This window comes from Rutilus rutilus, assembly GCF_951802725.1.
Source record: "Rutilus rutilus genome assembly, chromosome: 23".
Classification (NCBI taxonomy): domain Eukaryota; kingdom Metazoa; phylum Chordata; class Actinopteri; order Cypriniformes; family Leuciscidae; genus Rutilus; species Rutilus rutilus.
The window spans coordinates 21,613,940-21,686,028 of NC_140233.1; the positions used below are offsets into that span (position 1 = coordinate 21,613,940).

General features: G+C 38.0%; 3 protein-coding genes across 5 annotated transcripts in view; 2 read left to right on the forward strand and 1 right to left on the reverse strand.

The window, feature by feature from the left end:
• Positions 1 to 592: 592 nt before the first annotated feature.
• On the reverse strand, positions 593 to 11,851 carry spty2d1 (SPT2 chromatin protein domain containing 1). 2 transcript variants are annotated; one of them, XM_084396515.1, is made up of 6 exons: positions 11,346 to 11,851; positions 10,030 to 10,144; positions 4,096 to 5,511; positions 1,648 to 1,804; positions 1,424 to 1,501; positions 593 to 1,080 (listed from the first exon to the last, which is right to left on the reverse strand). In XM_084396515.1, exons 1-6 carry the CDS (start codon positions 11,403 to 11,405, stop codon positions 981 to 983), a joined length of 1,926 nt encoding a protein of 641 aa, XP_084252641.1. In that variant the 5' UTR covers positions 11,406 to 11,851; the 3' UTR covers positions 593 to 980. The 2 variants fall into 2 exon arrangements, with proteins under 2 accessions (XP_084252641.1, XP_084252642.1); XM_084396516.1 differs by having other exon boundaries at positions 593 to 1,271.
• An 862-nt stretch (positions 11,852 to 12,713) lies between these two features.
• On the forward strand, positions 12,714 to 22,722 carry tmem86a (transmembrane protein 86A). Its single transcript, XM_084396523.1, has 3 exons — positions 12,714 to 12,884; positions 17,186 to 17,450; positions 18,507 to 22,722. Exons 1-3 carry the CDS (start codon positions 12,864 to 12,866, stop codon positions 18,932 to 18,934), a joined length of 714 nt encoding a protein of 237 aa, XP_084252649.1. The 5' UTR covers positions 12,714 to 12,863; the 3' UTR covers positions 18,935 to 22,722.
• Positions 22,723 to 53,041: 30,319 nt separating this feature from the next.
• The window catches only part of b4galnt4a (beta-1,4-N-acetyl-galactosaminyl transferase 4a), a 194,759-nt gene continuing 175,711 nt past the window's right edge, over positions 53,042 to 72,089 (forward strand). For both annotated transcript variants that reach the window (XM_084396505.1, XM_084396506.1), the window contains exon 1: positions 53,042 to 55,085. In XM_084396505.1, coding sequence (XP_084252631.1) covers positions 54,944 to 55,085 — 142 coding nt within the window. In that variant the 5' untranslated portion in view covers positions 53,042 to 54,943. The remainder of the gene's footprint in view (positions 55,086 to 72,089) is intronic.

Below are 72,089 nucleotides of genomic sequence, written 5' to 3' on the forward strand. Positions count from 1 at the left end.
TGGAAAGTTTTAAACCATGCGTCTTACAACTAGCCCCGCCTTAGGTTGTGATGCAAGCAGATAATGACGACACATGATGGTGATACTTGAGCGGGATTTCACTCTAGTCTGGTCAGTGACAAAATTAGAGCGAGCAATTAGTAAAGGTAGGCAAATGTTAGCATACCTTATCCATAGCTATAGCGAGTCATGCACTCTCTTGGTCAAAACCACTTTAGCACTTTATTTGAGCACAGTGCTTAATCTCTACAACGGTCGTCTGGATCAATAACCCTTAAAAAGTACTGTGGTTGTAATAATATATTTAATTCGCATTTGTAACCCACAGTCTCAAATGGTGCTTAAAGGTTCTTCACAGAGGATACCATGGCATTGCAACTAATATGTAACAAATTAGTTGTCTAGACAAAGCAAGACATGTTGAAATTTGACTGATGTAATTCGCATTACAAGACCATGTGCAAAGTGACAAAGTTAATATGTGAGTTCCATACCAACCAACTCATTTTTTCTTTCAGATTTCTGTAACCAGATCCACAATTAAAGCAAAAAAAGAAAAATATATTGAATTAACAAATGACAGGACAAAAGCATCTGTCAAATAATTTTAACAAAAAAATACATTGGAAAAATGGCAGGCTTCTGTCTTTTCTCATCAATTAAATAGTACTATAAGTAATAAAATAACTCTCCCGAAATCAGGACCAATTTTGAAGAAGTTGGTGCTTGAGGTGTAAGGCATCCACATCAATATACTTACATGGTTTCTACAGATACAAAAATTGCCATTGTGATTCTCAGATATTCATTTCATACATAATTTTCTCCGAAGCTCAGCTACGTCAGATGGTCTGATGATAGTGCAAACCTGCTCCCCACGGTTTGGCCGTTCAAATAAATAGTGTAACAATGTCCGTGGCACATTTCCACTCCGCTCGGTTCCAACCAGATAAGACTAGATCAAAGTCATGTCAAGTAAACTAAATCTTTTTGCGGTTTGCTTTCATTGCTAGTTTTCTTTTCATCTCCTCCTCCTCCATTCGCATTTCTTCTTCATCCTCCTTGATACCCAGGCGTAAACTGAAGCAGAAAAAAAACAGATGTCATTATGGAACTGACTTTCTTCGGGTCTTCTGCGTTAAAGGGAGAGAAGCATTTTATTTCAGTCTATCGGAAAACACAATCATTTTCTCTTCTTGGCATTCTTCCGATTCATCTCCTCAAGTTCTCGTCTTTCCTCTTCCTGGTCCTCAAGCACTGCCATTCGCAGGCTAATCAGACAATCGGGGCAAGACGTAGCACAAGAAACACACAGAAAGAAGGCAATAGTGTGATGATTTGGTGAGAATGATGAAGTACCACATCAGTTACTCAAAGCTACTCTTTATCCACTCACAGTTTGCAGCTGAATTTGTTGGCTTACCTCCTCGCTTCCTCTTTCTGCTGATCTTTCCAGCTGCTCTCCATAAACTTCAGTGCATAGTCGCTTTCATCTTTATATCTATTTGAAACGAAGGACACGTTACCACGATATATGCAAAAACACTTGTATTTTAAGGCTCTATGCAAACATTTGTCCACCTTTATCAAGACCAAATATTTGTATAGAGGATATTTTATGTAACCTTAAAATGGACAAGAACTCACTTGTTCCTGTCGTAGCCAAAGATTTCCCTGATATGTTTTGAAACTTCATCTTGGTCTTCTCCTTCATCGTCGATGAAGTCATCCATCTCCGAGTCGTACTCTTCCTCTTCTTCATACTTCCGTTTATAAGCGGATGTTATGGGGGGCAACGACGGTCCTTCAAAAATAGCAGGGGATACAACTTCAAAAACATGCAAGAACACACACAAGGCACTGATGTTGCTACTGACTACAAGTTAAAGACAACCTGCCTCACTCATGAAAACAAGAATGAAGGTGTGTGTAAATAATTCATAAACCCATGCAAATTCAATGCAGCAATTCAGAGACACAATTAACGAAAGAATTGATTCACCAATTAAAGGATTATTCCGGTATTGACATTTTCACACCAGTTAGCACTATGCTAAGCTAGTAAGCTTAGATGTTAACTTGTTAACCGATGGGAAAAGTTATGGCATTTTTAAGTAATTTAAAGCATATTTTCATTCTGTAATACTAAATATACAGTAAAGCAAAATTATCTTAATTTCTAATCGGACACCAATTACAGTATCAGAAAAAGCCAATGGAATGGCTCTGGAATCTGAGGGATATCGGGTCTCTGCGACGGGATGGGATTTCTCACGACACAGGGATTAATCTTTGTTGAGCTGTCAATTACCACCAATAATCATTTCCACTTGCCCCCTCAGTTTGTAAACCAAACAAGTACTATATGAATGTCAAGAGATTACAATCATCTTTTGAGCTTCCTGGACTGATTAGATCTTTGCTGTTTGCTAATTTCATTGATATCATGCCCACACGCTGGAGCACGTCATCAGAGAAGAGATGTGGTTGCGAGGGGAAGGGAAAGTTATTGTTTTGATTAAAGATTACGAGGGTGCATTCATAAAAATAAAAATGTAAACAAATAAATCATTTATAACAAACACTGACATATTCCAGTCACAAAAATAAGGCTTGAAATTTGGTTTCATGGTGCCTTCAAAAGGGTTGTCACATCTCTTTCTGGTCTCCTTGCATATAAAGACGTACTTAACTATTCATGACATGAGATCAATAAAAGCTTTGCACAGTCCAGGGGTCTCATTTATAAAACTGTGCGTAGGATCCTTACTAAAAGTGTACGTGCGCCCGAAAGCCAAAAATGGCGTACGCAAAAAAATATTCAGACTTATAAAACCGTTCGTAAGCCAGAACCTGCGCAGAATTCACTTAATAAATCCCAGTCAGCGGAAGATTGTGCGCACATGCGTCTCCACCCCGAAATAACCATATATGGAGCTTACAACGCCTAGTTTTACTATGCAGATCCTCATCTGCATATCATTTGCATATGATTATTCATCCACGTGATAACGTTTAACGGTACAAGACACATTACATTAATAAAAATCAAGTAGTTGCCTATCCTTGCCTTGTTTTTGAATACATAAATCAAATAGTGTCAAATACATTTTAGAAAATGTTTTTCTCAAAAAAAAAATTATTTTTAATTGATTTATATTTTTAATGGGAACAGATAGGCCTTGGGCATTATTTGCACGAAACTGTTTTCTCAGCCAATCTGGTATTATCATGATAAGCAATTATCTCTGTGGTTAAAACATTAAAACAGCACGCCACAGGAAAAGTGTTCAAAAACATCGCATCCACAACAAATATTTCTATTGATTGAATATAAAAAAAATGTTGTAACTTCTCAGTAATGATTTCATGTTTAAGTGTTAAACTCCATTAATAATTTGAATGCCATATTTAATCTAAATGTTTATATCAGAAGTAAAACATAGTTTAAATCATTATTTTATTTATTTAAACTGTTATTTGTGTCAGTTTCACTAAACGGCCCAGTGCGCTCGCTGGCGTGGACATTTAAGAAGGGATGGATATTATAAGTGACAGGCTTGGTGAGTGAAATTATATTTGTATCATCTTTCTGTATATGTTTAATTTTCTTTAGATTTTCTGTCTAAAAGTGACCAAAAAGACATTTAACTCCAGCTCACCATCGGTGTCGCCAAACTGCTCCATCTCCAAAACGTTCGTACGCATGGGTCAGAGTTTGCGTGCAGGTGCGCATATTTTCCCGTCAAGTTTGTTTTTATAAATCACAACTTGTGCGTCAGAAGTGGCGTACGCCTCTTTCAGGGCCTGTTTTGTGCGTACGCAATGGTTATAAATGAGGCCCCAGGTCAGTAAGTGACTAACACTTTATATTCTGTTAAGGGTTGACCTGACACATTTTTGAAATGCGTATAACGTTTAATCCTGTAATGCCTACTACTGTTGTAAGTTTATTATATTAATGGATCTTCTGTTTCTTCCAAGGGACAAATAGGAATTATTTTGTGGTATCTTGAGATTGTGATCTACAGAAACAGTAATAATCTTCACATTATTAACATTTAGAATGAATGAAACGCTTCTCTTATCGCTTACCAGGAGGTTTAACCAAGACTCTGTGGCCTGAGGGGGCAATCACTGTCTTGAGGCCTTGTGGCCCCGGAGGCCTCGAAACCATCCCAGGTCTCAATGCAAAGTTCTTTGATGAAATAGTCTCCGAAACAACAGTGCACTGGGGTCTACCAGGGCCAGATCCCATGCCATTTACCGGTCTCCCAGAAACACTACCTCCCATCCTATTTGGTCCAGTTATAAAGGCCCTGGAGCTTCCAGGAACTTGCTGACCTTGAAAACTACCACCTGGTCTTGGTTGCTTTGAGGGCTCACCAGAAGAGGGTCGTACAAGTCCGTTGCTACCAGGCCGAGGTGGAGCAACGCTCCCAGGTCGTGATAAATGTACTGGTTTTGCTGGTTTCTGAGGTTGCCCACCCCTATCGGAGTTACTAGGTCTCCCCTGCCCAGAGTGTTTGTGTGGTCCTTGCCCTGATCTAGCTGCACCAGGAGCAGCTACAGTGCGACTTCCCGAAATACTTGATTTACCTTGAGATACTGAGGTATTCCCCTTCCTTGGGGTAAGGTCACTTGAGGTTGTGGGCCTTTGGCCTTGCGATGGTCTAGGTGGTGCTTGTTTCGCGTTAAACTGAGCACCATATTTCATGGCAGATTTACCATTTAAGGCACCGGATGAGCCTGAGTTGTTTCTGTCTCCGTGTAGTTTGGCAGAACCTGGAGTTCGTTCACTGGATGCTTGAAGCTTTGGCTTTTTGCTGGCACTACTTGACTGGTGCTTTTCTACTGGTGGCTTGGGCAATTTCCCATTTTTGCCATCTCGGTCTACATTCTTCTTCTGAGAATTTGAGCTGGATTGAGATCTGCTGTCTTTCTGTCCTGAATTCTTGTCTGGTTTTGCGTCCTTCCCTTTATTCTGTGTCTTAACCCTGCGCTCCAATTCGAGTTCTCGAATCTCCTCTGCTGTTCTGAGCCTCTCTTCAGTCTTCTTCACTACTTTTATTTCAACAGGTTCATACTGCTTCTTTTGCGCAAGTTTCAAGAGTTCTGCAAAGTTCATTGAAGGCGGGGCGGACCTAGCTGGAGCACTCGCTTTTTTCGGTTTGCTGTCAGCTTTGTTGGAGAACTCAGCCCGAGACTGAGGCGGAGGCGGAGGCGGAGGCTTAACAGGCCTGCTTTGTTCATGTTCATCAGATTCAGAATCTGTACCCTCATAGTCGTAATTATCAACATCATCATCATCATCATATGTGTTTGACCTGTCCTGATCTTCTGATCTGTCTCCCTTCGACTGCCTCTTTTTGGGCTGGTCTACGATAGGGACGCCGTTGTATCCTTTGAAATTGTCCTTGGTTCGTGAAGCCATTGCTCGTGCCTTCCTGTCTGATTTCAGCTCCACTCTTTTGGCTAACAGTTCTTCTTTTGCCTTCTTATTCTGGATTTCTAAAAAGGAGAAGCAAAATGACATCAAAATATGCATCATGTGAGTGCCATTTCAGGGCTCCAGACTAACATGTGAGAGCAATAAGTTCTACAGATGGTGTCACCAACAACTGATTTGGTGGCGCTGGGGTGGATCATTGAGGTAATTTAATTTAATTATATTACATTAGCTTTGCATTAATGAGTGAAGTTAGTTACTAATAATATTACATGTTTATTTATTAGAAATGTAACAGCTTGAATTGAGATGCAGATAAAACTAACTTTTATTAATGACAGTAACTTGCAATATCCTACTCTTATTAAATGTACCATTGTGGGACTATAATTTCACACTGAACTGACCAACAGCATCAGGGATTATAAAAAGAGTGCTCTTTAGTTGCTTTCTGTGTGATTCAGTCACAATTTGAAGAAAAGTTTTTGTTTTTCATGAGACTCTGACTTTTCCAAATATTATGGAGGGGAAATGGCTAACAGGTCAATAAGTACTCCTCTGCCGCCATCTACTGGTTATAATGGTAATTTCATGTCTTTTTTTAATAAAAGTGTTTGCTTGCCACAAATTGTTATTTTCCTTCATCTATCATCTATAAACTTTTAGTTTTACAAATCATCACATAAAAAAAACAACATTAATTTATTATTATTTAGAGCTTGAAGGTTGTACGAAGCCTGAGATAAATAACGTGAAAACAATCAACTATTTCTACCACAATACCATGGTTACAGTTAGCAATACTACATTAAATCCATGTTGAATGTTGTGGATTGAAAAGCCTTCTATAACTTGCTCGTTCATGGCACAATGTTTCTCTGTTTCCACGTCAGCGCTGTTTGATCTGATATCTGTGAGAATTCTTCGGCTGATTTGATTGTTTCTCATTATATCTTGCAGCAATGTTATTAATATGCCAATTCAAACGCATTCTCATCGGATCTCCCAGCGCTGTGTAGTAAAGGTGTCGTGTGATCGGCACGCGAGAGTTCTGACTGAGCTCACGCTGCGGTCTAATATTGGTCCGAGCTGATAAACGGTCTGCGCTGCGCAGCTCAAATGAGAAGTGCAGTTTCGTTCTGCTTTCGTTTCGCTTGCCGTTTGAGGTTTCTGATATGCAAAAGAAATGGCAGCTCTTATCAGTTGGTCAACGTGCTGGTGGCACCAGTGCGACCTCTAACAAAATTTAGTCGCACCAGCAGGAAAAAAAGGTTGCAAAATGCAACCATTTGGTAGCCCTGAATTTTCTGTCATTTTCTCACCCTCAAGTCTTTCCAAATCCCTATGACGGGGTGTCCTATTCTGCTCCTGGATGGCCACTATCCTGCAGAGTTACTTCAAATCATAATTAAATATGCCTGAACCACCAAACAAAGGTCTTGCCTCTTTAGGAATACTAGAAACTTCCTGGCAAGTGTGTAGGTGCATGTTGAAGCTGCACTCTGCAGAACGTTAGCAGGATTGGACACATGCCCAATTACATATTCTGTGTACCACAGAATGTAAACTTTTATAATTAACACAAATATGGATGTATACTGACATTTAAACGAAAAAAGGATTAAAAAAGTGCCAAATATAGTGTCAATGTATATCTATAGTATATATCATGTATTCTTTATTGTCTGTATTAAATATCTGAGGTGTGACTGAGGGTCTGGCCCATGCCAGGAATGCAGTAACTAATTCAGTAAGAATTTCAGGCATGAAATAAGGTCTTCAACATGATGCTTCAAATCTGTTCTTCTAGCTCACCATGACAGCTATCGGTCACAAGGGTCATTGGAACCAATAGTTTCAGTGACTGTTTCTTATTTAAAGCATTTACTTTACTGTTCTATATTACAGTGTCCTCTCACTGAGAGAAATAACATGTTATCTGGATGTTTTGGGAAGTGTCTCCTGTTTATAGTTAGAGCCTGACCAAAGAAGCTGTGTGTGTGTGTGTGTGTGTGTGTGTGTGTGTGTGTGTGTGTGTGTGTGTGTGTGTGTGTGTGTGTGTGTGTGTGTGTGTGTGTGTGTGTGTTAGTATTCTTGGTTACAGGTTAAGGAACAAGTGGCATTATTGGAGACTGACTGACTCGTTTTCTTCAACATGCTGGAGCCTAGACACACAGTCTCGTGACCTCTGAGGGCCACTCGCACCCAACTCAGGGTCCTTGTGGCAGCCGTACAGACTACGGAGATGTGCTACTGCCTATCAGTCCATGTGTGGAGCATTGCCAACCTGAAGCAATGACGTAGCTTAGACCTTGGTGAAGGGTATAATTGCTGTGATCTTTGTAACTGTAACGGTGCGGCCTACGAACTTGAAGCTGACTTCTGCCTGATGAAAATGCAAACTATCTTCAGTAAAATTTTGCTTCAATTTATTAGAATTCTGACTCTTGTCTTAAAATGACTGCACTTCTAACTCCTGGTCTTAATCATATCTGGTCATTGGGTCTTTCACTGTAGGTATCCCCTAAAGGTAATATAATTTGTAGTAGTATTATTATCTTATCAGTATTATTGTTAGTTTCTTTTTTTTTTTTTTACAGAAACACTGAATGACCATCAATATCTTAGCACCACCACCAGTCCTAAGTTCAGTTAAAATGACAAATATGTATTCATACGTTTTCCTTCATACATGGTTGCCAAGTTTTAGTTCTAATTACTTAAGTTCTATAATTAAATAATGCTTGATTATTTGCACTCTCTTGTGATGTTGTAACCTATCAGAAGACATGGCAGGGATTGTTACTTTTGCTGTTTGCACTATTTATTGCAACTGTTTGCACCATAAGAGTATAAATAAATACAGATTATGTGTTTACATTTCAAACTTGTAATTGATTTGAATTATTATTGTGTGTAATTATTATTGTGTGATGTTATTCAGTACAGTTGCACTATTTAAACATTATCTGCACTTTTACAGAAGAAACGTATATCTGCAACTTTTTTTTTTTTTACTGTTTTTTTACTGTTTCTTTTATGTAATTGTTATATTATAGGAGCCTATTTGATAAAGGGTATGTTTTACTTTAGATCAATGTTTGTTTGAGGCTCTCAAGAATGCATCCAGCTATCACTTGTAGCCAAAAACAGTGGTGACTGGTACTATATATCTCTTGTTATTGCAATAAATACATTAAGACATTACGCTGCATTAAGCCGTGAATGTGATCCTGTTCCCCATCCTGCTTTCTGTGCACGGATCACGGAGAAGCAAAGTAAACTTTGAGCTTTGGTTTCGTGCCTAAACTGATACATACAGAAATGTGTCAAAATGCCCAGCTAGGAGAGCATTGACAAAACACCATCGGTTATGTCTTAAGTAAACAAACCGTCGGGTTAAGAGAGATGTGTAAGAGTATATTGGATCTGTGCATTCTGTCTTAAAGTGACAGAAGCCTAATAATCCTGCTGAAGTCTGTCATTAATGATAATCAAACAACAAAAGATAAAGAGAAAAATTACTCATTGCTCTTTAGAAGGATTAATCTATATTTAATTTATACAGTGAATACTACGTAGTGTTTTACACTTAATTACTCAGCTGATAAAGACTGCTGTTGTTGTTTCACAGGAATCAATGCTATATTTGTTAAGCTCTAAGCTGTTCCTGATCACCTCTTATAGAGGGAATGAAATATGTTGCTTGCCAATAAATAAAGAGTTGGCCATTCATGATACTTTTAATTTCTTATTTTATTATACTTAAAAAAAAAAACATTAAGAATAGTTGGCCTATTATTTATTTCGGTGATCAGTATCGGCCAATACTGCTTCCAGTGATCAATAATTGGTGATTGGCCCCAAAAATCCACTTTACAGGTCTTAAACAGGCATTTCTATGGAGAAAAATGTATTTGAAAGATGATTAAATAATTGCATGCCCTAGCCTAAATAGTCCAAAGCATGGGAGGACTTTATAATAAGCCCTTCAAAGAAGTTTACAACCATTTAGTTTCGTGTGGGCTACCTTTTCAGGTGTGAAGTTTAATGTGCCGAGAAGTGTTTTATGTTTTGCAGTTACATTTTATCTGCAAATGTTAGAAGAGTGCGCGTCCACCAGACAGAAAGGCAGCGGAATTATTTGGGCTAAAATATTTAATTTGACATGATAATACATAAAAAATATTTGATTTATATACGCAATCACTTTTTTTGTGAGAAAACAACTGTAAAGGTATTATAAATCCTTTTGGTTTTGGTTTTCTTTATTATAATTAAAAACAAATCTGTTTTTTAACGGTCTACAAGCAGTTGGTTGTTTTACAATGAAATCAGTGACATTTATGTTGCTGAGACCAACCTTGCCATGATGTCTACATACAAGTATAACTTTTATAGCGATTTCAGGTCGTTTTTATCATCTTGACAGCATGCGTCCCCATTCATTTTAATCATATGGAAAAGAGAAATCTTTTGTGGTCCACAGGGTTTGCAGAGACACGAGGACATAAACACTGACTTGGCTGGCAGGCTTTAAGAAGAAATGTTATATATAGCTAAACAAAGAAAAAAAGTACCTTTTTTCCTCTGGTCCATGGCCTGTTTTTTCAAGAAGGCTTGCACCGCAGCCGAATTAACACCTTTGACTCTGTCTTCTTTCTTGGGTGGTCCAGTTTTTAAGCTATACCGCTTCTACAAAAGACAGAAATCAGTAAAAGCTTTTAGTGTCAAATTCCATGTCAAATCAACCAAATTTCAGAAACTTCCCCGGCTCAAGTTTCTGATCCTGTTAAAAACATTTCTGAAGAAAGACAAACATAAATAGTGATGAAAGCCAAAATTAAATGTAATGGATGGATGTATAGTTACTGAGTAATCCACTATTTTGTAGAGGGGGGGTCAAAATAAAAAGTTTCACTTTTGAGATTTGGAGTTTTTAGAGGGTAAAAATGCCTTTAGAAAGATGGCAGTATTATTTTAACTTTATACTGAGATTGGAAGGCCTATTAGATAAATGTGTTGACTCTAGCCATCTTTGTTTCATTGTATGCCAACAGTGACAGTCCAGAAATGGGGAAAAGCACTTATTGTGTTTTTTGCCCCAAGTTTGCATGCCTGTAACTCAAGAAGTATTAAAGATATCTTAATATCCTTTCAGATTCTGGTTTTTAACACACATTTATTTTTGCATCATTATTTTAAAGGCCCTATATGGTCCAATCCCAGAGATATGGAGATCTTAATGCGGCTTTTCAACATTTTCAGTGGTCGAAAACCAAATGTGGGTCACTGTGCATACAGCTGTTACTCTTTTCTTTTAAAGAGGAATAACTAGGCTAAATGATGCTGAAACTAGAAATGTATCTCTTTTTTTTTCTTCTATCAACACAACTGCATCGAATACACCTGTCTGAGTGCCATGAATATGCTTTTTCCAAAGTTTTTGTATCTCAAAAAATATATTAAAGATATCTTAATATGATTTTTGTGTAGTTAAATCACATTGATATGGGGATCTTCTACATTTATGTCATCCTTTCACTAGGGAAAAAAACATAAAATCTATATATATAATTAGCCGGAGACCTCAGGTTGAGTTGACACCATGGCAGTGTGTATATGAACATGTGTGTGTATATGAGCATGTGTATAAATTACATAAGCCACAAGGTTCCACGTGACTTAGACTTTTATGTCAATGTATTGGCACATTTGATTAATATTACCCTAAAACATGCTAGTTTGACACGTCAGAGCAGTAAAACGTTTGAATTAATCAAACAACTACATAAAGTTGGACCTACCAAAGGCCTTGCTTGCACATATTTGAATCTACTTCACAGACTAAATGATGTTATATTATTTTTGCACGCATATCTCTCCTCATACATACCGGTACGCCGCCGAGCCCTCGGTTCTGGGTGGCGATGGAAAGCACATTGTCGAAATCCATGGTCACTTCTTTAGCTAATAGCAATAGCTACCACTCGCCAGTCGACAAACACTCACCTCAGCCAGCCTTTATACCCGCAAACACGATCTAAGAGTCAACTGATATCTCCCCTGGTGTTAAAATCAGACGAGTTTAGAGGGAGCAGAAACTAACTAAAGAAGAAAACCATCGATTAACGCCTTCAGCTTCTGGCCGTCATATCTGATCAGCTGCTGGACATTTAAACCGTTAAACAACGGAGAGCTTCAACGATTAATAATAAAGTTCCGTTCTGTTTTTGCTCAGTGATACCGTATCACTTTCCCTAAATTGTCATTAAACGACATTAAAGAGAAAAGCTGTAAATCAACGAGAATATGGGAATCCTCTTGTGAGATTTGCGTTCTCTAGAAACGACAACCAAGCCCACGTCATCCGGTTCACATTATCACGTCACTTCCGGTTGTATAAGACACGCGTTTCCTTCTTCCTTTTTCAATTTTGTACTTTATCGTCTCTATCACAACTTTTTATATATATATAAAGTTTTGATTAGTCATAATTAACATAGACCAGAAATAGTAGACCACAAACAACAAAACAAAATAAGCCTTTATGTTAATTATATATATATATTGGTGGGTACTAAAGAAAAGATAAGTCCATACACATTTTACCACGTGCTTTTTCTTGTGTTTCCTTGTTTTTGTTTGTTTGACAGCCAATGAGATTTTAAATGCAACCAAATTACTAGGAAAATAACACGTAATAGATAGATAAACAGATCAAAACAGTCAATAAAAAAAATATAAACAAAAGAAACTTAAACCATACTTTTAATAATAGACAAATTCCATAAATGACCATATACAAGAACGATATTACTCTTTGGCTATAGCACGTGTTTTCTTTTGCATGCTAAATATTTATTATATAGCCGACTTGCGATACCGACACATCATTTTGCAATTTAAGATTGTCTTGACTTCAGGCCACATAAACATTGAAAAGTGACGCAATATTGTCGACCACAAGGTGTCGATATCGATCCACGAAACAGTTCAGCGGTCTGTTTACGCAACTAGACCTCGTTTTATTAACATCCTGAATTTTTATAGAACTCACATTATATATATCAGAAATAATCGTTGACAAACAAACACATTAAAGACACGATACAAGGAAGAAAGGTTACAGTTCAAACACTTGTGATGCAGGTAAACCCCGCCCACACGCCCACATTCGCTGAGGCTCGGAGTGTAAACACTTTCACGCGTTCTGATTGGACGCGGGTTGTTTTCACCCGCAGGCCCCGCCCACAGTACAGCTGATTTCTCTCCTCCCACTGATGATGGCCTGTCCCAAACACAAGAGACAAAAACAAATCGCGCATACAAAGGGACGTAAATACTAGCGGGTGCTCTGTTAGCCACGACCGATCTGTTCATCTTTCCACTGGCAATTCAACCTCAGATAAAGATGGTTTCTCCGGTCACTGTGGTAAGTATGTTACCTCATTTCTCTATTAAAGATTCTCATTAAAACACACGTTTAATCGACATGATCACTTCATAAAGACATGATATCAGTTAAACCGAGATTGGCATTGCATATGCATTCATAAGTGTTTGAAGTGATCATTTTAATTTCGAATTCATGTATTGCTTACCTCTGCAAAACACGTATTCTTCATATAAATATATATATAAAAAAAGAATGCTTATGTGACTTGTTTTTGCTGTTAAGGAGAACAATACACATACGCTGACATCACTGTTTGTTTTATATAGCCTATGTGTCCATGCATCCTTGAGTCTGTTATCTTGGGAATAACAATGAGCACGTGATTATGGTCAGCATGCTCATGTTTACTTTACCTCCACAAACCATGTGCTATATGATCACGAAATGCTCTGGTTTATTTATGCAAAGATTCCATTGATCTATAATTAAATTACCACTGTGCAGTTCGCTCTGCAGGGTTTGCATTCTCAGTATTTCTCCATTTTCTTTGCTTTCATCTGCTTTCAAAGGGCTTTATTCAGTAGAAACACTCGTGACAATCCTTTATTCCTCTTTCATACAGACGCTTGCATTCTGACTGGAAGAGCGCCAGTTCTTGCAGTTTCTGAAGTGATCTAGTTGCACTGTTTCAGCAAAACCTTTTGTTTCAAATGTCCTCTGGTTTCAGCATCTCTTTTCACTAATGATTTCTTTATTATTATTTGAATTATATGGTGTATGACCAACTAAATATGTTCTCAGGTTATTTTTCATAAATGTGAAATTGGGGCGAGTTGTCACGTGTTTTAATTGCCAAACAGCAGTTGGATATTTTATAGGCCTAGGTGACTTTTTACATACATTTCATAAATTGGTTTGAGCTTCATAGATGTTTTACGGTTTAATTATTTTTCCTGAAAAACATGTAATAGGCTGTTGAACAGCAGGTTCTCATTGTGACAACTTATCCCGTGTAGGCTTGGTTTCACAGACAGGGTTTAGATTAAGCCAGGGTTAGGCCATTTAAGTAGATTTTATAAAAAAGCATTACTGGTGTGCATCTTGAGACAAAACAATGTCACTGACATATTTTAAGATATGCCAGAGCAAGTTGCTTCCAATTAAAACAGCTCAAACATGCTGGGACTAGTCTTAAGCCTTGTCTGTGAAACCGGTGGGTAGTGTGACAACATGCCCCACTGCTCTGCCTAATAATGAACTTAATAACCAAGTTATTTTAAATTAGTCTATTAAATGTTGTGCTTGGATTACATGATTTGGACTCAATTTTTAGTAAACATTCATTTAGGGGACGCATTTCATACATTTATTACTAGGATAGTCCCACCAGCACGGTGGTTATAGTGAATGGATCATTCCTTGTGAGGTTCACACGTACAAACTTTCATTTACCAGCCTAGATTTAAAACCACAAAGTTTTAACACATCCATTTGAAAGAACTGCATTATAAAGAGCTCCTGCTGTGTGCACCATCTCTTCCCATCAACTGGCTTGAAATTAAAAGTCTCTGTATTTCAGCGTGACCTTTCTCAGACTGCGGGGTACACCAGAATCTGATTAAAATGTACGCTGTCTAACAATAGCGTTTTTCCACTTCCCCCACGGGCTGAGGCTCAAACCACAGATTCCAAGACTAAGCCAAGACCAACTGTCATGGACTAAGAAGAGGATTAGGACAAGAACATTTTCCCCCCCTTCAGTTAATATAGGTCATTGAAGCAGTTGTGTTAAGTGTAACACATGCTGTTATTATAGTTCATAGTTACTGTTATGGGGTTGTTCTTGTGATTATTACTTTTCTAAAGAACATGAACTACAATTTGCGCAAATTTTCTGCAAATGTTCAAAATATCCAATAGACTTCTAGTATCCATCTGGAAACCACCAACAACCTTAGCAACCACTTAGCAACACCCTTAGCAACACCCTTGTAACTAACATAGAAACCATCTAGCAAAATCCCAAAACATCATAGTAAAACAAAACCCTATTTTCTTGAGACATTGAAAATGAAAACATTGCATTAAAAAAAATCACATGAAAAGTTAGTAATAAAATGAAAACCAAAGAAACAAATTACAGGTAACAGAACAAGTGGAAGGTCTATTGCACTTTCAGACTCAATGCAGAATGCACGTATCTATTTTGACATCAGATTTCTTTTTTACTCTCGTCCGTTGTCAAACATTGCGGTTTCAGACTTAATGCCTTCATTTTAATACGGTCGTCACACCTGCACCTTTGCAGTCACAGTGTGTACTTTGCAACATGAACAATAAAACTTTATTCAAATTATGAATGGGTTATTTACACAGAAAGCGAGCAAAGAGTGCTGCTTTTATAATCAATGGAGCAGTCACACTTCAGTCACGGCACAAGTTCACTGTGTGAAAACTCCTGTTATAATCAAAAATCTGTCTATACTGCACAATAAATCTCTTATTTATATCATCTTTATCATGCTGGTTGTAACAAAATCTAATCCTGAACAAACTCTGGTGTTTTAAGCGGATTCTGACTAACTTAAAGGGATAGTTCACTTTGAAATAAATTTTTGATATGTTTTAGCTTACCTCAAGGGCATCCAAGATGTAGGTGTCTTTGTTTCTGCAGTAGTTTCAATTTTGATATTTTTAGGTCAAACCGTTCTTGTCTGTCAGTCATATAATGCAGGTCGATGGTCACTGTCTCAAAACACAAGCACAGAGTCCAAATTAAAACAATTCCCCACGTCCAAATGAAACAATTCCCCATCATAAGTACACATTGATGGCCTAAGACACGAAACGAGCGGTTTGTGTGAGAAAACGAACAGTATTTATATCGTTGTTATCTCTTGAACACAGCACACGTCCAAATGATCTGACGGCGCGGGCGGGTATAGATATATACATAGATGTCGCCTTGGCTACGGTTTCGTTCCAATGAACTGCAGTAACGAAGGCGACATCTAGTGTATACATCTATACCCGCCCACGGGTGGGTATAGATATATACACTAGATGTCGCTTGGCTACGGTTTCGTTCCAATGAACTGCAGTAGCCAAGGCGACATCTATGTATATATCTATACCCGCCCGCGCCGTCAGATCATTTGGACGTGTGCTGTTTTCAAGAGATAACAACGATATAAATACTGTTCGTTTTCTCACACAAACCGCTCGTTTCGTGTCTTAGGCCATCAATGTGTACTTATGATGGGGAATTGTTTCATTTGGACGATGGGGAATTGTTTTAATTTGGACTCTGTGCTTGTGTTTTGAGACAGTGACCATTGACCTGCATTATATGACTGACAGACAAGAACGGTTTGACCTAAAAATATCAAAATTGAAACTACTGCGGAAACAAAGACACCTACATCTTGGATGCCCTTGAGGTAAGCTAAAACATATCAAAAATTAATTTCAAAGTGAACTATCGCTTTAAACGCCTCTGATTGGCTATTGCTCTCACACGATCAACAAACATGTCTGCGATTGACTGCAATGCTGCAAAAAACACGTGGTAAATAGAAAGCTTCACAGAGCGCTCACACCATTTGAAAGCAGCACCAATCAGCCGGTACCAAATTGACCGGGTACTGCAGAAAGACTGGTACGTTACGTTTCTAAAACTTAGTACCAAAGTACCAGTACTTTTGACAACCCTACTTGAGAATATGATAAAAAATCCAGTTCTACATTTCTGTACGAAATATAATTTTAAGTTTAAACATGTGGTAAATTGTATTTGTGACAGCTACTGCTCAATGTGGTGTGAAGTCCAGAATCACCCAGTTTTGTAATGGGGAGGTTGTGTAATCAGACTCATTTGACCCTATGGGTCACAAAACAAGCTACATGTTCTTAAATAGTTTGGGGTGTAAGTCAATACCTCATCCTTATTATTGTTGTTTGTTTTATGACCCTTTATGTACAGCACTTTGGTAAACTACTGTTGTTTTTAAATGTGCTCTAGAAATTAATTAAACTTGAAACTTGTAGGGTCGAAAGATGCCAAGTTCTTCCTGCCTTGTTTACAGCAAAACTATGACATTCTTCTCTTGGGTTTGGTATCCTTATGAGATTGAACCATTCTCATAGTTTTTATTCATTACATCTCACATTTCCAAGAAAACACATGGATCACATTTCACTGAAGTGCTTATTGTTGAATCTTTTTATCACCATTAATTGTTAAATGCAAAAGGAGCACTGTGTCCGTCTTTCTGACTCACGTGATAGTGTGTTTCACTTCCCATGAATACAACTTCAATCTCTCTTTTGTCCTACAGGTCAAGAGCGAGGGTCCAAAGCTTGTTCCGTTCTTCAAAGCCACTTGCGTCTACTTTGTTCTGTGGTTGCCAACCTCGAGTCCCTCCTGGTACAGTGCCCTCATCAAATGCCTGCCCATCTTCTGTCTTTGGGTTTTTCTGCTCGCTCATGGCATCAGCTTTTTAGGTGCCCACTCCAGTGCCAGGAAAATCCTGGCAGGACTTATTTTTTCAGCTTTGGGTGACGCATTTCTCATCTGGCAAGAACAAGGCTACTTTAGTCACGGTGAGTTAATTCATTTGTTTTGCTCTGATTTGATTAGAAAAGGATTAAGAGTTATTTGCCATGTGTGTTGATGAGAAGGACAAGATGTATAATTCTGTTTATCAAAAGCTCTGTATCAATATAACATTGTATTTCAATTTTTTGCACTTTCAAATGCTAGTTAAATTAGTTCATGCTAATTATTTGAAAGCAGACTGTGGTTTTATGCAAGTCTCCTCTCTCAAGCAAGAAGTTTTATGCTCCAACCCTGAACTATCATGCCTGATTCAGCAGCTCTTGCACTGAGAAAGTAGTGTAGAGGTTGAATGATGTTTTTTTAGGTCAAGGTTGAGGGTTGGGACAAACCCAAATGATACCCTTGGGAACCACAGAGTTACTCAAGTTTTCCTTTGGAATAAACAACAGGGTCATGGTACCAAGACTAACACGTTTCTTGATATGTCCTGTACAGTTATGTTAAATTCTTTCATTCAGGGGTGTCCAATCCTGCTCCTGGAGGCCTTCCTGCAGAGTTTATCTTTAACCCTGAGAAATCACATCTGAACCAGCTATTCAGGGTTTTCAGGATTGCTTGAAAGTTATTGTGTGTTGTTGCTCAACTCTGCAGGAAGGTTGCCCTCCAGGAGCAGGTTTGGAATAGGGATGCACCAATATGAAAAGTTTGTCCGATACGATAATTCTTTATATATTTGAAACCCGATAACCAATACACTGGCCGATAAATCTATATCCGAATTTTTATATAATTTTTGAGAGCCTGGTTACAAAAACTAAAGTTTCACCATTAAAATCCATGTCCCAAGGACACAATTATAATGATGTTCTGCACTGACTTGCACTGCACATGTTGTATGTGGCTGCATTTTCCTTTTTTGAAGTGATTCCAATCATATTTCAAGCACATGAACAGTGTCTCAGCTGAAGGAAATAATCCATTATTTATGGGCCGATACCGATAGGGTGGCCGATATACCGTGCATCCCTAGTTTGGACACCCCCTGCTTTCATTATAATGCTTTCGTTGAATACTCAATTCATTTGAATTTGCCTTGACAGGACTGCTAATGTTCGCCATCACCCACATTCTCTACTCTTCGGCCTTTGGGATGAAGCCCATCAACTCGAGAGCAGGTCTGGTCATCGGTGTCATCTCAGGCCTCAGCTACACCCTTCTTTACCCCTACCTCTCCGGTCCCTTTACCTACCTGGTGGCCGTTTACATCGCTCTCATCGGCTTCATGGGCTGGAGGGCCATTGCTGGAGTCCAGCTCGCCAATGACCTGTGGACCTGGACGAAGCTGTCGGCCTGCCTCGGAGCCGTCCTCTTCATGGTATCTGACCTCACCATTGCCGTCAACAAGTTCTGCTTCCCCGTGCCCCACTCTCGAGCCATCATCATGGCGACCTACTATGCCGCACAGATGTTGATCGCACTGTCGGCAGTGGAATGTCAAGATGCCGATGCATCTTGGAAAAGAGCCTGAGGGACCGTACATTAACCAACCTTCCCCTAATGACTCAACATCGGTAGCAGCTGCACAGGTTCAAGTTCCACTTCCTGAAACCTCCGGTCCTCCCACAGTTCCCCTGTCTGAGCATGACTGGGGTATATTGGTTATAGCTGAGGAATCGCCAGTTTAAATCCATGTAAGACCAGACCAATTCTTGCTGGATTCATGTACAAGGTTTGATAGTCTTGGTCTTTAGCCTATTGACTTAGTCAAGTCTCTCACCATAGTTCCTCAGTCTTACAATACTGCATTTGTCTCCTACATTCCTCTAGTAGTACCACTATTTTAGTGTCAGGAAAGGACAGACAGTTTTGGAGTTCTGGTTACTAGATCCTCAAAATACCCTACTTCCTTACCTTAGCATGTTCTCCATTTCAACCACAGTGTCTTCTCAGTGTCTCTGATATGTTGTCCTCTTCAGATAGTCCTTGATGGCTTGTACTGTGAACAAAGCGAGAGTCTTGAGTGACTAGTCTTCATCCGGAACCTACTTTCAGTCCTGCAGAATGGACTAGCAAACAATACAAAGTGGTTCTGGTTTTTCTTAGGGGCTGGTTTCCCCGTCTTACCATAGATTTCCCAAACGTAATCAGAGAGTAGCATGAAAATCATTTCATATTAAAGCAGATCTGTTAGCGTAGTGCTGCTGTATTGAAAATCAATGCACAATCTTTGCTGTAGTATTGTGAGGTATACCTTAATGTTTATCCTGTGTCACTGACACATTTTAAAGTGTTGATTTCAGTAGTACACAAACCTCCATGTCTAAGTACACATGTGCTGGAGTAGTCGTCTTGGCTCAAATAGGCCATCAAGCCCAAATTACTGCAACCAGTGCTAGCATTGTCTCTGGATGAGGCTATCCTTCACTAAGATTTGGGATGTATATGAAAATACAGATCGAAACTCTCATAAAAAGGGAAGGGTGACACGTGTCTGTTATCTTTTTCTTAGGTTTCTGCCAAGTCAGCAGCATTGCTCAATACCTCTACCACAAGGAAACAGCAAATAAGTACAAGTTGTACTGTTAATTCTGTCTGTATAGTATCAGATAATATTTGTAAAGAGGGAGTGATGTCAGATGATACGCATGTATCGAGCTTCCAACCACTTTCATTTGTCTATTGCCAGTAGGAAGCATCTTACTCAAGGGAAAGTCGTGTTCTTCAAATGAGGTATTTTATCTGTAAGCCAGTACTTTTTTCACTTCTTCTTTTTCTCGTTTGGGGCTGTGCTGTATTAGCTGAATCGCATACTAGGGTGTAGTCATATTTCACTACAAATTTAAAAGGCATATATTTTGCATAAAGAAAATGTCTATTTTAGCATCACGAAGGTGTTTTTGCGTTATTTTCATGACATTCTCATGACCGTAATGTTAAAAAGAAAATGGCTGCCATTCCTGTAATGCAAATCTAATGATTCTCATTAGATTTTCAGTAATGTAATGAGAATTATTCATTGTTTGTTTTTATGGGACAACAAATACTAAAATCATGCAAGTTTTTCAAATCACGTTAATGGTAATTAATTCATATAATCAATATGAGCCTTAACTGAGATAATAAATATCTATATCAATTAATGAAAACTGGTACTAAACTAAGGCTTCATTTTATTTATGCAAAATATTCAAATATAAATATTATTTTTTGATGGGGGTGAAATATGACCTGGACATTTTTCTGACAAGCTTTGTGAGATTTGGCCATTTAATCAAATAGCACATGTTAGTACTGTACTAATCATCAGTTGATTCAAACTGATCATTGTTTTATTCATAAATCTCAAAAAGGATCATCAGCTTGATCCTTCACTGATGTTAAATGAGGGAACCGTCAGCCATGATGGGAAATGCTGCTTGGTCTGATATGTGCTCAGCTGTTATACCCTCAGGTGTGAGTGGAAATGCGCTTTGAATGCAAACACAGCGGATCACTCAACAGTGGTCCATTTTAAAGTCATATGGCATCCTCAACCTGGTCGTGTTGCACAGGACGGCAACATCCAGCGTTTTCAGCAAACAAAACATTGAACATTTCCAGTGGACAAAAAAAAAAAACATACATTCTTTGTATGTTAAATTATTCTAAATTAAATTTTAATTCAATGAATAATATTTTGCTTCTCAAGTAAAACAAGCCAAAAAAAAAGACTTTCACATCACATTAAATATGGCGTCTACACCTCTATATAGCAGTAAGCATACTGAGACACACATAAACGCAACTGTCGCTCAACCGCTGAGCCCTCGAGAATCAGCTTGGCTATTTTTGTACATTTGCTTAATGCCAAGTTTCATAGGTTCCCTATGCAGGGGGTCACACTGTCAGCAAACCGTTTCAGCTTAGCCGGGGGAAAAAACGTACATGATATGCAAGGTCATGAAAACAGAATGTCATTTCAGAGCCATTGTGTCCCACACTACGAATCAGTAATGTGTTGTGAAGGTCTGCGGCAGAACGACAATTTGTCGTAAGTTATAATTGTTCGTAGGATGGGTTTCAGGACAATAAGAGTTGAAAAGACCCCATGAGGTGTTCCCTTAATCACGTTTTAGAGGCGAACACAGACTGCTCGAGTTAATTCTCATAGTAAATGTCATGTGACCATTTTTTGATGGCAGTTTAGAAAGTCAGTATTCCTCTTCTATACTTAGCATTTCTTTTGTTCTTTGTTTGCAACCTGCTGCCGCCTCCCAGATGGCTAGAGTTCGACCTCGCCTGGTCGTTTCCTTCTCTATTGTGTGAATGCGAACTCCGTAGAGGAGAACAGGTGCCTTCTGTTTCACTCACTGAAATGCTGTCCTTTGAGAAGTGTGGAGACAGTCACTGGCACGGGGAAGATTTCCTTTCCATCTGGCTTTGCTTTAGCTTGCGACCTTATTCAAATGGCAGTGAGCGCGATCGTTTTACCCCCTCTGTCAGCACTCGGGTGTTTGATGCTTTTGTGACGGGTCGAGGGGGATGAAACAGAACGCTGGGCGTTCATTGGGTTCAGTATTGATGACTGTGTTTAGGTATAGCAGTCCTGTTGTTAAAGATAATGAGGAATAATCCACTTGGTTCAAAGCACACCATTGAGGGATGTACTGTAAATCTTTGCACTTTTCCATTTTATCTTTGTATAACTTTCCTGATATTATCTTAGGCCTGAAACTTACTCTACGCAAATGATGGATGCAATTACTAGTCCTTACTATTAAAGTCCGATTTTGTGCATAACTGCATTCTCAGCGTCACCACAAGGGGTGCTATAAACTGCGTTTCTCTACGGTCAGTTTTTTTGAAGAGCATCCTATGGAAGTTTGTATAAAAAATAAAAAAGGTTATTGCAAATTTAATTAAATTTTTTCCTCACAATTCTGACTTTTTTTAATCGCAATTGCAAGATTATATCTGGCAATTCTGACTTTATTTCTCATAATTGCGAGTTAAATCTGGCAATTCTGACTTTATTTCTCGCAATTGCGAGTTTATATCTGGCAATTCTGACTTTATTTCTCGCAATTGCGAGTTTATATCTGGCAATTCTGACTTTATTTCTCACAATTGCGAGTTTATATCTGGCAATTCTGACTTTATATCTTGCAATTGTGAGGAAAAAAGTCTGAATTGTCAGATAAGAAGTCGCAATTATCGTTTAAATAGTTTTATTCCGTGGTGAAAACAAGCTTCCGTAGCATCTTACTGACCAATTTAGTTAAAATTAGTTAAATAAATAGCATGTTTATAGCTAGCTACTTGAATAAACAAAACTATCCCTCATAGAATGATGATTAAAACGTTATAGTATTCGTCCATTAGCTGAAAAAACTCATTCTGAAAGTAATTCCAACGATAATGTTCCTCTGTGTCGTCATCGTTGTGCTGTGGACTTTGCTATCCCTCATAGAATGATGATTAAAACGTTATAGTATTCGTCCATGGTGTGAGTGGGCCTTAATAACACATCTGTAGCCTGTTGCGTACAGTATATTTCTGGCCTTACAGTGGTATTCGGTACAGTGTCATACCTTGTGGATGAAGTTCTCAATGATTCAGAATTTTCAATCTTTAATTCAAACTCTGTCCTTTTGCATCATAGTATACGGCACCTTTTAAATGCACTTTTAAAATACGTCCTTTCATTTATTATTGTTGCCGTCTTTTTCACTAATATAAAAGCTTTGTTCCTTAACCTAGTGAGCTACCATGTTGTCTGCTGTCTCCGTTAGACTGAACACCTGTGACTGACAGGAGTCTCGCATTAGCATGTTGCTAAGCTAACGCAATAGCACGTCAGTATGCTCACAATACACCTTTTATTATTTAACTAGTGTTTGTCAAGGTGTTTTTCAGTATTGAGTGAAATTTAAGTATTTATAATTAACATTTCTTTCGACTCGTCCTCCATCTTGGATTGATTTTTCACACAGTTTGTTCTGGGATTGCATTCTCTCTGTAAAAGATACTTGCGTTGCGTTAGCTAATCTTAGAATGTACACTTCATGATGGAAGCATCTATGATGCCTTGAAATGCTGTCTAGGTAGGTAGCTCACTAAGTTTGAGTATTCAGACGTTAGATATTGAGGGGGGAAAAACATTTGATTTCTTATTTATTCTGTTTGTTGTTGTTTTTGCTTTAACACACTTTTTTTTCTAACATCTGCCACGAACATTGTGTACAATCACAACTTTACCAAATTTGCTTTATATTATTCTGTATCACCTCTGCCTGTAAGAGTAAATCCAAGCGTAGATGCTATAGTATAATCCTGGTTGATTCCAGCTTATGAGAAAGTCTTATAAGATACCAGTGTAATAACATTATTATATCCCATAGCTGATGATAACCACTGTCCAGTGCTAAAAGCACACACTGCGAGTGTATTCATATGTTGGATTTCACATTTACAGTTACAGAAAAGTACAAAGCATCTAAGGTGGACCAATATTGTATAGTTTTTGGAACTGAATATATGTAAAAAAAATATTTTATGACTATGCTGTATGTAAGGCAGTGACAATACTTTGAATCAGTGAAAGCTGTGCAGTTGTAATTACAATCTTTAAAAATCGAAAAATAACTCCGTGAGGGGGTTTTATGGTCTGTCTGTGAACAATATTACTAAATAAGGGAAACGCATATTTATTGGAGTACCTCTCTCTTGCTATACATCTATATATTTTTTACATTTGACCCTTAACATTGTGAAGTTACCATTATGTTGTGAACGAATGCTGTTATTTTTTTTTTTTCTGAGTAGATGTGAGGTCAATATTTTGCCTTATTGTTACTATCCAGTAGTTTACTTCCTTTCGTTATTGTGTTAAAGGACTGTAGAGCTCCTTTACTATAGTGATACTGCTATGAATGTGATTTCAGTCCAAGTAAGAAATAAATGCAACTGCAATGCAACTGAAAACATGTTACAAGTGTGTTTGTCTCATTATTGTCAATTGCAGAAGATGATGAACCCTTAAAGGGGCAGTCAGTGTTGGGGGTAACGCATTACAAGTAATGCAAGTTATTGAATTTTACTTTGAATTAAACTTTTAAATTCACAACAAAATTTCTGGATCACTTTTTCAACTGAGTAACGCCAGTTATTGACTGACACCTCTCCTGTCCCCATGTTGAGAGAAATCGTGAGTACATGCAGAGGCGTTGTGTGTGCTGTGTAAACATGATTCTTATTGTAGATCTAATCTAGACTTGAGAACATGCATTTACTCACCTCACTTGCAAAAAACAGATTCAGTTTTCCTCAAAATGAATAAAAACAGTGAAATGCAAAATCAAATATTATATATCTCACCTCATTAACCAATGTCTTTGCTGCTGATCTTTAATGATCCAATAAATAAACATTACATTTGTTTTTTTTATTTAATAAAAAGTTTTGAACTTTCTTCTCCTGCGTCTTATTCTTCTGCGATCCAGAATGGCGGCACATTTGAGCTTCGCATTTCCTTCAGCCTGAGGCTTATTCGTTTCACTTTTGGGCCCTGTTTACACCCGGTATCAAGATGCGTTTTGGTCGATCTGATCACAAGTAGACGAGGGAGACACAATCCCGTTTACACCTGGTGTTTTAATCCGTCTCTTTTGTCCACTTTCAACCACTTCTGTCCTGATTTCTTCGAGGGGAGGGTCTATGTAGTGTAAATGTATGGGTTTTTCAGATCTTTCGATCTAATGGACAAAACAAGCTCAAGCTATTTACACATGAACACACCTGGTGATACTATAGGACTACAAGACTTTGCCTCCGTATGATGGAAAAACATACGGAGATCATCAGCTTTCATTTCTGCTCTGTTCAGCCACAAGACCAGCCGAACGCTGTGAGTGTGTGTTAGAAATCAGGAATAGAGAGAGAACATTGTGCTTGGTACATTTTTCGTCTTCAAACCAAACTTGGGCCTCCAGCCGACAAAGTTTAAATCCCGTCTGGCTAGTGCGCTTCCCATAATGTTACGCATTAGGTCAGTAGGCGAAGAGAAGACGGTCTTTTGTGGCTGTTCGAACACATTCGACCACATGAGCGTTTACTCTACAAAAGCAATCCAGTCAAATGCGTATTCGACTACCTCTGGAAGTGGTCGAAAGTGGACAAGCTTAAAACGTTTTAGACCCCGTTTACACCTGTACTGTATTTAGCGTCGTCAACTTGTAATCCAATCCAATGTGTAAACAGGGACATTTGCAAATACATTTGCAAAAAACAGAACTTTTTAAATTTTTATTAAAAACAAACAAGCAGGTGAGAATGCAAAAAGAACGTAACTTTCTAGAAAAAAAGTAACTATGTAATGCGATTTAGTTACTTTTTAGGGAGCAACGCAATACTGTAACGCATTTCTGTAATTGTAACACTGGGGGCAGCATTTTGGTCTCCAGTGTTACAATTACAGAAATGCGTTACAGTATTGCGATTATTGATAGACGATATTCAAACAGCCAGTCTTCTCTCCGTCTACTGACCTAATGTGTAACCATTATGGGAAGCGCTAACCAGACGGGATTTAATCTTTGTCGACTGAAGACCCAAGTTTGGTTTGGATCAGGACCGATTTTTTTTTTTTTTTGGTACTATTTAAATCTTGACCATTCCAGTCCCCATCCACTTCCATTTGATGGAAAAGAGCAGCTTGAACATGCTGCTAAACATCTCTTTTTGTGTTCCACAGATGAAAGAAAATCCGATGAGTTTGGTAACCTCATCAGGTTGAATAAAATGAAGACTTTTTGCTAACCATTGTCCTTTTAACTATTGTGTAGATAAGTGACTAGAGGAGGATAGATCGCTTTTCAACTAACATTCACAGATGGGACAGTGCGATGACCAGACAAAGCAGTCAACCGGATATCATAGCGCTCGTATTGAATTACATACACTTTGACTGTTGTGAAACCCAAACTAAGGACTTGGTTATACCTAGATAAATATATGTTTAACAACATTTAAACAGTATCTTTATAATGTGGACCTTACATTAGTTTGAGTCTGTTTTACATTTCAAACGATTTGACAGGAAAAGGCATTGATAGACATTCAAATTAAGACAGGACAGCCTGTCTTCTCCATTATAAAGTCCGACTGGTGTGTCCAGCATGAGATTTGGATTTCCTGTGTGGAAACACTGGTCTAAAGACAAGCATTCGGGAAGGCTTGCCCAGGTCAGATGCAAGTGAGCTGAATTCTGATGATAAGATCCTGTTCTACGGCCGACGGTTGTGGAATATGAATTTCATGAAGAGCACTGGTGACCAAAAGTTAAGACACCTAGTGGTCATAAAGGGCAGTGCAGCTTACTATTTGACATAACACTTGTGTATTGTTACCTTGTGTAATCATTAAAGTCTTGTTTTCACTTTGTTCTGTTAATTCTTAAACACCTCTATTGCTAAAACCCAGTAACGTTGTTGATGTATTACAAAATTGCTTTGTAAATGCATTTCAGAACATCTTGGCAACATTTACCTCAGTGCCTCAGGGTCCTTCTTCATCCAACAAATCATACAAACTGTATTGGCTGCAATTATGGAAAGTATAAGGTGGTGGTTTTCTTGTGGCAATAATAATCATTAAATCATGTGAACAAAACCTTTATTGACAATTAATGATCTATGAGGCTGTTTAACCTTTCTTAAAAATCCCCTGAAGCAAGGAAAATAAATGTCATGTGGTAAAAAGCACATTTTCTGGCGTGACTAAGAGTTCATAAATGTAACCTTGAAGTAGCCTTTAGTTCTCAATGGCAGCTTTAAACTCAATCATTAATAAAATATCACTCTTGTCTCAGTCATTCTTTCTCAGGGTGTCATTGTCACTCCTTATATACTGAGCGTTTCTTTCCCAGAATTCTTTAAAAAGAGACTCCCGAAGACATTGGTCATCTTTATCTTTAGCCAAATAAACAACCAATATGGACTCTTTTTTTTCACAGACTGTGATGAAGCGTTTCCACAATTATCAACACTGCAAATCTAGTAAAGTTTTTCATAGTACTTTTTTTTTTTTTTTTGTAATACAACACTATATTTTGTGTTATTACCTTGGCAGTCAGTGACAAAAAACGAATAAGCGTTGCTGTGTGAGTTTTTCTAACACAACAGCCGAGGGTCAGATCTTTCTCTCATTGGTCTCTCTTCTGACCAACGTAATCAATCTCTCATTATTTCTTTCCTTTTTTGGAAAGTCGTGAAAACGCTATCATGTGTTTTATTTTACTTTGGTATTGGAGCAAATGTGAATACAAAGATTATATTTGCTGCTATCTTCTGACATTCAGAAATAGCGTTTTCATAACTTAATAGTAATGTTATCAAAACAGTTATATATTATATAGTGTATACATGTATGATTACTAATGTAGGGGAGACCGGATATGGTTGTATAAGTACCCACATTTAATTACAACAAACGCCACCAATTCAAACTTCTGTAAGAATATCTCACCCCTTATAAGTTGGGGTGTGCCTTTGTTACAATCGACCACTACCGGGGGAAGAAAACAGGGCAGAAAACACGGGCAAACAGGGAAATCCAGGAAAACAGGACAGAAAGTCAGAACCATTACACTGGAAACCAGCGAGAGCACTCAGAAATGTAGTGTGACACATACAAGACTTTGCAATGAATGAGTGAATATACAGGGCTTATATAGGAAGGGTTAACAAGGATAATGACACACAGCTGAATCTAATCACACATAATGAGACTGGGCAATGGGAAATGAGGTTTGTGATGAGACAGTCCAGGATTCGAGAGGAGGGTCCTCTGGTGGAGATAAAGGGAACTCCAGCTGGTGGATGTATCAGTCGTCTTCGCCATTGATCTGACTGACCTGCCCTTCTTTAAAGGGGTGGTATAATGCCCTTTTCACAAGATGTGAAATAAATCTCTGGTGTCCCAAGAGTGTGTATGTGAAGTTTTAGCTCAAAATACCCCACAGATATTTTATATAGCATGTTAAAATTGTCACTTTTTGAGGGTGAGCAAAAACGCAACGTTTTTGTGCCTGTCCCTTTAAATGCAAATGAGCTGCTGCTCCCGGCACAGAGGGCGGAGCTTCAAGAGCTTGTGTCCTTTTACCTCACACACACATGCACTGAACATTTCAAAAACTTTTGAAATCAGTCAGATGGAGAGACTCAAGAAGAAGTGACAACATGTAGACGACATTTCTGAATGGTTAGTTGACGAATTTTTGTAGCTTATTATCTTCTAGTCATTGATTAGCATATTCTGTCATGATAATCTATAAATCGTGTTCCCGGGGGCGGGGTTTAAGTAAATTTTAGGGTTAGTGATGTCACTATCCTGGGAGGAATGTTGTGTAGTCCCAACGCTATCTCACGACCAATTCGTACGAATTCGTACGAATGATAAAAAGTTGGCTAATTCGTACTAATTCGTACGACCTCACTCGTACGAATTTGTACGATTTGTCTAAACCCACGTGATGGGTAGGTTTAGGGGCGGGGTCAGGGGTAGGTCATTCGTATGAATTCATACGAATTGGCCAATTCGTAAAATATGTACGATTTTGCAAAAATCGAGTCAGGTCGTATGAATTCGTACGAATAAGCCACCTCGTAGAATTTGTACGTTTTCCCGTGAGATCGGGCTCGTAGTCCCTACCAGCCGTTTGTTGTAGTCCTTAAAAAGCAATTTCTTTAAAAGCAAATATCTCCCTCTGCTTTGAACTTTGAGCGTCGTAACTTTGCAGATGTTGTTTAGGCTCAAACAGCAACATTACACACTAACTAAAGTTAGAAAAGTGAAATCATAATCAACCACCCCTTTAAAATCTCATCAGTTCCTTTAAAAGAAAAAAACAAGCTGTGTTAGCATAATGGTTTGAAATCAGTAGGTAAAAACTGCAACACATTTTTGCCTGAGAAACTACAATTTGATCTAATGTACGTTAAATGCATCAAATTGATCTAATAAGTTACATTTTATCAGCAAAAAAGTGCTAAACAAAATATAGTTTGGTGAAAAAAAATTACATTCTAACCACAAAATATATATTTTTTTTATAAAATCTGCATGTGCCTATTGACAACCATTCAATTAGGATCTGGAAGGAAGTGGGTAAACAATGATGATAGGAAACGATCATTGGTGGACTTGGTGGTGTTACAACTCTCCCCATGCTACAACAATATCAGCTACGATAATATTCTATTATAATTATTATAACATGAGCATGTTGAATTCTAGCAGTCAGAACAATGAGAACATTATCAGTGTAAAGGTGTAGAGCACAATCATTTTTTAACACATTTATATTTCTGTTGAGACTTGTCGTGTATAACATTTGATGTGTTTACTTTTCTTTTGTATCATATGTAACCTGTGGTGTGGGTTGAATGTATCACATCACAAGAACAGCAATAAAGTCCTGTTACGTCTGTCAGAAAGGATTTAGAATCCAAAATGTCTCACTGCAACCTGCCATAGTGATATGTAGTCACTGATATTAACTGTGATCGGTCAGGCGTCTCTCAATGAAGTTGCCCACCATCATCACGCCTCCATTGTCTGTGGTGCTTTCCCTGCCACGGCGATGCATTTCCCAGCATCCTCAAGGAGCTCGACTTTACCCTGAGGTGGTTTGTGACGATCTGAGCAAACATAAAGTGTTCAGTGACCCAAAAGTCTGTGGTTATGATAAAACCACTGTAGAAATCAAGCCTTAGCGATCACATCCAGACACAGATTCGCAGTAACCGAACCAAAGTCCTTCTTAATCTGCTCACAGATGTTTAGCACCAGTGTAAATATATATATATATATATATATATGCTCTTCTTGCTTGTCAGTCACACTTGTCAGGAAAGTGAGTGAGAACACACACAAACACACAATTTTGTTGAATCATTCTTTACAATAGCGCCAATTGGCGGAAATCACTTCCACCAATCGAACCCGGGTACAGAGAGTATGAAAGCTCAAGATGACACCGCTTTCAACTAAAAACTTTTTATGCGTTTTGGCCGTTCATTTACAAGACAACTGCGTTCTGAGGGCATGAAAACACAAACTTTTGAAAATGGGTTTCAAAGTGCAAGTTTCAAAACGGTAGGCCTGCCGTTATCGTCTTAGTGTAAACTACAAAAGCGCAAACTTGTGAAAACAGTGACGTCATGCGCATGCGTATTGTATGTTCAGTCTACAGGCACCTAGTGTTTCTTTTACAAAGTGACATTGCCGACTACTGGCCTGGCATGAATAATACAGCGTTTTCACGGATTCTTGTGAACGGGATCATTTTGACAACGGTACGCGTGAAAAACTCAAAGGAAAAACTTTTCCGGTTTTAGTACTTCATTTTCGTGTAAACGTTAGAATTTGAATTGTTCTGTCTCATCTCATAACTTATCAACTATTACCACTTCAGGTCTTCTGGACTTTTGAAAACTGAACTCTTTTAAAACACACTCTTCACATTCTCTATTTAAAGCGGGGCTCAGTAGTTTCGGGATTTCTTCGCTGTATTCTCGCTTTTTGCTCGCAGGTTTCTCTCTAGAGCTCCCCCCACAGCTTCGGAATAGATATTTGACAACACTGTTGTAAAAACTCGTTGGCTATTCTCAGACACCAGAGGCTAGTAGATCAACGACATCAAAGCAGATGGGACATTCTTTAAAACGTCTTCTTCATTCGGGTTCGAACAGCGTGAGGGAGCGCAATAATGACAGCATTTTAGCAGATTTCTTTTGGCCGTAAAGCAATTGTTTACATCGCGAGACCTGATATCACGCGATACTTCCTGACGCGGCGGCCCGCCGGCTCAAAGTTGCAAGTGCGTATTTTCCGCTCATGGGCACCAGGGGGGTGCGAAACGACCACCATTCAACCCGAAATAAGTAATATAACCATTCCAATGACTCCGAAGCTGTTCAGTTAAGGTAAAAAAGTTACTTAGTTCACCTTTAAATTGTGGATATACAGTGGATATACATGCATTACTGCGAGAGAGATCTGACACTTTTGTAATTTTTATGCATCCTAAATATTTTCAAATTTGATAGTACTTCATTTTGTGCTTGTCTAATTTCTTATGACTTTATTTCTTTGCTTTTTTAATTAGTTGTGTTTTTCACTTATTACACATTGTTTTTAAAGGGTGCTATATCAATAGATTATTTTTCGATTATTATTATTACTAAGCAATACATAAAATACAATGTGTGGAGAAGAAAGAATTGTGGCACGTTTGGATCTTTCAAAGCTGCATTAACACAGATGACCAGCAGGAGTCAGCGGTGTTTAGAGTAAAGACATCTCTGAACAGCTGAACTGGTGAGTGGAGGTGCATTTCAGCGTCTACATTATTCATCATTTAATAGCAGTCTGTTACAAATGCATCAATAGTTAAATATTGTTCCAAAGTCTGGAGTCGGAAGACTCTTAGAAGAAAAGGTTCAGTCAAGAGTTTCATTTATTGAATTTTTAAGGGGTTCCCATCATTGGATCATTTTATGGATTTATTTTAAATCAGTTTTAATTTAAATTTTTTATTTTAACGATGAATTAAAGAGCTCGCAAATATACTTTATCACTAGAAACATTTAAATAGCCTGTCAATAATGATAGTATTTAACATTTATTAAGTATTAATATAGTATAAATCATTAAACAATTCTCCTATAGAACCTTTTTGACATAAAGGGGTTCTTTAAAATTGAGTCAAGAATGCTAGTATTCTATAGAACCCCACTGAATTTTTTTTTAAGAGTGTAAGATTGTTCATATATATTTAAAAGTATCTTGCTTATAAACTGCATTTATCTGAAAATACAATAAAACAGTAATATTATGAAATATTATTACAACATACAGTAACTGTTCTCTCTATTAAAAAAAATAATAATTAAAAAAAGGTCAAATAATCTTTAGATCAAATTGAGAATTTTTTATTGTGAAATTTTGGGGGGGGGGGGAATTGACATCTGTAGTTTTATGTTTCTCTTCAGGTCTATACAACAGTACTCTAAAGACAGTCTTAATAAAAAGTAAATATTTTCCAGATAATATTATATATTAATATAATATCCAGATAATATTTATATTATTTTTATTTCACTGTATAAAAAGATTTATCCAGTCAACAGATGTGTAGGAAAATACACATATGTTTTATTAAGAGGATGGTTTGAAAACCAAGCATTTCTAAATAAATGGCATTTATTTACTCATCACCATAAAAACACTTATAGTAAATTACACTTAAATAAATGCTATTTAGAATTAATAAATGCTTTATCTCTGTTTTGTGCTTTTGATGAAGTTGTGTTGTTAATATTTGTGTTTTGTGTGCAGTAGCAATAGATTATTTAGATTGTTTTTAACTCTGTGAATGCATTCCCACAAACATCGATTTTGTGTTGTGTAGTAAAAAAAACTTTTTACAGCCAATACATCTTAAAAACTATAATAATTTACTATAGCAACTACTAATTAGTATGTTTTATTATTATTTTCAGCATTGCATTCAGCTGTACATTTAATTTGTTTATCATTTTTCTGTAAAATCCATCATTTCAGTCAGTGTCAGAGCATCTGCCGTGTCTGATCATGCATGTGAAAACCAGCTGAGCAACATTATTAATGGGAAAAGCTGATGGAATATTACATGAGCAGAATATCGAAGAGGCCATATTTCAGAGCTGATATGATAGCAGTGTTAAATATAGTGCTATTCACACTATTTTGTTTGATTTAAGGCATGTAAAAGGGTTTTTAATTAAGCATTATCCAGTCTCCAGTGAGGAAATGTTTAGCACAATGTCCAAGCAGCTTTTTGTGAATTGGTTTTATTTTATTGTTTGTTTGTTTTTTAACGATGAAAGTTGATGGGAACAACATGCAGCTGTCGCCAGCTTCTACCCGACGTACCTTTACTTTGTGGGTGTAACTAATGTAATTTTATAGAATAAACCACAAAGTGAAGGTAGGTCGGGTAGAAATAGCTGGTGACAGCTGCATGTTGTTCCCAGCCTTCAATCAATTAAAAGCTTTCAAATTCAAAATCAATTTTAAATTCAAAACCAGTAATGAATTTAAAATTATTTTGAGATATAACATTTTATGTAATCTTGTTGTTGTAATGTTGTAAGAAGTTGCATTGTATAGTATGTTATTTATTTTGCCATATTTTATAGCTATAACATTTTACATGAATAGGCTTTGATGCTGATTTGGCATTAAATGGCAGATCACGCTTTTCTCAAAATCACTTTTTTTTTTTTTTTTTTTTTTTACACAGAAGACGATTTCAAAAAAACTTGCACTTTGTAACCCGTTTTTAAAAGTTCGTGTTTTCAGGCAGCCATTCGCTGTTGTTATGTAAATGAATGGCCAAAACGCATAAAAAGTACGGAGCCCCCCTAGTCCCACTTTGTCAAAAAAAAAAAAAAAAACCTCAAGATAGTACCTTGAGGCCACGAGTTACTATCTTGAGGCCACGAGATAGTATCTTGAGGCCACGAGTTACTATCTTGTGGCCACGAGTTACTATCTTGAGGCCACGAGATAGTATCTTGAGGCCACGAGTTACTATCTTGAGGCCACGAGATACTATCTTGAGGCCACGAGATACTATCTTGAGGCCACGAGATACTATCTTAAGGCCACGAGTTACTATCTTGAGGCCACGAGTTACTATCTTGAGGCCACGAGATACTATCTTGAGGCCACGAGTTACTATCTTGAGGCCACGAGTTACTATCTTGTGGTGACAAGTTACTATCTTGAGGCCACGAGTTACTATCTTGAGGCCACGAGATAGTATCTTGAGGCCACGAGTTACTATCTTGTGGCCACGAGTTACTATCTTGAGGCCACGAGATAGTATCTTGAGGCCACGAGTTACTATCTTGAGGCCACGAGATACTATCTTGAGGCCACGAGATACTATCTTAAGGCCACGAGTTACTATCTTGAGGCCACGAGTTACTATCTTGAGGCCACGAGATACTATCTTGAGGCCACGAGTTACTATCTTGAGGCCACGAGTTACTATCTTGTGGTGACAAGTTACTATCTTGAGGCCACGAGTTACTATCTTGAGGCCACGAGATAGTATCTTGAGGCCACGAGTTACTATCTTGTGGCCACGAGTTACTATCTTGAGGCCACGAGATAGTATCTTGAGGCCACGAGTTACTATCTTGAGGCCACGAGATACTATCTTGAGGCCACGAGATACTATCTTAAGGCCACGAGTTACTATCTTGAGGCCACGAGTTACTATCTTGAGGCCACGAGATACTATCTTGAGGCCACGAGTTACTATCTTGAGGCCACGAGTTACTATCTTGTGGTGACAAGTTACTATCTTGAGGCCACGAGTTACTATCTTGAGGCCACGAGTTACTATCTTGAGGCCACGAGATACTATCTTGAGGCCACGAGTTACTATCTTGAGGCCACGAGATACTATCTTGAGGCCACGAGATACTATCTTGAGGCCACGAGTTACTATCTTGTGGTGACAAGTTACTATCTTGAGGCCACGAGTTACTATCTTGAGGCCACAAGATAGTTATAATTTTTTTTGGGACAAAGTGGGACTAGGGGGGCTCCGTAAAAAAGATTTTCTGTTTTCAGTTGAAAATGATGTTGTGTAATATGGAGCCACTAAAGGGTCATTTGCAAAAAAAAAATATATATATATACAGACTTTCGCATGCGCGCAAGAAACTTTTGCATAATCTTTTTTTCCGTGCGGTAGCGGTTGGAGCAATCAGACACAAAATTATTCATTATATTTAATGAATAATCCAACAGACGCCTCAAGACCATAACAAGCAACGGTCCAAGAAGGCCCTGCTTGGGATCGAGATGTTTGCTCTTCCACGGATCATTTTCAGTTTTTATTCCCCCAGGTGACACTAGCCCATCAACTAGTGGACCTCAGAGACATTCCAGCTGGGGGAAGATGGCCACATGCAACACCATAGGAAAGACACATAAAGCCAATAAAAAATGACTTCATTCCATGATTTGATAGGCAAACCTTATATAAATGTGCATGCTTATCTCCAGGACATTGTGTCACTCTCAGAAAATAAAGTACATAACTGTACCTTTAGGGGTACAATGGCTTGTCACTGGGGCTGTACCCTCAAGGGTACAATATTGTACCTTAACCTTACATATATACATATATGTACCTTTTAATGCTTTTTGACCCTCAAAAAGGTACATATATGTACCTTGAGGTCCAATAATAAGCCCTATGGGGTACGTTAGTGTAGATTGTACCTTGGGGGACAGAAATGGACTCCTACTGTACCCCTATTTCTGACAGTGTATGATTATTACTTTATGTATAGTGTTTTTTTGTATTGTATACTGTTTTATGCATGCTTTATGATAGAACCACTAGTTAATGTAACCTCATCTATACCATGCTTCCTATCAAAATAAAGACCCTACACATTGGTGTACATCATTACCTTAATAGCATGCATTGTATTCTCATGCTGTCTTAGTGACCTCCTCTCCTCTTCGGGCCTCTTCTCTTCCTTCTTCTTCTGGTTGCTGTTCATGTGAAAAGACTGGAAAAAGACAAAAGTTCATCATCATTTCTTCGTTCAACGTGGAAGAAATTGATTGCGGTTTCAACACCATCAACTTACTGAACCATCTAGACTTTCTCCTAGACTGCATCTGGACGCTCGATCAACAGCTAAGGCATTATATTTATAAGTATTGTATATTTAACCAACTAAACAGAGGTTTAGTATAAGCTGGAGACCTCTTGTTAACAAGGTGCTTTGAAATAAGAAACTGATGGTTCTGTTCATATGGTTAAATGACTTTCCCATAGCTTCATTCCCCTGTTTCTTTAATTCAGTCACTTTCACTTTCCATTTTCCCGTGTATGTGTATGTGTTTGTTTAGATTAGTTAGCTATGTGCTTGTGATTTAGTTAGATAAAATGTTTGTGCGTAGTATTTGAGTATCTTCATCGTTGTGCGCTTTCATTACAGCCACCCACCATCAGCAGTTGTTTTTAAAGGAAATTATTTAAGAATTATAAGGTATTTAAGTGAATAAATAAAAGTAAAAACTGTCAAATAAGCTCTAGGTCTAACTGCAGTTGTGAAGTAATCAATTTAAACTACTTGCAGATAATATTTTGTTTTAAAATATGCACATTCACTCTTACTGGTATGTCTGATATATCAAAAACATTATGGATGACATGAATTACATGTAAATTATAGCATATTTTATATTCAAAACGCTGAAATTTCTTAAAAAGTCGAGTAGCCTAGCTCGCATCCCTGGATATTACTATCGGTCGTTCAATATTCCTCTCGTAAAACAGTTATATTAAATGTATACAAATATTAAATGTTTAGCTGCTACTTTCCACACACTCTTTTTAGTGGTAAAACTAAAGTGTTGCACTGAAATTCACTCTCTTTTGTGAACAAGGACCAGCCTTTGATTTGATTGGCCATCTCACTCATTTTGACATTGACGAGCACTGCTAGACTATTGAGACAGAGCAACCTACAAGTGAAGGAGGAGTTTCCTGCAAATGCTTTTTTACTAAAGTATATGCAGCGAAGATTGTTGGTTTGCAGCCTTGCCTGATTCAGCTCCTGTCAGGGATGTTTGGGAAGACACATCACAGACTAATTCTCCACCTTGCATTCCAGTGGTAGTTGATTATACGTCAATGTTGAGGACAGCACGGAAGAAACCATCTCAGAAGCATCAATTTAATGCTGGCTGTAGACGCGTTGGCTTTTTCAAGGGTCCAAATTACTATTGTCAAGGACCCAGTATATTGGAGCCTGTATTGAGGGAAGAGGTTAAGAGTCTTTTACAAAAAAGGAGCAATCTCAAAGGTGTCCGTCAACGCACAACAAACTGGGTTTTATTCAACCTATTTCATAGTTCCCAAAAAAAAATAAAAAAAGGTGATCATAGCCCTGTCCTCGACCTCAACCACTACGTAAAAATTCTTCCATTCAAAATAACTCATACAAACATGGTAATGCAGTCCATAAGTGCAGGAGAAGGGTTCACATCCCTGGATTCAATAGATGCCTATTTTCACATTCCAGTTTGTCCAGAGCACAGGCCATTCCTCCCGTTTGCGAAGGCGAAGCCTTCACTTCCGGGTTATACCATTCGGCCTGTCATTGGCACCGAGAGTCTTTACTCAGGTGGACTCAGCTGCCCTTTACTTGCTCCCTTAATCTTGCCATAACTGGACGATTGGCTAATTAATGCTCCTTCTGGCTGGGGAGCCATTTGGGAGGGAAGGTCATGTAGCTACTTCATGGCCTGCACTATAAGGAGTTCATGTGGGGGACATTTGTGCAGCAGCATGTCTACATCATGAACGTTTGCAAAAGATTTTACAGTGCAACTCCTGTCAGCACTGCCTATTTGACATCTGGTGCTCAGCAAGTTTTGAACAGTGCGGATTCTGTCGTTTCTCGTGACTCGAGTCGTGCTACTTAGACCATACTGATGGTCAGAGTGAGGTCAAAACAGATTGTGGGTTTCGGATGTAACTGCGGGTCTGTGGGACCGAAGGAAAACGAATCCTTGTTGCTCGGAACACTTCAAGGTAAGACTATGAGTCGGAAGTTAAACCCACTTTTATAAGTGTGGGAAGTTACGCTTCTGGGGTCTTGGGCATTAGAGATATACTGCCCCAACAAAAGCCTAATCTGAGCATTTAGATCTTTATTAATTCATGCACATCCATAGTCTCACTTTTGGAAGTGATGCACAAAGGAAATAGGCTAAAAAAAAATACCTGTGGCTGTGCGCACATGATATTATAAATTTGAATGCTTTACTTGACTGCATCTTTGAATAAGTTTATGTACTCTGTACTCCAATACATTTGTGATGAGTAATGCAGTTACTAGTTACATTTTACAAGATACCTACATTTTGCTACAAAATAAGTGATATCGCCATCTACAGGGCATTGAAGGTATTATATCTTATAACTATATCTTGTGCTTTTTGCCCTTACTCATCCAAACTTGTCAACTAGGCTACTTTACGCAAAAGCGAGTGCATTAGCAGGTAGTTGTGAATCGCAGGTGTTTCATACATGAGATGAGGCCAAATGACTGCAGCCGGTGATGAGGCCAAAACCAGCACGTCCAGCGCAAGTAGGCTTTGACTATTACATTTTACTTAACATTATTTTATTTATCCGTTATACTGAAGAGTCCTTAGAAGGTCATTAGAACACATAAATATGCAGAGGCGGACAGAGTACACAGCTTCATTACTTGAGTAAAAGTACAGATACCCCTTGCTAAATTTTACTCAAGTACAAGTAAAAGTACTACAGTCAGATGTCTACTTAAGTAAAAGTACTGAAGTACTTGTTTTTAAAAGTACTTGAGTATCATGAGTACAAGAGTACATTTTCTAAATATTGCATTACTACTGCCACAGTGCTTACATTGGTAAACACAGCAAACACTTGAAGCGAAAACTATCATTAACTTGTTCAGAAAATTGAAATAGTCTGGCGAGGTGGGGCCACGGGTTGGCACATTCCCGGGATGGACCTGCTGCGTCTTCATCCATTGTTTCGTCCATGGTTTCGTCTCTTATCTAAATCTGACCATGGAGTTGACTTTGGCGGAAAGCTGAAGGTGATTGCTGATAGGCTATCCCAATCAGTGGCGCCTGCACAATCCAATCACGTTTGAGAGGTAAAACACAAATTGAGGGTTTCCGAGATTTTTCTTTTTTTAGAAGAAGTAACGGGTACTCACGGTTATGGATAGAAATGTAGCGGAGTAAAGAGTACAATATTTGCCTCTCAAATGTACTTGAGTAAAGTCATGAGTACTCCCCAAAAATGATACTCGAGTAAAGTACAGATCCCTCAAAATTGTACTTAAGTACTGTACTCAAGTAAATGTACTCCGTTACTGTCCGGCTCTGTAAATATGCTCGAGCTTATGCCTGGCTCACACTACAGGAGTTTTAAAATCCTATCTGATTGTAAAATCTGGTTGCAGCACACACTTAAGGAGAATCTTTGCAGATTTTCTTCCCTCAAATCATAAACATGCTCACTCTACAAGATTTGAAAATCGCGGCACATCGCACACTACAAAATGTTATTAAGATTATCGTGCCAGAGGAAGCGCCTCACGTGATCTCACGCAGCAGATCTGAAGCGGAAAAGCACGTAAACACAATATCTGTCCTTCATATCAAGTCATATTTGTGAAAAGGTAGCCGTGACCAAGGAAAGCGAAATCTTTCAAAAATCATCCTTTTAAGGATATGTCTAATGAATGGCGTCAGCGCTGGTCAATACAATGAATCAATGCCATTGATCATGAAAGTGACGGATCAGCTTCAGCATTGCCTGTGCGCCGCATTGCTGCTCAGCTGAGCCTTGTAAAGTGGAGCTCAAAGTTTAAATTAAATATTAAAATATTTAATATTTAATATTTAGTTTTGGACACTCCATCAAGAAGGCAGCTTGTGCCATCTACTTGTGCTAATTACTCCATAAAGTGGATACATTTTTTTCAGAATTGTGTTTAGGCACAAATATTGATCCAATAACCTGCTTGGTGCCACTTGTCCTTTGTCTTTGTCCTTCCTACACAGTATCAACTGGATCAGGGCAAAGCAGCCAGTACAATCACGGTTTATGCCTCATCTTTTTCAGAATTTCATGGGGGAGTCGATGGGCAGCCAATAGGCCAACATCCCTTGGTATGTCAGTGTCTGAGGGGAGATTGTCGCTTGAGTCCAAATTGAACTCAAATTGGGTATCAAATTGGGACGTACCAGACTCTCTCACTAAGCCCCCACATGAGCCTATGGCTGATGCAGCTCAAGACAGCTCTTCTGTTTCTCTGCTCTGCTGAAAGGGTTGGAGAACTGTGTGCTCTAACCATTAGTGATGATTGTTTATGTTGGAGGCCAGATGGCACAGGGGTGTCTCTCTGGCCTAGCCCTGCCTTTTTGCCAAAAATTCTTAATCCTCAGTTCAGTTCTGGAGGTGGTTCAATTTCAACCCTCTTTTTTTCTTCACAGGCAGAACAGGAGGGTCTGCTAACTCTATGTCCAGTAAGGGCATTGCACACATATGTAAATTTTACTCAGCCTTTGAGGAAGTCTCATTCTCAGCTTTTTGTTTGCTAAGGCCAGACTAAGGTTGCCACTTTCTAAGCAACATTTGTCACGTTGGTCGGTTGATGTTATCTCCCATGCCTATACAGAAAGAGGGTTACCAGTTCCTTTGGGAATACAGGCACACTGAACCAGAAGTGTAGCTACTTCATGGCCTGCACTATAAGGAGTTCATGTGGGGGACATTTGTGCAGCAGCATCATGGTCTACATCATGAATGTTTGCAAAAGATTTTACAGAAACTCCTGTCAGCACTGCCTATTTGACATCTGGTGCTCAGCAAGTTTTGAACAGTGCGGATTCTGTCGTTTCTCGTGACACGAGTCGTGCTACTTAGACCACACTGATGGTCAGAGTGAGGTCAAAACAGATTGTGGGTTTCGGATGTAACTGCGGATCTGTGGGACCGAAGGATAACGAATCCTTGTTGCTCGGAACACTTCAAGGTGAGACTATGAGTCGGAAGTTAAACCCACTTTTATAAGTGTGGGAAGTTACGCTTCTGGGGTCTTGGGCATTAGAGATATACTGCCCCAACAAAAGCCTAATTTGAGCATATAGATCTTTATTAATTCATGCACATCCATAGTCTCACTTTTGGAAGTGATGCACAAAGGAAATAGGTTAAAATAAAATACCTTTGCGCACATGATATTATAAATTTGTATGCTTTACTTGACTACATCTTTGAATAAGTTTATGTACTCTGTACTCCAATGCATTTGTGATGAGTAATGCGGTTACTAGTTACATTTTACAAGATACCTAAATTTTGCTACAAAATAAGTGATATCGCCATCTACAGGGCATTGAAGGTATTATATCTTATAACTATATCTTGTGCTTTTTGCCCTTACTCATCCAAACTTGTCAACTAGGCTACTTTACGCAAAAGCGAGTGCATTAGCAGGTAGTTGTGAATCGCAGGTGTTTCATACATGAGATGAGGGCATGACTGCAGCCGGTGATGAGGCCAAAACCAGCACGTCCAGCGCAAGTAGGCTTTGACTATTACATTTTACTTAACATTATTTTATTTATGCGTTATACTGAAGAGTCCTTCTGGAAGGATATTGGTTTACTTATGCTCTTTTTGAGCACTTGAGCTTAACTGAGACTTGAGTCTCTGTAGACGTTTAAGAGGCTGTTGTGTCGACTTTGCAATTGCAATTTTGAGGTGTTCATTTTTATATTGATTCAACAAAAAAAACATGCAATTGCTCTCCTGACAAATCAAATGTTTCTTGTTTTTCACTGGCACGTCTCTTAAGCGTTGAGGACTAGTGCATCAGTTCAGTTCAGGTAAAAATACTTAAAGTCCCCCTGTGGTGAAAGTCAATACATCTATGTGGTGTTTTTAATATGCTTTAAGACAAACCATGTGTAAATTCATAAGTCAACACCATTGCTGAGAATTTTCTCCTTAAAACTGCAGTAAATCAAAGACGGTCTCGAAAACACAGTTTGAAATCGCTGGTGTTTCTGACGTCACAAACTACCTTGTAACCAATCAGGTCAACGTGTGATCGTCAACCAGTGGATCTCTGAGCTGGAGTGAGTGAGTGGAGGCGGGGCTCATTTGCATATTCATGGAACCACATATACTAAATGAGGCAAGAGTGAAGTTACATTCAAGCTATTTTAAGCCATGAAAAAAATTCAAGGAGAAAATGTTTAAATATGTCATTTTGGTGATCAAAGATGAGTTTTAAGGGATACAATTATTGACTAAGTACTGTTAAAATCAGATACTGTAAGACGTTTACTCAAGTCTTATTAGAATTGGTGACTTGTTACATGTCATTTTCACTGTAAGGTATTTGTCTTTTACTCAAGTATGGTTTTCAGGTACTCTTTACACCTCTGGTTTATTGTTAATAAAGTTGACTGCTGCATCTTGATCCTGCCTCTACTCTTCCTTGCTGCAACCAGCTGTGACAGAAATAGGCCAAAATTCCCAATTTTTCCTTCTCTTTTTCTATTCTATTCCTAATCTTTGATCGCTTGTAACCTGTGCTGAAACGAGGCCTTCTTTTCTAACATCAAAAGGAGTGAGGAAGAGAAAAAACGAGGCAGGTGCTGCATTCACAGCTGTGAGAGGCGTTTGTTCTGTCCAGGTGAACGTGACGTCTATCCTTCATAGACCCGCTCTGTTTCTCACTTGTAATGAATGAAAAGCTCCAACGGCGCTGCACTGCATGAACAAATAAACATTTGTGTCTGACAGTCCCATCCGTGCTTTGAATTCAGCTAAATCTCGGCTTATTGCATTCACACGCCACTCTCCATCCTTGAGATATGACAGGAATACACAAGCGCGTGTGAATGGAGCTTCTTTCTCCAGAGCGGATTATTACGACTCTTCGTGGTCTAATAACTGACAGGTGACAGGATTGTCAGTCACTTATAGATTCACAAACCTCAAAAACGAACACTGTATGCAAACGCCCTTGATGATTAAGCAGGTCATTAGAGGGATTAACCAAAGTGATTAACATGCAGAAAAACATGCAAATTAAAAATCCTTCTGTGTTATTTTGCTAATCGCATTTTGGAGTCATAAAAACATCCAAACTATTTTATTTTTGAAAATGGTGACAAGTGCATACAGAATAAGTCTACTTGAATGTTTAGATATATATATATATATATTTTTGTATTTATTTATTTCAAAGAGAGAGAGAGAGAGAGAGAGAGAGAGAGAGAGAGAGAGAGAGAGAGAGAGAGAGAGAGAGAGAGAGAGAGAGAGAGAGAGAGAGAGAGAACTACATACAGCCAGGGATGTAACAAAATGTAATGATTTCATATTTCTATATGGTAATTTGCTCGGTGTCTGTCATTCTTCCTGCATTTTGTCGATTGTTACAGTTCAACAAATTAGAATTTAATTTTAACCTACATTTTAGACACAATATTGCAACTTACTTTGTCAATATTTGTCAGAATAGTTCCACATGAGGTTAAAACACGAACACGAATGACTCTCCGCAGCACCACAACAGTGTTTCATGCCTGAATGAATCGGCATCTTTGAACAAACGGTTCTTTGAATGATTCAATGACTCATTCGAGACAACTCAGTCAGTTGTTTCGATCCTGATTGATTGAGTTTTTGAATCACCTACTGGCGTAACTATAGCCTATATCTTGCAGAAAAAGCCACTTAAAATGTCCCACCACTACACTAGTCTGTCTGGAACGCACAAACTCAGAGCGAGTGGTACAAAAAGGAATATAGTGAAAATGAAAATAATAGCTAAAATATCATTAATCAATTCAAAGTCCCAACTGCTTGGCCAATCAAATTCGAGTACTGGAACTACCCAGCAAACAAATGTTCTAAGAATGTTATGAAGACATTCTGAAACAAGTAGTAACATTTAAAAATGTTAGATGAATTACCAACTAAAACATTTCAGAAAAAAAAAAGTTTCACGAACGATGTACAGTTAATGTTTTTATGCTTACGTTTTGAGAACATTATTAAAGACCGGATAACTTTGAATGAATGTTCTATTAACGTTACTAGAAGAACACTTGTGGATAACTTTATTTGAGAAAACCTTTTCAGAACGTTCCCTGTTATCTGGGTAATTGTATATGTATGTAATTCTGCATTGAGTCTTATAGTGCTAGTGTTATTTGTGGCGGAAAGCTTAATCAGATTAGCCCAAATATAAAGTAATCATGTTCTCCAAAGGTTCTGACTGTGATAATACCATCATCTCTAACAGGAAAACAGGAGCGGAGGTGTTTGTTTGGAAAGGCATTTACTGGTCACATATTGTGAGATCAATGCATTCCTGTCTGAGATTCTTGAATTCCTCAGAGAAACAGAGATTGATCACAGAATTGTGGCAAGTGCAACATTGTTTTCATGTCTTCATGCTGCTCTCTTTTCTGTCAAAGTTAGATGTAAAATTGAGTGTATTTGACTATTTTTTTAGGTGATTTTTTTTAGGTGATTGGGTTTAGGGCCCAATTCTCACTATTAACTTGCTTATTACGATACGATACGATACGATACGATACGATACGATACGATACGATTCAACTTTATTGTCATTTAGCAAAGTACAGGGCCAATGAAATGCAGTTGACATCCATCCAGAAGTCCAAAGAAGCATTAAGTACCAAGTGCAGGTTGAGTATGGCTGGGTAGACAATAGAGATAAATAATGTACAATGTATAGTTGAGTAATACAGGTTTTCCAAATGACATGTCTACAGAGATAAGTGGCAGTATAAACAGGTAAACAGTGCAGTAATGAAAAGTAAACAGGTAGACTAATAATGCATACAGGTAGACTAATTATTAGCATGCATATTAGATATTGGCTGTTTATTAGTACTTATAACGCACATATTAATGTCTTATTCTGCATAATAGCATTCTACATCCCTTACTCCTACCCAGTAACTTAACAACTTCCTTACTAACTATTAATAAGCAGTAATTAGGAGTTTATTGAGGCAAATGTTGTAGTTAATAACTAGTTAATAGTGAGAATTGGATCCTAATCCAAAGTGTGACCATGAATGTTTGACTGATATTTGATCTAACTTTACTTTAGACATTTTTTTGCAATGACTTTTTATCAGCTGTCTCAGTGATTTTAGTGGATGGTGAAGTCAGTTCTCCTCAGGTCCACATATGTACTTCATCCCATTAACTGTGAACATTAAACTAAAATGTTTCTGTTTTATTTTTTATTAGCACGTCAGATTAAATATTTGTTGGGTTTTCATGTTTATATGAGGACATTCCATGGATATAATTATTTTTATACTGTACAAATTGAATATTATATCCCCTTACACTAATCCTAACCCTACTTTCTGCATTTTTACATTTTCCCAAAAAAATAAATAATAATAATAATATTCACTTAGTATGCTTAATAAGCTATTTCCTTACAGGGGACCAAAAATATCCCTATAACAACACGGATTTAACAACAACAGCTCATTCTGTGCACCATCTGTCATTACGCCATTTTTATTCCATTGCATATGCGCATAAATTTCCAGTTTCGGTTTTCAATTCGATCAAGTGTTTACATGTATCAAATGGATTAAAAACGGTTTAAACCACCCCTTACAATCCGCATGAAATTTCAATTGGATTTGGCCAATTCACTCCAATTGACATGGTTACGTGTGACTGTGCTACTAGTCCGATTACAAATGCACAAAATATGTATTACTACAGCTGTCAAATAGATGTGCTCATCAAGTGGCGACCCAACACAATACCAGAAGTGTTTATTATGCACAAATATATGAAAATGTCACAGGGTGATACAACTATCTTGATAATTAAAAAAGAAAGACTCATTTAAATTAGCGATCAACCTAAAATGGATTTTTGGATCGCACAAACTTGACACATGTTTTAATCTACATTTAAAAAAAGACTTTTCTTTATCATATTTATCCCTGATTCTAAAATCAAACATTGACATGGGTAATATTACCATGAATAATACTGAATAGTAACATTTTGTAAGTGCATAAATCACAGCAGAATGTGATTAACCAGCCTGATGTCATATTTCTGTTTGTGTTTGGACTTCCTCTGTGTTCATTGTTCAGTTTCTAGGCACTCCTCCTTCATTAGTTCATGTGGTTCACCTGTGTCCTGTTAGTTACTATGGTTACTGTCACTGAGTTCATTTGCCCCAGCTGTTCTCTGTCCCTCCCTTTATCCTCTCTACAGATAAAGCATTGTCGGGATCATTCCGGTTTGCTGGCTACACGGAAGTGCTAAAAATTCTGTATTATAAATTTTAAGGCCAGACAAGTAGTTTATTAAGGGTTGGCTTGTAGGTCACCTTCATTTATATAGCGCTTTTAACAATGTAGATTGTTTCAAAGCGGCTTTACAGAGATAAACGTATAATTTAAGGTAACAGATATTGTTTTGGCTTTATAGCGGCTCTTTAATCAAGTTATTTTCCAGCTAAAGTTAGTTTTGATTGATTCGGTTCCGTCGCAACGATCATTTGTTATTAAATTAGGGGCCGCTAAGACGACACCATTCTCTCTACACAGACTTTAAAAGCGAACCTGTGATAAACGCTGATGGCGTTCACTTGCGCATTAAGAATTGGTTCTATAGTTATGTGCGTAGGTTTGTAATTCCCTACAAACCAAGCCTAAACAAAGTAGGGAAGGACTACACGCCTGCGCACATATATTCAACACTGAAAAAAATGATTTGTTGAACAAATGCATTAAGTTGAACTAAAATTGATTAAGTTCAACTTAATGCATTTGTTTAAATGTAGCTAAAATCAATTGTATGCAACCACTTACCATGACATTTTTTATTAAATTCAACGAATAATTTTTTTCAGTGTACCTATAGACTGAACTCGTAATACGCACGTACACGCCATCGGCGTTCTCACTGGTTCACGTTTTTGAAGTTTGTGCAGAAAGAACTTAAGAGTTTTCTGTTAAAACAGTGTCGTGTTAGCGGCCCCTATAGTTAATAACTAATGATCGTTGCAACGGAAGTGAATCAATCAAACTAACTTTAGCTGGACAATAACTTTATTCTAGAGCTTCTGTAAAGCCGAAACACTTTACTTTAGTTTCCTATTATCACTGTAAAGCCGCTTTGGAACAATCTACATTGTTAAAAGCTCTATATAAATGAAGGTGACTTGACTTGACTTGACTATTTAAAGGGATAGTTCACTTTGAAATTAATTTTTGATATGTTTTAGCTTACCTCAAGGGCATCCAAGATGTAGGTGTCTTTGTTTCCGCAGTAGTTTCAATTTTGATATTTTTAGGTCAAACCGTTCTTGTCTGTCAGTCATATAATGCAGGTCGATGGTCACTGTCTCAAAACATAAGCACAGAGTCCAAATTAAAACAATTCCCCACGTCCAAATTAAACAATTCCCCATCGTAAGTACACATTGATGGCCTAAGACACGAAACGAGCGGTTTGTGTGAGAAAACGAACAGTATTTATATCGTTGTTATCTCTTGAACACAGCACACGTCCAAATGATCTGACGGCGCGGGCGGGTATAGATATATACATAGATGTCGCCTTGGCTACGGTTTCGTTCCAATGAACTGCAGTAGCCAAGGCGACATCGATCCGTCAGATCATTTGGACGTGTGCTGTTTGTGCTTATGTTTTGAGCCAGTGACCAATGACATAGACCTGCATTATATGACTGACAGACAAGAACGGTTTGACCTAAAAATATCAAAATTGAAACTACTGCGGAAACAAAGACACCTACATCTTGGATGCCCTTGAGGTAAGCTAAAACATATCAAAAATTAATTTCAAAGTGAACTATCCCTTTAAGCCCTCTGTTTCTCCCTGTTCCATCTTGTATTATAAATATTGTTATCAGTGATTTGTGGTTGTTGGTTTTCTGGTCTAAGTTTTGAATTAAAGTATCATATTGGATATGGCTATATCTTAACCACCTTACCCGTGACACAACGGGACAAATATTGAATTAGGCTGCTGAATATGAGAAACACGCAGCTATTAAGTGCACAGACATGTCAGTGAGATTTCATTTGCACTCTCAACGATCCTTTCTGGTTTGTTTGTGTCTTGGAAGTCACATTTCAAATCTTAAAGATGCAGTGGAAATGATTCACTCCTGAAAAAAAGGCCTGTAATTTACACGTGTAATGATTGAGTGTTGGATTGAGATCAACATTAAAGACAAGTCCTTCCTTTTAATCCACTTGACATTTCAGTTGAGTCTGGCCATTTTATTGTAATGTCACGCCGGTAAGAGGCGAGGAAGACAAACAGTACAAGGGAAAAGGCCATTCTATATAAGAGCGTTTATATCTTAGGAAGAAAATCTCATACCATTAGAAGAGTCCTGCTCGGTCTTTCTCTCTTTCGGCTGTGAGCTCTCGTGTCATAATCGCAAGCTATGATGACAGCTGCATATTTAAAACCTGGCTGTCACCCTACCCGGCCCAGTTACGCTCAAACTCACCGCACATGACTGCAGGGAAAGAGGATGAATAAGACATTGGGAGAGAAATTACTTGGGTTGTTCCACCTCTGACAGCTCCTTGCATAAGGAAGAGATCACTGCTGGAAAAAACACTAATATTTCACCATATAAGCTCTGCACTGGCTTCTAGCTTCATGCATATTAGAAACGGGGCATAATTATTCGCAGATTTGATGAGTCTTGTGCTTATGCTGTAAATGATCAAAGCCAGGAAATATGCAGAATACTTAAAATGTGCATTAGGAGTTTAGAAATGCTGCACGGTAAATTACCTCGTAAAATCATAATGTGACAAATCCATCTCAAGGGAAGCTTTTCCAGACTTTTTTATGAGTGACATGTACGATCTATTCGAATGTGTCGTGTTGAATGCAACTGTCCACACTAATATCCCAGACAGCAACACTGTCAGCAGAGATCCGGCCCACATCTGGTACGTGTTGAATCCACATGTGCCGGATGTGGGCTAGTAATGAGTCGTTCATGCGTCTGTCATGTGACAGATGAACGAAAGACTCGGAAGGTAAAGTAATTATTTATGTTCCCTGTAAATTATTTTTGACTGCATTATAATGATTTCTTAATTCAGAATATGATCAAGATTGCGTAGGTGGATGTGTTCGGGGAATTTGCCTGTTAAAAGTATAACATTTAAAGGCCCTTAAATGAACGAAATGACTCGAAAAAAGATTCGTTCATTTTGATGAACGAGATCGAACAAGAGAGTCAGTAAAATGATCCGAACTTCCCATCACTAATGTGGGCCGGATCTGGGCCGACACTATGTGGCTGTCTGGGATGTTTTTGTTTGAAAACGCATCTTTTTCTCTCCGCTTTTGTCACGTTCACCGTCTGTCTCTGCACTACATTACCCAGGATCCTCTTTGGCGCACCTGCACTCACTCTCTCCGGATTACTACTCACCCGCACCTGTTCCCAATCAGCACAGTCATCAGCCAACTCATAAAACTCTCACTGTGATTTCAGTCTTTGTCAAGCCTCCAACAGGAACTGACCGTTCTTCACGTATCTTCGCGTATCTTCGCGTATCCTCGCGTATCCTCGCGTATCCTCGCGTATCCTCGCGTATCCTCGCGTATCCTCGCGTATCCTCGCGTATCCTCACGTATCTTCACGTATCTTCACGTATCCTGAAGACCCTGATATCTCTGAGCCGCCTGAGTATTCTGTCTACTTACCTGACTCAAACTAACCTTTGTGATATTGTTTTGCTGTCTCCACACTGTTAAAAATTTATTGTAATTTTACAGGAAATTCCTGGCAACTAATTGCAGTAAATTTACAGCAAGTAATATACAGGATTATTACTGTTTATAATTACAATAAAGTAATGTATTTATACAGCAGTGCTACTGTGATTATAGTAGCATTATTACAGTAAAATGCTGTAATTTATTTCAATTTACTGTATATTTACTGCAACTCAGTTGCCAGGAATTTCCTGTATTTTCACAGGACAGAATTTTATATTGTAATTCAATGTACTATATCCTGTTATTTGTAAATATCACACAACAATGCTGTAATTATCCGTATTAGGCAATTAAAAACACAACAATGATTTCTTTTAAATCTTTTATTAAAAACTGTTTTCTTAGGAGGGTGTAAACCGGTGCGTTGAGCCCGTATCTCTTCTCTGCTTTGCAGCCCGTCTGGGAGTTGATTCCACAAAAAGTTCTGAAAACCGAGAGAGGAAAAAAAGTTTTAAGTTTTCATATCTGTTAAATAATGACAAATACTGTGTAAAAAACAAAAGTAACCTATTCCTACTTTGTCATAAAAGAAAATTACTTTGATGTATTTATTTAATACACTGTAAAAAAAATTCTAACCTCCCGAACTCAAAATTTTCTAGTGACTGGTCACATCTAAATTTTTCAATTGGCCCAAGTGAAATTCTGTAAATTATAAAATTAAATGTACAGAATTTCACTTGGGCCAATTGAAAAATTTAGATGTGACCAGTCACTAGAAAATTTTGAGTTAGGGAGGTTAGAAATTTTTTACAGTGTATTAACAACATAACATTTAGAATTACATTGGCTTTTACATTGTTTTTTGTAAATATATAATGTCATTGTATGCATGCATGCACTGTATATCGAATGACGCTTTGGACAAAAGCATCTGCTAAATACCTTAACCACACTTCAAAATGTTTTATTTAATTAATTAATGAAAGTCGTAATGTTAAAGGGATAGTTCACACAAAAATGAAAATGCTGTCATTATTTACTCTTCCTCAAGTTGTTCCAAACCTGTATGACTTTCTCTCTTCTGCTTAACACAAAAGAAGATATTTTGAAGAAAGTCGGTAACCAAACAACTGATGGTCCCCATTGACTTCCATAGTAGGACAAAAAAAAAAAAAATACTATGGAAGTCAATGGGGACCAGCCACTGTTTAATTACCAACCTTCTTTAAAATAGTGCTAAAATATGCTACTTTGCACACTCTTCATATCAACAGTCCTGGAAAAATGACAGAAAATGTACTCACATTTGTTGTCCTGCGGAAAAATTTTGCGTTTTCCAAAAGTTTCTCATCCACACTGAAACGTTAATTAAAGCCATCTCCACCAAACCCCTGGGCTAATTCAAGGAGATCTATAGCGTATATAATCCACAGGGCCGATGATTCTGGCGGTAACCCATCCTGCCGATGAGTGTCAGAGCTCTGTTACGAAACCAAGAATAAACCACACCGAAGTGACAGAACCCTTACATTCATTTTTATTCTGTTTATTGATCAAAATAGTGGTTCATTTTCATTTATTTAAACATCCTGAGACCCAGGAATAGGAATTTTGCCTCGGTAGAGGACATTATATTTTAGCAAATTTCTCTGAGAACATACGTCACAGTTTTAAGTCTGGATGTCCTGTATAGAGACATTCAGGGCTTTACAGAGATACCAAATGTTTGGAGGTTTCACCTTGACAACTCCCTCTCCCTATCTGGTTTTGCACTCTTATGGAAATATGATAATATTTTGTAATTATCATTTAATTATCATTATCATTTTATCATTTAAATCTGACTAATTTTCAAATTGTTTTTAAGAAATCAACATCTCAAATCAGAATTTCTGTTACGTAACAGGGCATTGATTTCATACACATCCACTGTAGTGGATACCAGGACTAACATCATGGCATGTCAGGCATTTTAGGAGACACAACAAGTGAAAGGGGAAAGAAATTATATATCAATATTTTTATGAAATACTGTATGATATTTGAATGAAAATATTCCCAATTACGTATTACTCCCATTATTACACGTCTTTTTTCATTACACGTTGTGTTTTCATTTTCGTTACACTTTTTTCAAGAACACATTAATGTGCAAATTCGATATTGTGTATAGAAGCATTGCATAGAATGAGAATGGCATTTATGGCCATGTTTACACGCATATAATTGTAAAATGGCATATCAAATCATTCTGTTATATCTTTCATAACATAGTTGAGAATCATCTTTATACAAAGTTTGCATTAAAAAAAATAAAAAAATGTATGGTGAATTAATTCACCCCCCCCCCCCCCCCCCCCCCCCCCCCCCCCCCCCCCCCCCACCACCATGTTTTTGCCTATTCATGTCTTCTCATGTCTTTTAATTTTCTTAATAATTGGGTCCTGGTGTCCAAGAGGACATTCCATGACATCAAATATCTTTTTAAAAAATTTTTTTTTTTTTTTTTTATGTCTTTACATGTCTTTAGTCTATTCATTTCTCATGATCCAACTATATTCTACAAGTCAAATATTGATTTAATATGTTATTTTTTTATTATCATTTATTATTAATTTAATAACAATGCACCTTTCTAAATATAAGACAAATAAACAATAAATAAATACTATAAAAAGTCAAATATTTAATTGGACTAATTAAAACATTTTAAAAACACTTTTCTAAATAAATCATACGAAAACCAATAAATTAAATAGATCATATCTCACATTAGAAATTTGATTTAAGCGTTAATATCGTCTGTCAAATGATGGAAACATCAAATAAACAAGGTGAGATCATCACAGCAAACGATTAATATATGCATTTCGTCACCGAGCTCTTCCAATAATAATGCATTGCGCTGGAAGTCCGCCGATGGTTGGACAGCGTTGCTGCCCATTACAGCTCCACCCAAGTTCGGTTGCCCAGCAGCGAACATTCGAATCATACTATAGTGACGGTTGGGCTCATGAATATTAATTTAGGAAAGGGAACGTTCGGCCAGTAAGCCTGCCTGGTAATCCTTGGCTCATGAATATTAATTAACACTACGACGAGATGCTCCACGTAACGTCAACATGGCCTGTTGAATAATTCATTAGCTCATCCAGTTCAATAGTAGGATTCGTAACATCTCTCCCCGGCAGAGTCATGGATGCTCAGTTGAACGCGGGGATCGAGAGTCGATCACATCGTAGGACTGGAAGCGGAGCTCGTGGGATTTATGAGACTCATTGCTAAATAGTTTCTCTGACTGAAGGCGTGACAGCATCCACGCGGACAGGACCCGCGTGCGGAGACTGACGCATCACATCACATCGGTGAAACAAAGCGTTTATTTAGCGGAGCGCACTAGTGGAATCAAAATGTCAGATGCTGCTAGCGGTATAGGAGCTTACGGACGCCAATAGACCGTTGTTATTGTTTTTATGAATAGGGTTTTCTGTTAACGGGGGACGGGACGTTTAGGTGCACGCGTTTGATGTACATTTTTTTGAAAGAGCCAATAAGTTGCGCGTGGACTTGGATGGATAGCAGGTGCATGAACGCATCACCTATACACCGCCAGAGCAATGTGATTCTTCAATCATTGTTGTTCCATTCGCATATTAGTGTTTTAAGCGCCGGAAAATAATATCTGATTATAAAGCAGCATTTATTTCATTGCAATTTTTATTTTATTTTTTTCATCGCAGTGCGATATGGTACCAGGCGCGTGATGTTTAAATTGACTAAATCAGTGCATCTACTCGAAATACATATTCAATTAGATATTGTAGCTTACATCAAGTGTCTTATGCAGTGTGTTTATTTACATTACGTTTAATTATCTCTATACAATTGCATGCCTTAAATTTTGAAGTAAATTCAAAGTGGTGCTAAAGTCACTTATACACTTCTTTTGACCACTTTGAAGCTAATTACTCCTACAGTAAAAGTGTAGAAATGAAATTATTCTTACGAGTTAAATGAATGGAAACAAAGATGTAAGCATTTTTCACAATTCATAATAGGCACATGTTTTATGATATGAGGTGGTTTCACTCTACATTTTGCGTTTGTTAATTGTTATGGCTTAGTTACAGGTTTATAAGAATGGTTTTATTGTTATCATGAGTGTTTGAGAGATCCCAACAAATCTAAAATGCATCCTAGGAAGGGGCAGCTTCGCAACTGCAGGGTCTGCAGTTAGATTGTGTTGCTTATGGTTAATTAAATGCGAAAACGCAGTGTTAAAAAGTTAGACTGGTCATTTGAGCGAAAGCTTTAAATCCAGAGGATGATCCTCTCTGGAGTGGCTGGACTGCTGTCAGAGCGGCTTTCACAAGATTAACAGCCCGCTGCTCTTTTCTTTTGCCTGCACGCCTACAATAATATCTTTTTACTGGACTATTCTTCCTCTTTACCTATTTTTAAAACTCGTTTATCGCAAATGGGACTTAAATGAAGATTTCCGGAGCAGCTCAAGTCACAAACAGTTACATCTTGTAAATCATATTTGATGCTTCTATAAGACTCAAGTAAACTTATAGTTTCAATAATTAATGAAACTTGTTGAGCTTGAGAAATAACATTGTCTTTAAAACGCGCCAGTCTGAGAAGCAGCTGACATTTTTCTGCTGCTGCAATATGACATTGTGACATAAGGAATTTTTCTCCAAACCGAGAAGCAACTGACACAAATTGTAAATATGACTTTTGTGATGGTGGAATTGATCAGAGATGTGACATTGTGACATCAGGAGTCCTAAATTTTTGATGCTTCAAACTAAACTAGCAGCTAAGACTGATTCTGCTGCTTTTTTGGAGAAATATGACATTGTGACATTACGAATTTAGGTGTGGCAAACTAAGAAGCAGCTCGTACTTTTATTCTGCTGCTGGTGCAAATATGACATTGTGATATCAGAAAGTGAGCAAAACTGTGGATTAGCTGATGCAAATATGCCATTGTGACATCAGGAGTCTGTCTCTAAAGCGCCAGACTGAGGAGCAGCTGACACTCTCTTTTCTGCTGCTGCTGATGATGATGCTGCAGCTGCGAAAATGCTGCGATTCCCTGTGAAGAAAATACGAAAGCAGTTCAAACTTCTGCTACTGCTGGTGCTGCTTACTTTTGCCGTGTGGTTTACGTACCTGCACATCAACCAGGGCAAATCCATCAAACTCCACTTCAACTATGGGAAAGGTAAGGTGTATGTCTGAAATGTTTAATTTAATATGTGAAGTGAGTTCATCGCTGATGTAATTTTTCTCTCCGAGGGTCTTTTTAAATATATTTTTGTCATAAAGAATAAAAGAGAAAAGCGGTTCAGAATAAAGGAACTGCTGAATTATCAATTTTATTATTAACTTTAATTAAGAACTAGGGCACCAGCACTGATACGTTTTATATCTGGCGGATGAAAATGGGCATTTTAATAGTGTAACATTAGTATGCATTAGAATGCATTTGGCAGAGAAAGTTAAATTATTGCATTTTGAATGAAAATTAAGGTTGCATTATATTGGTTTCATTGATAAAATAGCCATGTGGAAACAAGTAGAAATGGTCAGATGTGCAGAGCTTAGTCTGCTGTGATGAACTTTTATAGAAACTAGGTTCTCAGCTCTGTGATTAAGTGTGAATGACCAGAAAGTGTGTTTGCACAAGTCATGTGCTTGTGAGAATCTTTTACCTCAGATTCAAACCCATAAAAATCACTCTTTATGTGGCATGGCAACTGGACTTGAATTTACTTTCTATAATAAACATGTAGGCAGTGAATAATTAAAAAAATACTTTTTGTCTTGTATTAAAGAACATGACTTGAAATGTGGTAATCAATCATCAATGTCACAACCCTTCCCACACAAACACACACACCTGTTCCTTTTTTAAGGTGCGTCTAAATTTGAATATGCCATTTTATATAGTATTTAGTGCAAGAACTTTGTTCACCCTGAAATTTCCAACTATAAGAAGTTCACTTCAAATATTTGGATGATGCACCTAAAGGGTTATTTCAGCCAAAGATGAAAATTTTGAAAGATTTAATTTAGGCTTTTATTCACATATAAACATTGATCAGTGAAGATAAACAGAAGCTCAACCTTGACTTGATGTGCTTGACATGTGAAAACAAACCTCATTGGTTCTTGCTGAAGCTCAAACTGTCAGGGTTTGTGGTTGAAGAGATGAAGCAAGGACTCAGTCGCAGGAGAAATAGGCTTTTAGATAGAGACAAGAATAGACAAGACAGGAGTGTCAGGCCTCAGTCACAAAACCAAGAACAAACTAGAACGAAGTGACAGAACCCTGACACAAACGCGCTGCGTAACTCGAGAATGAACCTCATTGGTTCTTACAGAAGCTCAAATGTGATGCGTAACTCGAGAATGAACCTCATTGGTTCTTAGAGAAGCTCAAACGCGCTGCGTAACTCGAGAATGAACCTCATTGGTTCTTACAGAAGCTCAAATGCGCTGCGTAACACGAGAATGAACCTCATTGGTTCTTACAGAAGCTCAAACGTGCTGCGTAACTCGAGAATGAACCTCATTGGTTCTTACAGAAGCTCAAATGTGATGCGTAACTCGAGAATGAACCTCATTGGTTCTTACAGAAGCTCAAATGCGCTGCGTAACACGGGAATGAACCTCATTGGTTCTTACAGAAGCTCAAACGTGCTGCGTAACTCGAGAATGAACCTCATTGGTTCTTACAGAAGCTCAAATGTGATGCGTAACTCGAGAATGAACCTCATTGGTTCTTACAGAAGCTCAAACGTGCTGCGTAACATGAGAATGAACCTCATTGGTTCTTACAGAAGCTCAAATGCGCTGCGTAACACGAGAATGAACCTCATTGGTTCTTACAGAAGCTCAAACGTGCTGCGTAACACGGGAATGAACCTCATTGGTTCTTAGAGAAGCTCAAACGTGCTGCGTAACATGAGAATGAACCTCATTGGTTCTTACAGAAGCTCAAATGCGCTGCGTAACACGAGAATGAACCTCATTGGTTCTTACAGAAGCTCAAACGTGCTGCGTAACACGAGAATGAACCTCATTGGTTCTTACAGAAGCTCAAATGCGCTGCGTAACACGAGAATGAACCTCATTGGTTCTTACAGAAGCTCAAACGCGCTGTGTAACACGAGAATGAACCTCATTGGTTCTTACAGAAGCTCAAACGTGCTGCGTAACACGAGAATGAACCTCATTGGTTCTTACAGAAGCTCAAACGTGCTGCGTAACACGAGAATGAACCTCATTGGTTCTTACAGAAGCTCAAACGTGCTGCGTAACACGAGAATGAACCTCATTGGTTCTTACAGCAGCTCAAACGTGCTGCGTAACTCGAGAATGAACCTCATTGGTTCTTACAGCAGCTCAAACGTGCTGCGTAACACGAGAATGAACCTCATTGGTTCTTACAGCAGCTCAAACGTGCTGCGTAACTCGAGAATGAACCTCATTGGTTCTTACAGAAGCTCAAACGTGCTGCGTAACTCGAGAATGAACCTCATTGGTTCTTACAGCAGCTCAAACGCGCTGCGTAACTCGAGAATGAACCTCATTGGTTCTTACAGAAGCTCAAACGTGCTGCGTAACTCGAGAATGAACCTCATTGGTTCTTGCTGAAGCTCAAACGTGCTGCGTAACTCGAGAATGAACCTCATTGGTTCTTACAGAAGCTCAAACGTGCTGCGTAACTCGAGAATGAACCTCATTGGTTCTTACAGAAGCTCAAACGTGCTGCGTAACTCGAGAATGAACCTCATTGGTTCTTACAGAAGCTCAAACGTGCTGCGTAACACGAGAATGAACCTCATTGGTTCTTGCAGAAGCTCAAACGTGCTGCGTAACACGAGAATGAACCTCATTGGTTCTTGCAGAAGCTCAGAAAATGTGGACTAAACTGCTCAATTCATATGGATTCGTTTTTATGATCTATTTATGAACTTTTTGAAGTGTCAAAGTGGTAGTTGTGTAGCTGTCAGTGGAGGGAAATAAATCTTGCAGATTTCTTTAAAATATCTTCCTTTGTGTTTCGAAGATTAATAAAAGTCTTACGGGTTTGGAACGACATATGAAATGTTGGAGACTTTATGCAGCTCTTATTACGTAGCGGAGGGAGAGGGGCTTATCAGACTCGGATGCTAGGATGACAAACTAGCCGTTTAAATGTCATAAACTAGACAGTACGGTTCAGTACATAGTGCGTAGTCTAGCTTCATAATGTGTCACTCTCTGAAAAAAGTACAAAAGCTGGCAGCTGTTACCCTTTCAACAGATATATTTTGTACAATATTTACCCATAAAGGGTACATTAAAGGTACATAATAATACGTACAAATGATTAGAAAACTATTATTATTAGTATCAGTATTTCATGTTTATCGCTGTTAAGCTGCTTTGAAGCAATAGTATAAAGCGCTATATAAATAAAGGTGACGTTGACTTATAAGTACCTAAATAGTACTACCGGTTGAAAGGGTATCGCCCCATTGATAACTTTTGTACCATTTTTTTCAGAGTACTTTTTTATAGTATTTTTATAGAGTTGTAGTATGTAATTTAAGACACAACTATGGTGTTGTTGCTGCTACAATGCTAGAGGGTTTCTAAGGACTTGCTTTTTAGTGTGTTGCTCTGTGCCTACTAGCCCAAGTCAATTCTCCGTGATATTCTCTAGATATGGCTTGGGTCCCTACTTTAGTGAAAGTCAATGAAATTTTATTTCCTGCTTTATTGGCTGTTAGGTTAAAAACAGTTGATTTTTCAAGTTATTGGACAAAGTTTAATACTCAAACCCCAAGTATACTTCCCCTGTCTGCATTATACTTAGTTTCATGGACAGTCAATGTGACAATTTTTCGTCGTCAGCACAGTTTGTTAATGTCTGTCCCCTCGTGTGCGGACAGTGCATGTGCATAAGTTTTGGGCGCATGCCGAACGCATCCATCTGATCTCAATCAATGGATACTTGAGAGGTTTCAGTGCCTTTGTGAAACAGGCAGTGTTCATGTTTCACCAATGCTTTCAAATTTAACATTGAACTGACATCAGCTTCAGGTCTGAATGTTAAGAGTAAAGGTACAATCACATTTACCATTGTTCGTCGAATTCTCGCAGCCGAATTTTATGGGAATCCGTGTGGTTGGGAATTTGAAGGTGAGGGTTGGTCATTTTTGGTGATTTTGACAAGTTGACCAACAGAAAGCTGCTTGGATTGAAAGTGACTTCTGTTTGAGCGGTGCTTCATATATCACTATACTATTGACAATAGGGGCTTTCGCACTGGAGGAACCTTTTCATAGATCCTAGAACTATTGGTGGAAGTACCCAGATTTTGGCGTATTCGCACCGCAGGAACTGGGAACGATTGTAGATCTAGGAACTCCTTTTGGAGGAACTAATTTAGCTCGTACTTCAGAGTAGTGTCTAAACCAGCACTATAGGAACTACCAGTGACGTTAGTGAACGCTGATTGGCCGAACGCACGTGAAACACCAACACACGCCATTTTTATAAAAGCTGTGTAAACAAACAGATTACAGCCTATATATTTACTTCACAAACTAACTCTGTGCACATGGAAAACAGTGATAGATGCTTAACCTTTACGCTAAGGAGAAAATCCAACGCAACTTTGAGGGGACCAAGCCAAATATGATTATGTATTTCTGCTCAGCTAGCGACACTGGACTTCAACCACACGGCATACGCTAATACCTTTTCATATACTGCCTACTTTCTATGTATAACAGTTCTATATAATACTGTTAGACAGATCATAAACTAATGAACACGGAGAATACGAGCACTGTGTGCTCAGGCTCTGGCGTTCTCAGCGCCGTCAAAATACAAGTCACAACAAGCACGGCTTACGTCACTTCAGAGTTCCTACTGGCGGTGCGAATGCAACCAGGAAAATGTTCCAATGGGACCCATTAGTTCTAGGGGAACAACCCTGGTGGCTAGTTCCTATAAATAAGTTCATAGAACCGGTGCGAAAGCCCCTAATAAACAGTAGATCCCTTTTGCCCACACAGTTTTGCTAATGTGACTGCACCTTAAAACGTGTATTAAGAACACTAATATTGGCAGTGCTCTAACACAGGGTCGGACCCCTAGAGCCCGTCTGACAGCATCTTTCTGTGTCTGCCACTCTACAAGAGGATCTTCTTTCTCATTAGCCGCTGCTAAAAGCCCTGTGTGGCTTGGCATCTCTCCTTGACTGCCCCAGACTGACCATAACCCAGGAACCACAGCCTCTGTCTGGCCTCTTTGTGTGGGCCACCAAATCGCTCCTCTCGCAAAGGAGAAGTGCACTGGAATCACTCAAGTGCGAGAAAGGCCATGCAAACCCTATGTTAGCACGAAGAAGATGTCTGGAAAATAACGTGGCATCTCACCAAGCCATCTACAGCGAAATTAAAAAGTCTGTGGGGCTCGCCAAGTGACGTTACTGACATTTTAATCAGAGATGTTGGCTGTGAAAATGCATGTTTGCACAAATATGCTGGGCTATTTTCGCCTGAGGGCTCACAATGGTCACCTTATTGCCAATTACAGGCTCCATAGGGCTGGGTCAAGATGTAGCTATGCACCAGCTGTGATAGGTTGCTGTGAACAAGGGTCTTTTTTAGCAACCAAGTGTGAAGGAATGTGTTGAAGGAACAAGCGGGTCATTCCTGTAATGCAGTACCTTTTAAACTCAGTACGTTTAAAAAATATATATATATGAATGCATATTGGGTTGTAATTCATATAGAAGTACACTCTTAAAAATAAAGGTTCCAAAAGGGGGTTTTCAAAGCAATGCCATTGAAGAACCATTTTTGGTTCCCCAAAGAACTTTTCAGTGATTGAAAGAACAATTTTTTTTCTTAGTGTGAAGAACATTTTAATAATCTTAAGAACCTTTTCCACTATGAAAGATTCCATGGATGTTAAAGGTTCTTCATTGAACCATCTACGCCAATAAAGAACTTTTGGTAACCCTTTATTTTGATGGTCCCTTTTGAACATTCTGTTGACTATAAGTAACTTTGCAACTACATGTTAACTAACTCTCTTTCGAGTATTAGTAGACTGTTAATATCTGCTACCTCTTCATTGTGATGCTCCCCAACAGACATTCTACTGACTATAAGTAACTTTGCAACTACATGTCAACTTATTCTAACCCTAAACCTACCAGTCTATTAATACTACTAATACTCCAATAAGAGTTAGTAGACATGCAGGTGCAGCGTTACTTATAGACAACAGAATGTGTTAAAGGGCCAATCAAAATAAAGTGAAACCGAACCTTTATTTTTAAGAGTGTACTAGACTTGCAAATATATGCACTTGTCAAGCTCAGGCATTAAACATAATTAATGATAACCTATTTACATGGTGGCAAGAAAATTAACAAATGGAAAATGGAAATTAAGTGCTAAAGTTAGCCATTGCTCTGTGTGTGATTTTGAGTTGGCTTATGAGGTCAGGAAGTTAATTACAATATTTTTTAATCATCTTTTGAAATGTTTTTTTTTTTTTTTGTATAATACAGATTACTTTCATTGTATCTATTACATAATTAAATGTTTTAAATTGAACTATATTTGCTCATATCTATGCTGTTGTTATGCCACCAAAAATTATGTCACTTCTTGGAGGACGAAATCACTAAAGAAACTGGCTTTTGTTATGGATATTACAAAAGACAAACCATCTATTGGTGATGGGCTAATTAAAACAATACCTCAGAGAAAACATGACTTGTTTGGTTTGAAATATTTCAATTAGAGCAGGAAGAAAATAAGAAGCACCAATATATATCAAAATTAGCGGGGTGGGGTGGGGGGGGGGTGGGGGGGTGAAGGGGGTGAAATACACTAAACTAAAACATAACTAAATGTTTGGTGAATCTTTTATCCATTAAAATTCAAGCCTATTTTAAATTAAAGGATGTAATTTCTGCCCAACTACAGATACCAAAACAGTTGTTTCAGACCGTGCCCCCATCTACCATTGGTCAAAAAAACTGACTGCCATTAGCTGCGTTTTCCATTACTTCAAATTGTGTCTATTAATGCAGACTCTCTGTCATTCTCACTACTTTGAGGAAAGATTAATCATCATGGAGCAAGATTTGTTTTACCAACGTTTATGTTACATCAGTCATTCACGCTAGAGCTCGGCTAATGTACTGTTATTGATACAAAAATACTCGGTAAATAAATTAGTACAAGTAAAATAATCGGTTTGTTGATGGACATGCACTTGGTAATGCTGATGGTGAGGAATTACATCTCACAATGTACCTCAAACTGAGTAGTGTATCTCTGAGAAACATCCTGCTCGAGCCGTCCTTGCGATGGAGGTTCGGGTTGAATAACTAGTTCTTCCAATGTTTCATCATCGGACTCGCGCTCGGATTGATATGGTAAAATCAACGTCACTGTTCGTTACTGTCTTTAGTTTACGGTGTAGGAAGCCTCAGGACAGCTGACGTTGTTATGGCAATGGGTGTTTTTTTTTTTCGATGCGCTGTACGCGGTAAACCAGTCACAACAGACTGAGCTGTCTGGCCAATCAGAGCAGAGTAGCTCACGGAAAGGCGGGATTTAGAGAGATTGATTCATCTGACGAGTCGTTTGAGAATCATTGAAAATGTGGTGATGTGCAAATTTGCATCAAAGGTAAAAAAATACATTTATGTATATTATGAGGAAAATTAAGCAGTTTTTTTTACCTTTGATGCATGCAAACCTGTTGTAGGAGTCTCCAAAACAACATTAGGAAACTTTAAAAAAGCTTAATGGGGCACTTTAAGATATTCTTCTTAAAGAATATTTAAGATGTTCTTCTGCATATTACACTGGGATAGGGGTAAATGTTTTAACATCAAAACATACTTTACTTTTTAATTACTAATATTAAGTTTAATCATTAAAAGTTTTGGAACATGAAAGTAATGCATAGTGGGAATGACCCAAGCACAGTGTTTGCGAAGGGAAGCCTTTTTTGCTGATTTCAAATGAGTTCTTTTTTTTTTGCTTTAGGTTGCTATGTTTAGGAATCCAAGGGAATTGATCCCAGTTTGGCATCGGTGGTCAACCTCTAACCAGGACCCCTCTGAGTGCTGAATGAAAGGGTGTGAGAAATACACACAACTGAACTGAGAAGCAGTAGGATAAGAGTGGCAGGCTGGTTACAGGCACAGAAAGGGCTTTTGGGAAAGGTCATATGATACGAGTGCGTGTGTGAATGGAAAGCAGCCATTTCCCACCATAATCTGGCTGTACTAAAGCATGACGGCTGTTGAGGCCATAAAATCAGAGTTAATTACGTTGCTGTATAATTGAAGTATCATTTTACATTTACTGAAAAGGTACCCTAAAGCCTTGGTCTTTTGCAACTATGAAAACATGTATGACAAGCACGTACATGTTAACTACAGTAACATTAAATTAATGAATGATTATTTTACGACTGAATACATGATAAGTTACACGCCTTCTTTTACAATGGATAATGACATTAATAGATTCAAACTGCATTAGTGTGCAGATTCACAGTGTGATTATGCTAGAATTTACTTTATATTCATCATGTGCTTTTGGTAATAAGGAAATCGATAATCGATTAAGCAGCAACTACCCAGCAATTGCTTTCTCTTCAAATCTTGGTTAGTGCAAAGTGCAAAGAAAGTGTACAGTGACATACTTGGATAATAATTACATTTTGTGTGCTATGAATGGACATGACTTCACTGAGAGATCAGACGTCTTTCTGCCGTCATCATGCAGTTTTGCTTTGTTTTATTAATTCACATTTGAACAACTTGCAAAAAGACTTAACTTTTTTGACTGTGAAATATCATATTTGTTTATACCAATTTTTAAACCACAACAAAAACTAATATGCTATTGAACATGATTGTTTGTTACAAAAGTGACATTTTAGTGTTAACAAATTAAATAAAAACAGAATTTATTGAATTGAAAATTGAATTTATTTTTTAATTAAATTATAAATTACTTGGAAAAACTTGAAGGAATGTTTAAATTAAATAATTCAACCAAGAAACTTACTGAGTATTTGCACTTAAAGGGATACTCTTTTGGAAATAGGCTCATTTTACAACTCCCCCAGAGTTAAACAGTTGAGTTGAGTAATGATATGACGCATCGCCTGAAAATAGTCCCCATCTCTGTAACTTCCAACGTGACCGGGACTAAGTTTGTCTAACCTATTAGACCTATTTTCAGGCGCCGCGTCATATCATTACGCCTGCTGCACTCATGGTACGGCAGCAAAGTTTCTTGATTATTACGCAGGAATGAGAGTATAGTTCCTAGCCATATCAGCCTAGAAAATCGCAACTTTTCATTTTCCGTCGGTCTTAGTACACGATGTAACTACAGAAGAGTCAAGTTTTAAATAGGAAAAATATCAAAACTCTTTGGTCATTTTTTTGAGAGAGATGCTAACGGTCCTGTCCGATTCAATGGTCTATGCTAAGCTATGCTAAAAGTGGTACCGCCAGACCCGGAGTTCGGCTGAATAGATTCGAAAATGGTAAAACTCAATTGTTTAACTCTGGGGGAGTTGTAAAATGAGCCTATTTCCAAAAAAAGTGGAGTATCCCTTTAAAACAATAATTAAATACAGTAAAATTACTAATTTAATACATTTAGAAATGAAAAAAGTCTACACAAATTAAATACATTTTATGTAATGACTATTGAAAAGAGTAATGTTTTTCACCTAATGACTCTCTATTGGTTACACGATAATAGTTAACAGGTGTTGTAAAAAGAGACGACAACAAAATCGGCTTATAGACTTGACTACAAGACTCTCTGGCCAACTCAGAGATATTTAGGCCCTTTTGACTTTCATTTTGTAATCAAAACATTCTTCAAAGTATCTTATTTTTAAGATATTTTGTCATTGATCTGCCTGCATTGACACCATTATATGAGAACTGAACTGAGCTGTTTTCTCTAGAGTGGCTAAAAAGGCAATTTACAACCTGCATATATATATATATATATATATATATATATATATATATAAATGAACTAAATTAATCACTTTTTTACAACAAAAATTAACCATCACTGAACTTACTTAAGCTGGACGGTGACACTATTTTCTTCTAGAAACAAACTTTGTTTTATTTTCCTGTCATTTCTATAAAGCTGCTTTGAATCAATCTGTATTGTAAAAGCGCTATATAAATAAAGGTGACTTGACAATTCATGAAAGTACAAGGCTAACTTAGCTTTATCTGTCAGACGCACATACACAGTCTCTCGCTCTCATCGTGTATCATATTTCAGTGTCCTGACTGAGAGATGCCTCACATTGAAGTTGGTGTTATATTACTGTAAGCGATCCATCTGGTAAAGCTGGATTACAATCGATCATCAAAGGCTTGATGCTGCTTGAGTGGCTTTTATTGTGGTTGTGTGTGTAAAGGTCACCTTAACTGTTTGCTCTTTGCACCCACGTTGGCAGAAGATGACAAGGAAAGGAAGTGATGGGAACAGTCAATCACACTCAGTGGTGAGCTGTTCCAGTATCTACTTTGTCATAGCGGCTCCAAGCAAAGTTTAGGTTTGGAACAGAGCAGGAACTACGCCCTGAGTATGAGATCTATTGATACGGATGAGAGCTATTGAGATCTATTGATACGTTCATGAGTATGAGATCTATTGATACGGATGAGAGCTATTGAGATCTATTGAGAGCTATTGATACGTTCATGAGTATGAGATCTATTGATATCTATTGAGAGCTATTGATACGTTCATGAGTATGAGATCTATTGATACGGATGAGATCTATTGATACGGATGAGATCTATTGATATCTATTGAGAGCTATTGATACGTTCATGAGTATGAGATCTATTGATACGGATGAGATCTATTGATACGGATGAGATCTATTGATATCTATTGAGAGCGATTGATACGTTCATGAGTATGAGATCTATTGATACGGATGAGATCTATTGATACGGATGAGATCTATTGATATCTATTGAGAGCTATTGATACGTTCATGAGTATGAGATCTATTGATCTCAAAATACAGAATCCAATATGTAGACCCATTTGTCCACCATACAGGTGACAGTAATAAGTTGTTCCCTGTCCCAAATGGCTTTGATTTACTCTCTTTACGGTCTAAAAAATGTAATAAAAATTATACGTGAATGAGAATTAATCGAATGCACCTGTATGATCAACATGTTTGTACTTGTAATTTTTATATGTTTTTAGCATAATGGCAATTTTTTTTTTAAATTAAACATAATTTTGATATGTATTTAGCATAATGCCAAAAATGTCTTGGTACAGCCTGTAAACATGATCATTACTGTAAAGTTATAAAAAAATATATTAGAGTACATTTTAGAAGAAAGTCTTTAACTTTCAAGTTTTATTCAATGTGTTACCTGACCCTCCGGTTCAGATTATAAGATTTTATTTTGATTGTCCACTTTAGACATTCTACTAACTTTAAGTAACTACATGTCAACTAACTCTCATTAGAGTATTAGTAGACTATAGTTGACTGTTAGTTTATATTTAGGTGTTAGGGTTCGGGTTAGTCGAATAAGTTGACTTGTAGTTGCCAAGATACAGTAGAATATCTGTTGGGGAGCATTAGAATAAAGTGTTAGCAGATATTATGCAGACAGTCTACTAATGACAGTCAATTGACATGTAGTTGCAAAGTTACGTATAGCTAGTAGAATGTCTAAAGTGGACTATCGCAATAAAGTGTTACCACAATTTTTCCTTTTGTTCATCTCATGCGCTCTATTTGTCATTGTCCCAGATTCCATATTTCATTTTAAAAGAAGCGAGGCAAACCATGTCTAATTGACACTTCGGTACAAAACCGTATATTGAACGGACAGTGCTTCCATCCATGACAGACTTGTTTTTGTTTGCCTTAAATGAATTATGCTGTTTAGTCTGAGGTCTAGAGGGCCACCCTATGTCTTTAGAGTTTTAGTCCCTCTTTGAATGCTGTCAAACAAATTCCCATTAGTTTGTAGTGGGATGTTGCAAAACACTGCAGCTCTTTGAGGTGTGAAGCGCTGTGATGTTTAGATCTGGCTATTGGGAAAACATCAGAATATTTAATTTGTTTAGCAGCATTTCTAGGTTCTGTGGTTGAATGTTAATTTTCTAATTTAGGTAGACTTTAAAATGGACTCAATTGCCTTGGCTTTCATGTGACTCTGAAGAGCACACAACGGGACTTAATCATTCCAACGGGATGTGTGCCCAGAGCAGGTGGGATTCTACACAGTGTACAATGGCCAACAGATATTGTGGGCTAAAGGCAGTCTTTAAGCATAAACCCAGCTGAATGTAGAAAAATCCAATGAAAATCCATTGGAAATGAAAAAAAAAATTACTCATCAGTACGTCTAAGGCACTAAATTAAAGTGTTTGTTGTGGTTTCCAAATGGGAGCCCTATTAAAAAAAATATCAGGAAATGTGATTGTCTGACAAATCTCTATTATTTGAGAGGCACTATTAAAATAAAAATGAAGATTTAAGCTTATTTATTTAGTCCGACTGAGCACTAAGGGTCATGAGGACTCCAATTGTCATTGATCTTGTACAGCTGATTACAACTGAATTGATTAAATATACTATAACTTTCTGAAAACTCTGGCGTCCAGAAACTTGGCCTGCCCAATTGCCGTAAGGTAATGAAGAAGTAGGATAGATACTCTTGTACCTAACACTAGAAGAACTAAATATAATGGATAAATGTGGTGAGTTTTGTCAGTACTGGTGCTGTTTTTGACTGTGTGTAGCACCTACAGCTCTGCAGAACCAAATCTGCCAAGTCTGTGTTTTTCTCACACAACCATCCAGATCAAATTACCCAACAGTTTTACAGCAAACTTAGTGGTTCTCCGTGAAATCTAATATAGTCCGAATGCGAATGTCTGTTATGGCTGATACTGTTTTACCCGAACGCTTGTCCAGTGTTTTTTTACCTGTTTGCACACCAATCCTCCACATTCTGTACATTTTAATATAGATTGTATAGAGGAGAGCCAAACTGTGGAAACTATTTAAACATCAGGTAAAATATTTCTCTGCTCACGTATGTGGATTTATTATAAGCTCATGTAAAGTTTATTTATATAAAAAATGTAAAAAATATAAACAAATATTTAATGAAAAGACATATACATTATATGTGACGCACACAACTACATCACATGACCTTCTGTAACGCCCACATCTAGAAAAAACACTAACTCCCAGATAGAGTTGTCAAAAAGTACTGACTTCGGTATCAAGTCGTTACTGAAATGTAAAAAATTTGACGAGACCAGTATTTCCCTCTAGCATTTTGAGCGCTGTTGAACGGATTATTAAACACCTCTGATTGGCCATTATGTTCACGCGCTCAACATATAGGTCTCTGATTGGCTGCAATGATCAACAATGACATCTTTGACGCTCTTCACCGAGCGCTTACACAGAGCCACACGGGAGCGTTTAAAGCAGGCGTCTATAAGCAGATCCCTAATATATCCGCTGATAGACGCCGCTTTCAAACGCTCTCCTGTGTATCTGTGTAAGTGCTCGATGAAGGGCGTCAAAGACAACATGTTTTTGAAGCGTTGATCATTGCAGCCAATCACAGACATGTATATGTTGAGCGAGTCGACACAATGACCAATCAGAGGTGTTTAAGAATCCGTTCAACAGCGCTCAAAATGCTGGAGGGAAATGCTGGTATCGTCACCGTTTTTAAATTTAAAGCTACACTGTGTAGGATTTTCTTTGTAGGATTTTCTTGTTTATGACTACCAACTGAATATTACTTTCTAGCCCCTCCCATTCCGAGGGCGTTTTAACTCCTACGGTGGCCGTATTATTTCAAATCTGCCGGCAGTCGCGAGTAATCTCCCCCTCACATTCGTCACGGTGCCACTGAGTGTAAAAACGTGAAAGGCGAAGCTTGAATTTCCAGGTATGTCCCTCTTTGGCTAATGTATTTTCAAGATGGAGGCGCAACATGGCTGCCGCCGTTCGAGCGACTCGCTCGTATGTATTCTGAATGGCAGATTCTACGCTTACGAGAATACTTGATTAGTTGGTAGAAGTAATTACACATTAATGAGCACATCATTTTGAAAGAACAAAGTGTTTTTTTGCTAAGAATCAACTTAAAAAATTACACAGTGTAGCTTTAAGTACCGACTTACATTTTGACACCTCTACTCCCTAGACTTAACTCATAACTCTACTAGATATTAGTCCCGTTGAAAGGGTACATGAAACCACAGACCTCAGGTGATGATAATTGTAACGCAAACTTCATTAGAAATCTAGTCCCATCCAAACAGGGATTTAGAAATCAGTGACCAATTTTTTTTAAAGCCCTTGCCTTAGTTTGTTTTATCTAGTTATCTTGTTATCTTGTTCTATATAAGACTTGTACTATAGTGCATGGGTTGTCTGGACTACTTTTCTTTATATGTTAAATGGTTAGCAATGACATGATGATGAGTAAAAGATGAATTTTCATTTTTGTCTGAATTTGTATCTCACTTTGTAAAGAGCATCTGTAAGGAAGCTTCACCTTTCTTCCCAGGTCTTTAAGCATCAGCCGCTGTCAGCCGTAGGTTCGCATGAGCTTCACATACACCCTAAAGCTTCCGATGAGCAGTTTTGTAGACCTGCGCTCTGGGTGCTTTCATTAGTTTTTCATTCTGTCCATTTGAGAACAAGTGCCTCAGGCTTACAGTAGAACAATGCGTTTTCATCTCTGCCAGGGGCAAACCAACACCATCCTGGTTTGAAACTCCCTTACTAACTTACACTTGGAACCACAAGAAGGGACACGGGCATAAAAGGACACTTTTAAATGCGACTGGTTAATGTTTCGCGAAGCGCAGATGTTGAGCTCCCTTTAGGTGTATCAGGAGTGGCTCTGAATACGTAAGTCAGTTCAAATAGCAGTCAGTAGTGGTTAATCTACTGTGTGATGCCTCAGGGAATGATGTTTTACATGTTCCTCACGAGTCTCCACAGGTGCGCTGTGCTTTGAAAATTGTTTAGGGATTTGCATTAAAAACAAAGGCTGCTTTTTGTCCAAAGGCTTCACAGTTACAAATCCCCCGTTGTTGTTTTTTTGTTCGACAGTGTTTTTTATTATTTTTAGTAATTACATGCAACTAACCCTAATACATTTAGTTAATTAATGTTACTCAGTACTTAAGTTACACTGTAACAAGGACACCTTAAAATAACGTGTAACCGAGACTCTCATAAAAACACACAAACACACTCCTGCAGTTAGTGATCATTCTCTCTTACATGATTCGCTTGCATAGTCATGTTAAATTTACGTTTGCTTTGTGAACATTTTCCAGCGTTTCGTTAACCTGTTGTAGGTCTCTTGTCTCGGACTTTCAGCCCAATTCCCTGTCAAGTCCTCTTGTTAAGATCTGATTAGAGACTTGATCGAGATCAGCATGTAAAGGTGACTTTCACACCGCCTCAGAGGAGCCTGTCAGCCAGCAGTTATAACGTCCATCTCTGATCTCAGATAGCATCGCCTCCTGCATTTTGATGTAAAAGTGCTCAGAGAACTTCTGATATGATCAAAACACCCAGGCTTTTTATTCTGTTCTGTTTCTGTATTGCCTGTGTGTTATTGTGTAGGCCTAGTTTGAGTGAATCTCTTAGAAACATGTCAAGGCAGGGTTAACTAAAAGAAACTTAAATCATAAAAAAGTTACTTAATAGTCAAGTCAAGTCATCTTCATATAGCGCTTTTAACAGCTTTACAGAGATAAACGTATAATTTAAGGTAACAGAGATTGTTTTGGCTTTATAGCGGTTCTTTAATAAAGATATCTTCCAGCTAAAGTTAGTTTTGATTGATTTGCTTCCGTCGCAACGATCATTTGTTATTAAATTAGGGGCCGCTAAGACGACACCATTCTCTCTACACAGACTTTAAACGCAAACCTGTGATAAACGCTGATGGCGTTCACATGCGCGTTAAGAATTGGTTCTATAGTTATGTGCGTTTGAATATATGTGCGCAGGTTTGTAATTCCCTACAAACCAAGCCTAAACAAAGTACTGGTCTTTTCTTATAAATTTTGATACAGAATTTTATTTTACTTTGTCACTTCTGGGTAGGTACGCGAAACGAATTTTCCCGACAACGCTTTATCTGTAGAGTGGTAAAGGGATCCTCCATAGGGAGAGACTAGTTGGCACTTCAGCACTGCGTTGTCATCGGGTCCAGGCGCAGGTCCTTCGTCAGATCTGGATACGGCCTGGATCCGGCAGGCTGCGGGAAAACCTCGGGATAAACAAAGACACTAAAATTAGATGCCATTCTTCTTATGATGTAACGAGTACATCAGGATTTATGGGAAGTGTTCCCGGTTCCGGCTAACCTAATCTATGCAGCCTAACATTGAATTATAGAAGTCTATAATGTGTTATGTGTCTGCTAGGTCAAAGAGATGTGTTTTTAGTCTAGCTTTGAACTGACAGAGTGTGTCTGCTTCCCGGACAATGGTAGGAAGACTGTTCCAAAGTTTTGGTGCTAAATAGGAAAAGGATCTACCGCCAGCAGTCGATTTTGATATTCTAGGTATTATTAACTGGACGGAATTTTGAGATCGCAATAGACGTGAAGGACTATAATGCGTTAAGAGCTCGCTCAAGTACTGCGGAGCTAAACCATTTAGTGCTTTGTAAGTAATCAGCAATATTTTAAAATGTATGCGATGTTTAATAGGGAGCCAGTGCAGTGTTGACAGAACAGGGCTAATATGGTCATACTTCCTGGTTCTGGTAAGAACTCGAACTGCTGCGTTTTGGACCAGCTGTAGTTTGTTTATTAAGCGTACAGGGCAACCACCCATAATAGCATTACAATAATCTAGCCTTGATGTCATGAACGCATGAACTAATTGTTCCGCATTTGTCAATGAGAGCATATGGCGTAATTTAGATATATTTTTAAGATGGAAAAAATGCGGTTTTACAGATACTAGACACGTGACTTTCAAATGAAAGATTGGTATCAAAGACCACACCCAGGTTCCTACGTGTGGAAGTTTTTTGTCCAATAATTAGAATCTCTGTTTTATCAGAAGTTAGAAGTAGGAAATTACTTGTCATC

Bases quoted from the DNA above. Each gene is read 5' to 3' on its own strand.
- spty2d1 (XM_084396515.1), bottom strand. From the start codon at position 11,405: ATGGATTTCGACAATGTGCTTTCCATCGCCACCCAGAACCGAGGGCTC. The intron at 5,512-10,029 runs GTACTTTTTTTC...TCTCCTTTTTAG, and splicing joins CATGGACCAGAGGAAAAAAG to AAATCCAGAATAAGAAGGCA. The intron at 1,081-1,423 runs GTAAGCCAACAA...TTTCTGCTTCAG, and splicing joins CAGAAAGAGGAAGCGAGGAG to TTTACGCCTGGGTATCAAGG.
- tmem86a (XM_084396523.1), top strand. From the start codon at position 12,864: ATGGTTTCTCCGGTCACTGTG. The intron at 12,885-17,185 runs GTAAGTATGTTA...TTTGTCCTACAG, and splicing joins TGGTTTCTCCGGTCACTGTG to GTCAAGAGCGAGGGTCCAAA. The intron at 17,451-18,506 runs GTGAGTTAATTC...TTGCCTTGACAG, and splicing joins ACAAGGCTACTTTAGTCACG to GACTGCTAATGTTCGCCATC.